Source organism: Mauremys reevesii, linkage group 1 (genome assembly GCF_016161935.1).
Source record: "Mauremys reevesii isolate NIE-2019 linkage group 1, ASM1616193v1, whole genome shotgun sequence".
Lineage (NCBI taxonomy): Eukaryota > Metazoa > Chordata > Testudines > Geoemydidae > Mauremys > Mauremys reevesii.
In genome coordinates, this window is record NC_052623.1 from 294246954 (window position 1) to 294319042 (window position 72089).

At 41.1% G+C, this 72089-nt stretch overlaps 2 protein-coding genes across 7 annotated transcripts in view; both read right to left on the reverse strand.

The window, feature by feature from the left end:
* Window positions 1–14107: 14107 nt before the first annotated feature.
* TMEM19 (transmembrane protein 19) lies at window positions 14108–40508 on the reverse strand. Of its 5 annotated transcripts, XM_039519728.1 has the most exons (10): window positions 40475–40508; window positions 39873–39963; window positions 37342–37489; window positions 23509–23622; window positions 21537–21674; window positions 20921–21175; window positions 19106–19315; window positions 16869–16957; window positions 15300–15340; window positions 14108–14290 (listed from the first exon to the last, which is right to left on the reverse strand). In XM_039519728.1, exons 3-10 carry the CDS (start codon window positions 37466–37468, stop codon window positions 14236–14238), a joined length of 1029 nt encoding a protein of 342 aa, XP_039375662.1. In that variant the 5' UTR covers window positions 37469–37489; window positions 39873–39963; window positions 40475–40508; the 3' UTR covers window positions 14108–14235. The 5 variants fall into 5 exon arrangements, 4 of the variants coding, with proteins under 4 accessions (XP_039375662.1, XP_039375661.1, XP_039375664.1 ...); XM_039519727.1 differs by lacking the exons at window positions 39873–39963; window positions 40475–40508 and adding an exon at window positions 38378–38544; XM_039519730.1 differs by lacking the exons at window positions 39873–39963; window positions 40475–40508 and adding an exon at window positions 31918–31953 and having other exon boundaries at window positions 37342–37477.
* A 24154-nt stretch (window positions 40509–64662) lies between these two features.
* Window positions 64663–72089, reverse strand: part of THAP2 (THAP domain containing 2) — a 10679-nt gene continuing 3252 nt past the window's right edge. The window contains exons 3-6 of one of the 2 annotated variants that reach the window (XM_039500040.1): window positions 66870–67452; window positions 66696–66750; window positions 65072–65285; window positions 64663–64732 (exon numbers count right to left, since the gene is read on the reverse strand). In XM_039500040.1, coding sequence (XP_039355974.1) covers window positions 67078–67452 — 375 coding nt within the window. In that variant the 3' untranslated portion in view covers window positions 64663–64732; window positions 65072–65285; window positions 66696–66750; window positions 66870–67077. Of the gene's footprint in view, window positions 64733–65071; window positions 65286–66695; window positions 67453–72089 lie in introns of both variants that reach the window. The other variant, XM_039500031.1, reaches the window with a different exon arrangement.

Sequence of the window (72089 nt, forward strand, 5' to 3'; positions counted from 1 at the left end):
CAGAAGTCTCTAAACTGTTCTGAGAAAGGATGCTCCCGTCTCACGGTATTTTCCGTTTGACGTGAAGCAGGAAGGAAGTTGGAATTAAAATAGACCTATTGTGTCCCTAGACTCAGCCAGATAATGTGGCATGGGATCACACTCAAGTAGGTTTCTTTGCTACCAGAATTAGATGGCAAGCTCCTCGGGACAAACTGTCATATTTATTCTGTAAACACCTGGCCTTGTACAAATATACACTTGCATTTATTCTATCTAGCAGAAATCGATAGGTTCAGCACAGAACCACAGGCACAGCACGAAACTATCCCAGTTTATAAAACTGATGTGATATATACAAACTCTCCAGTTGGGGGGGGGAAAACCCTCAGTTTTTGAAGATAGAAAAATTTTAGCACCTGTTGGCAGTGCTACCAGCAACAAAATGCAGATGTTCCATATTTGTCACACACTACAACAACCTGCAGTGGATTTGTATTTTTTGAAGGTCAATAAATATAAACTGTCACTTTGCTGCAGAATTTTTTTATCCTTATTTTTTTATTAGAATGGCTTGGGAGGGAGTGTTAAGAGAGGCCACTGCTCTGAAAAAATGGTGGTTGGATGGATATGTGTCTCTACTAGTTATTCATTTGGAATGGGATCATCCTTTTTCAAGCTGAAAAGATAATCCTGCTGTGTTAGGCAACATCTTCTTTATCAATAAAACAACTTCTGCTATTGCTGAGCACTTAGCAGCTGCTTCGTTTGCCTCCGGTTGCTCTGATCTCCTTAGAAGATGTGAGTTATCTACAACAATGATACTGTACAATATTTTCCTGTACTATTGCTGCATGTTAACTAATTCAATGTTTAAAATAAAAAAGATACTTTAAACAGGAAAGCAGCAATATCAAACCAAATTCTGTTCTTTTCTACTCCCCCATCCTAGAGGCAAAACAGAACCAAAGCACTTAGCATTCCAGATGCTTGGACACTTTAGTCCTTATTGAAGACTTAAAAATCTCTAAGTTTATTTATGGAGTCAACGCTTGTTGAGGATACGTCTCACTAACTGCAGCACAGCACCAGGAATGGTATTGTTATAAAGGATATGGTTTTAGTAATGAAATTCTGTAACAGGTCATTCAATACAATGTGGTGTGGGTAAATTGTCTGTCTGAAAGATGGATAATTAAATAAAATTGACACAACGTTAAAGCCAGTAGGCCTTGTTTGCAATGAGGAATTGTTACAGAAATTATTTCCATCATTAATATCAGAAGTTCAGCTCCATACATGGGCGAAACTTTGGGCACCATAATGTACACCTGTGGCTGACTGTTTCTACCATCAGGTCACACAGACTTGCCAGCCAGCGCAGTAAACATCTGCAAATCTTCCTGGGCCTGAAAGCCTTAAGCTAGTTAAAATTGTCATATCAGTGCAATTTTGGAATAAAAATAATTGAGAGCAAATGAACCAGCTATGTCTAGCAAATGGCATATTCAGAGTAAACAAATGCCCCTTTGGATGTTAAGCTGTATTACTGTCAAAAGACATCAGAGCAGGGCTACCTTTGCCACGCAGCCCGCCAGGGTAAGCCGCAGCAGGTAAACAAACTGGCTGGCCTGCCAGGGTGCTTACCCTGGCAGGCCACATGCCAAAGGTTGCCGATTCCCTGCATCAGATGATTATTCTCTGTAAAGGGAAAGATAATCTTGACTCTTTAACATAGGAATGAGGAGAGGGCTATCCTGGAGTAGATCTGTCTGTCTGTGTGGAAATGACAGGTTTCCAAGAGCTAAAAGAAGTGGAACCAAAGGAGATTTGTAGAGTATTAAAGATAATGTTTAGATTTTGCTGCTTATAATAAAATGTATCCTTTTGTAATACACAGCCATTAAGCCATGTCACCCTGAATGTGAGCTTATAAGGGAAATCAGGTGGGCCTTGCTAACCATTGCCAGGAAACCCCCACAGGCCAAATTCAAGTGCTTCAGAAAGTTAGTTGTGTACAATATTAAACTGGAGAGATTGGAAGGTTGTTTGAAGACCACAGAATATGCTCTCAGGAGAAAGTCAAGAATATATACCTTAACACACTTAAAACCACCTTCACCAAATAAGGACACTCCACCAGAGAGGTAGATCGTATTGTGGAATAGGCCACCCAAATGTCCCAAGAGTACCTGCTCAATACAGAAATAAAACCTCCTTTGACCACGTACCCCTTAATTGTCACCTACCACCCCACGTTGGAGCTCAGACACGGTATTATCAAACAACTACCATCCTAATGTAAATCTTTCCTGAAGCCCCACTTCTGCCTTTCAAAAACTCCATAGCCTTTCCTTATCATCAGAAGCAAGATCTCTCAGACTAGTACACGCCAACTCAAAGCAGCACCAGAATCTGCCAGAACAACAGATGCAAAACCTTCAGGCATATCTCCTCTTCTATAATGATCTACATCCCCACAGTGCACCTTTCAAGATTCATGGATCCAATACATGATTATCACATGAGGTACACCTCATCCAGTGCACTAAATGCCCCAGTAACAATTATGTGGGTGAAAGCAGACAATGACTATACTCTTGAATGAGCTCACACAGTAAAATGATAAAAGACAAAAACACCCTATCACCTGTAGGTGAGCACTTTTCATAAAGCAATCACTGTATCTGGCCTATCAATCCTCATCCTCAAAGGAAACCTGCACAACACTTTCAAAAGATGAGCCTGGGAGCTTAAATACATTACTCTGCTAGATACCAAAAATCATAGGCTGAATGGAGACACTGGTTTGAGCATTGGCCTGCTAAACCCAGAGTTGTGAGCTCAATCCTTGAGGGAGCCCTTTAGGGATCTGTCTGGGGATTGGTCCTGCTTTAAACAGGGGATTGAACTAGATGACCTCCTGAGGTCCCTTCCAACCCTAATATTCTATGTTTGAACCAATTGCAGCTGTTTTTCCCATGAACAGTGTGGAGAAAAATATTCTCTCTCTCCCCACTCCCACTTTTCAAACAAGCAAGATATTTAGCACATAAATATCGCAAAACCAGCACAACTTTAAAATTCATAAATGACTAGGCTTCAAAGACAGCAGTTTGGGAAGTTTGAAATGTCTTTAAACATTAATAATGGCAGAAATTATTAAAAATTCACTTTCATGGCTGCACAGTAAACATTTTCTAGCAGGATGTTACCATTATGTCATTGTTGTGTATACAGAATAGTGCAGTAAAATATGTAGAAGCTGCACAAAACAAATGCATAGATTCATAGTAGAGCAGCTAGGGTGATCTTTCCAAGATTGAAAACAACATAGACATTAAATACAAAACCATATACAACATATGTGTAACACAAAATAATTTATTTTTGCATGTAACAGTCCTGTAACAGCATTGCACATATGTGGCTTTTTCAATTAGTGATTCTGTTCATAAACGTAGCTAAATGTGCAATGTGCTTAGTTAACATTACAGTTTGAACCTTAATTTTTGCATTTCCTACCTACACACTGGTGTGTATGTATGGAAACTCTGAACTGGTTTGCAAGACTATTACTCCCTCTTCGTTCAAACCTCTCCTAAGATCGCTTCCTGTTGCCACAGGCACAAAACATGAGTCAATGAGACATTTTTGTGTTATCAGGCATTTTATACATTTATTACATCCAAAAACTTATGTTAAAGGAATGTCAAGGTTACAAAGTCAAAGTCAGGAAATGCCAGAATTTGCCCCCCTCTTGGACATGTGCATTACAATACTGTCTTTAATACTACTATTTTTTCCCCATGGGATCCCTGCCTTTTGGGTGTTTCTGTGGTGTTCCCACCATAGTACCTGAGTGTCATGTTCTGAGGTGCAATGCAGACCAGGACAGAGTTTTGTCATCATCTGCCTTCAACTGCTCTGCTGCTATAGCTCCATTCTCTGGATGCTCCCAGTCAGCACACAAGCATGCACTGAGGTCTGGGCAATAAACAGCCCTGGACCATCAACGCTGACTCCAGCAGCCTGTTACACCACAGCCACACTCTACCTTCCACCAGCCTTGGATACTCCTGGCAAGATGACCCCAACACACCCCAGTCCCAAAGTTTCCCAAAACGGTATGCTTGGCAGTGCCCAGCCCTTTCCTGGACCATTCAGAGCAATAACAATGTTCATGTACTCAGCTAAAGAAACATACTGCATAGCTTATCACTTTAACTGGAGTTAACAATCACTTCAATTCAAGCACAGCACTGGGCTGGTTTAGATTAAAACAAGTCTATTAACAAAAGGAGGCAAGATTTTGAGTCCAAGCTTAAAGGATAGAGTTAGAAATGGTTACAAGCAAATAAAAGTGAAAAATGCTTTGTAGAGACTAAGACTTAACAAAACTACAGTCTTGGTTCAAGGTAAGATCTTTACCACACTTTCTTCCAGCAAGATGTCTGACCATCCCTCTGGTCAGGATCTCCTACACAGTCTAAAGTGCTTAGTTCCTTTGTTGTCTTAGGGTAGGTTTACACTTACCTTCTGGGTCGACGCGGTGAGTTCGACTTCTCGGAGTTCGAACTATCGCATCTGATCTAGACACGATAGTTAGAACTCCGGAAGCGCTGCGGTCCACTCTGGTACTCCACCACTGCAAACAGCGGTGGCGGAGTCAACGGGGGAGCTGCGGAGTTTGACCCCACCGCGTCTGGACGGGTGAGTAGGTCGAACTAGGGTACTTCGAATTCAGCTACGCTATTCACGTAGCTGAATTTGCGTACCCTAGTTCGACCCCCCTTCTTAGTGTAGACCAGGCCTTAGGTCAAAGACAACTTGAGGTTCTTTGCCCCTCTCTTTTACAGTCCACTGAACTTTTGAAATTATTTTTCTGAAAGTTATTTCCTCCCCCACCCACCAAAAATAAAGTTAATTCAAGCTGTGAGGAAGGCATCAGATGAGAAGGAACATCCATGCTGGTTTCTTTTCCTGCTGGTGTTTGCTAAAATGCAAATTGATCAGTTCCTGCCCTCTCCAATGCAAATGAATGGCCATTTGTCATGTGGTTGTCGATCAACTCTGATGACCCCTGGTTGGAGGTGTCAGCTTGTCCTTCAGGAAAAAAATGTTGACCCATTCCCAAGACTTGTCTGGTAAACACGTTAGTTCAAAATTTCCTTCATACTTATGTGATCCCTTGGGCATTTACTGTGCATACACCATGGAAGAATATTAATGATCAGTGTGTTATTCATTTTCCATTGATACCTTATATGACACATATAAGATACAGTTTATGACATTAATGAACTGGTCAGGCCAGCGGAAGCTCATCACCAGATACCAGTGAGCCCCTTGCCCTTTTGCACTGGGATGCTGTCAGGGTCACACTGAGTGCTTCACAAACATTAGCAAAGTTATCTTCACTGCACCCATGTGAGAGCGGGTGGGAATAATGTCCCTATTTTACAGATGGGGATCAGAGGCATAGAGAGATTAAGGCCAAAACTGTCAGACATTTCCACTAATTTTGGGTACCCAATTTGAGACTCTTAGGGATTAATTCTGCAGCGTACTTAGCATTATTGTAACACATTATGTGTTCAAAGCACAAGTCCAGTTGACTTCAGTTGCAGTTGTAAGCATTCATCACTTCTGCAAACATACTCTCATGTTAGGCACCCAGAAAATGAGGGATGCACAAGTGGTGGCCAGCTGTGGACATCTAGGTTTAAATGACTTGTCCAGCATCACATAGGAACTCTGTGGCAAGAGGCAGAGATAGAATCCAATTTTCTGGGGCAGATTTTAACCTCCTTAACCATGAGATTATCCCTTCTCTTTCTGCAAACCCGTGTTTCATTCACTACTCAACCCTGAAACACTGACCATCTTGTGCACTGAATAAGGCAGGAGTCCTACAGAAAAAAATAATTTTGATCATGTAATTACAAGCTATCATAATGAACACACACAAGGGACCCAAATTAAGGTTACAAGGGCAACATGTACTCTGGCATTTCCTAACTGCTGAGTGCTTGACCGTGCAGCTGTAATGTTCTTTTTAATGCAGTTTTGATGTAATTTCTGCATTTTTAAAAAAAAGTGCCAAAAAAAAATTCCACTATGTGTAACCATATTTGGTCACAAGAAGGATTCAGACCTGAAGATCGATACCACAGACTTCTATCACTTGACCTAATGGAGTAACTAGAGCAGTAGTAGGCTGTTATTTTCTATGTGGACCAGGCACCAGAGGAGGCTAAGACACGCACTTTGCCTGTGGGCTTCTAGCTATTTTCTGACAGGAGAGGAATGTAGGGATTCAGGTGTCCTGGGTTCAACTCCACATTCTGGAAGGAGTGTACTCTAGTGGCTACAGAGAGTTGTCCCCTTGTTCTCCCAGCTTCTGTCTCTCTTCTTCCACCCCTATCCACCTCCATACCTGCCCCAACTCCTGACCCCCTTTGCATTCAAGTTATGCAACTTCAGCCTTGTCCTCCACATGCCAATAGAGTGAATGTTGATAGCACAGGAGAGACAGTCACGCTGCTGTCAGTTCCTGGGCCAAGTGCCAGAGCAGCCCCTTGGAGAGCTTAGAACTATTACAGGGAAAGTCTAGTTAAGTCCTGCAGCCTGGGGTGAAGCATGCTGTGTGGGGATGGCACATCAACAGTCCAATCAGCTCACAGCTCTGTGAGGAGTTGGAGCATGCTCAGTGCAGACAGAATCTTCATTTAGTAGCCAAGCTAACAAGCCTCTAATGACCTTGTGCAAACTGCAATTTTTCAGAGGCATATAACTTTGCCAAATTTGGGTTAATTTTCATAGGGACATTCAGAGCACATCCCTGTCAGCAGGGCAATCTCCCTGCTAAGTTACAAATCCCCGCTCTACAGAATGATGACGGTGCTAGATCTTCCCAACAGAACAGTTGTAAGAAAATATTTTTTAACCTGGGCAAAAACAACATTTTCCCCCAATCTCATTCTTGGAAACTGAAATATTTCAGCTGATACTTTCAAAAATGTTCAGCCTCAGGCAGACACCCAGCATAGAAAATTTCAGCCTGAGTGCTTAAAGTTTGGCAAAGTTGTATGCAGCTAAAATTAGGGTCTTATCATGGAAAGTATCAGGCAACCATAACTATAGGTAGCACTAGTAGCTCCACCTATAATTTATCAAAAACTGCACATTAACAATTAGTTCAACTATGCTGTCTATACACATACCTTTGCTGAATAATCTCAGTCTCGTTACTGTGATCTCGGTCTCTACAGAATCATAGAATATCAGGGTTGGAAGGGACCTCAGGAGGTCATCTAGTCCAACCCCCTGCTCAAAGCAGGAACACCACCAACTAATTCATCCCAGCCAGGGCTTTGTCAAGCCTAATCTTAAAAACCTCTAAGGAAAGAGATTCCATCACCTCTCTAGGTAACCCATTCCAGTGCTTCCACCATCCTCCTAGTGAAAAAGTTTTTCCTAATATCCAACCTAAACCTCCCCCAATGCAACTTGAGACCATTACTCCTTTTTCTGTCATCTGGTACCACTGAGAACAGTCTAGATCCATCCTCTTTGGAACCCCCTTTCAGGTAGCTGAAAGCAACTATCAAATCCCCCCTTATTCTTCTCTTCTGCAGACTAAATAATCCTAGTTCCCTCAGCCTCTTCTCATAAATCATGTGCCCCAATCCCCTAATCATTTCAATCTATCCCTATCCTTTGCTGTCCCTCGGTTGCATTATGTGTAAAATTATGATCTACTTCTGCAATTGACTCCCTTTGAAGTCAGTGTGGCTCTTTGTGACCACCAGGGTCTGCCCACACAAAGTCAGTTGGAGGTGCTTTAAATTGTAACAATCACTGCATGGCAATACCAACATGCTATCTACAAAACTGCAAGGTGCCAAGTCTGGGGCACCATGAAATAATGATGTTTTCATTTGCAACCTTCACATTGCATTAACAGGTTTCTGCATTAATTGGTTTGTTTTTTTCAAGTTGGTCATTTAAAAGGCCTTCAACATTTGTTTGTATATATGCACTGTTTGTTTTTTCCTTTCTGTGAAATATCTGATGGCTTTGTAGCCTGCAGGTTTTAGAGAGAGCTATGTTAATTTTTAGTATCTTGTCTTCTAGCTTCAACTCCACCAGGATTTTTTTCAAAATCGTTTTGTCATGTTTCTAATCATGTTAGATTATCTGTTGGCAGGGTTCCCACTCTTGCTGGTGTAGGGGAATACTTCCTCATTTTGAAACAATTATTAGCCAGTGCTAACGTGCCACTTTCTTGTGATGAAAGATTTTTGCAACATTTCAGTAAGATCTATTTAAAATCTCATTCAAATAACAATCTGACAGTCCTGTCTTAGTTGTTGGCATATAGCACTGAGGGACTACCTTCTCTCTTTACTAAAAAAACTGTTTCCAGCTAACGCAAGCATAAGTAAAAAGGAAAGGAGAATAACAATGCTGCTCTCTAATAGTGAAACAACCATGTTTTGGAAAAGTAATCTCTCAGATACATCATGTTCCTCATTTCAAATGTGTCTTGTACCAAAGAAATCTCCTTGTAACCTTGGTCAGGTCAATCAAACTCTTTGGCCTTGATCAGGGCCTAACTGCCTCAGAGCCCAGTCTGTTAAATGAGGAGACTACTACTACTTTACCTTACTGGGGATTTAGGAGGATAAATTAATATATTCAAGGCACTCCAGTACTGTGGTGATGGGCACTATCAGAGATACTGGGTCAAAAGACACTCCTGAAGAAAGTTCTGTCTCCTGCATCTTTCTTTATAAAAGAAAATCTAATAAATCAACATAACCATACAGTAACTTTACTTCACTGACCAGATAGATGATGTAGCCAGATAGATTCAGCTTGGTGACTTCAGAAGGCTTTGGATTCCATAGCAATATAGATACCAATGGAGTAGGAGGAGGATGAAATTAACAAGTTACTTCTGCAGGACTTATCTGGTACAGCTTTACTTGGTGGAAATTCTGGGCTTGGTCAACTAGCACTGACTGGTGAGACAGGATAGTTATGCAAAACTTGGATGATCAGCAGTGGCTGCAGAACTTCAGGTTGTGAAAGGCTGCTTTCCTAGCGATGTGTGTAGAGGCCACCCTGGAGCTGCAGCAGCATAACACCAACATGAGCGTTTCCTTCACTCTGGAGAAGCGTGTAGCCATTGCCATTTTGAAGCTTGCCAGCCCGATTCCTACAGGTCAGTAGCTAACCAATTTGGTGCTGCTAGATCAACTGCCAGGGTTCTTTACATGGAGGTTTGTGATGCTATTAAGGGGGCTGTTGTGCTGTCGTAAAGCTTGGCAATGCATAGGAAGTTATTGACAGCTTTGCATAGGTGGGATTCCCACAGGAGCTATTGATAGGACCCCCATGCCTATTCTTTGCTCCCCACACCAGGCCTCGGAGGTTATCAGCAAGAAAGGGTATTTCTCCATGGAGTGGTAAGTCCAGGTTGATCACGGTGGAAGGTTCATCAATATTATTACCACCTGGCCAGTTTTTGGATTGCCTGGCTGATTGCCATGAAGATGTGCTGGGTGTTTTCTGCTCTTTCCCTGTTTCCCCATCCTGAGACTTCCCATAGGCCAATCCCTTGTCAGAGCCAGGCCTCCCTGGGAAGACTCATCTGCCTTCCCCTCCTTCCTAAAATGCTCCAGGGTTGGCCAGATTCACTAGTTGCCATTGGGGGGCAGGGGGGGGAAGGGAGGAGTGAGTTTCTTGTGGTGGGACTGTGTTTCCCACTGGCTACTTGGGGGCCTGGAGCACAGCAAGGGGTGGGGAAAGTAAGAGGCAAAGAAGCCTGAAACCAGCTCCAGCAGCCTACCTGCGCAGTCACCTGTGTCAGGTGGGTACCGGGTAGGCAGGCTGGTGTGAGTGGTGCCTGAAAGGGGAAGTGGAGGCCAGGTGGCTGGGGGATAAGGTTGGGCCATGGCTGGTTTTTCTGGCAAAGAGAAGAGCAACAAGAATGATTAAAGGTCTAGAGAACATGACCTATGAAGGAAGGCTGAAAGAATTGGGTTTGTTTAGTTTGGAAAAAAGAAGACTGAGAGGGGCCATGATAGCAGTTTTCAAGTATCTAAAAGGGTGTCATAAGGAGGAGGGAGAAAACTTGTTCACCTTAGCCTCTAAGGATAGAACAAGAAGCAATGGGCTTAAACTGCAGCCTGGGAGGTTTAGGCTGGACATTAGGAAAAAGTTTCTAACTGTCAGGGTGGTTAAACACTGGAATAAATTGCCTAGGGAGGCTGTGAAATCTCCATCTCTGGAGATATTTAAGAGTAGGTTAGATAAATGTCTATCAGGGATGGTCTAGACAGTATTTGGTCCTGCCACAAGGGCAGGGGACTGGATTTGATGACCTCTCGAGGTCCCTTCCAGTCCTAGAGTCTATTCACCAGTATGAATGTGGGGTGATGCCAGGGGGCTGACTGTTGTGTGAAAAGGGTCTGCCCTTAGGAAGATTGAAATAGGTCCCAGTATGGTATGTTCTCCATAGTTTGCAACACAGTGCAAGGTTGGGGTCCAGCCTTTAACTTTGTAACAAAAGGTGCTCCAGCATGTACTCCCTTTCCAGGCTTTGTGATTGCATCTGCACCTCTGCAGGCTGTCCTTATGGTGGACGATGTCACTCTGCGGCAAGTCCCCAAGAGACAGAGAAAGGTCTTGTTCAAAAAGGCTACAGGCAAATACAGCACTGCTATTTACCAGGATAGTGTCCCCCTAGCTGGTGCAGGGGTGGTAGGGAGAGACTAGCTATATAGGCAATTCTGAGAAAACTCATTGCCTTGGAACATCCATGCCAAAAGAAAGCTCTAATTTGCCTTAAGTTCTCTTTTATGACACCCTCAGATGAACAAAGTGCACTCCAAAATAAAGAGAACTCTGCAGTGAATGAATGCCTTACAATCTGTTTTGAAATCTCTCTAGCCTCATTTGGGCAGTTTACTTCACAACATAAATTAGCTGAACGTTGAGGGTATTAATGAAACTGAGCCACAATGCTTTGGCTATTGCTTTTAGTCTGTGGCTACAACACACCTGCCATGCAGGTTTGTTTTTTTTACCAGGCCTGTGTTGCCAACATCTGAGCACGGGTGAGTGAAAAAGAGCAAGAAACAGCTCAGGAAGGGGATTGTGGAGGCAGCAAGTGAGACCAGTAGCAGGATTTGATATTGCAGGGAAATAAAACTTCATAACTTCTAGTGTAGTGAAGTTAAAAGCTAAGCAGGCAGGGAAAGGCTCCCCGAACACAACAGCAGACGGTTAGGACAAGGAAAAATGTTATTTAACTCTCCCTATACACTTGTATTATAATACAGCATATAGTACTAATTGGTACAGCTCCCCTCTGTAGCATTTTCAGGATCATTTTTGTAGCGCCTCATCCACAGCAATTTCAGGCTGGCTATCCATACAGTGTTCTTGTGTAATCTCTAAATCTGCTGTGTAATACCGTTCTTGGCTGCCCAGAAAAATCTCCTGTCAGACTTCCTGGTATACATGGGGTCAAAGGGCACCGATTATGCTATCTAGGGTGCTTTGTGGAAAACGGTCCACCACATCATTCTTAAATGCAGCGGTGGCTTTGATTGCAGAAACAGTCCAGGTCCTCATAGAACTGGCAAGCAGTGAGAGCTTTACCAGAGGTCCTGTTCCTGTCCCTTGCCTTCAGCTACTTCTGCTGGAGATCCTGTGCTCTGACTGCACTGGGACCAGGTATGGGAGTGCCCTGCTCTTCATTGGTTCTGTCAGTGTCTTGTAGAAGTCTGCCTTCTGGTGACTCTTCTCCAAGCACTGAACGTGCAACTCTCCAAAACAATCCAATCTAGCACCTCTGCAGGAGTTCACAAATAAACCTAGGGGAATGGGAAGCATGGGTCCACAGGGAAGTCTTGGGGGAGGGAGGGAGCGGTATGGCTATAACATATGTGACTCCAGGTGTGTGAACTCACTACCATCTGGTATCAAAAAGAGGCACAAGCCAGCCTGCATTTAAACAGGGAGGTGAGATCCAGTCAAAATGACCCCTGAGCCATGGTGGTACACAGATAATCTGATCTAGGTGTGAAGCAATGCACTGGGGAGACTCCCAGAAGTATAGTAGTTAGGAGTGTGTATATGCAAACCTTACAGAAAACAAACTCATTGCAGAGTTGCTTCTCTTGCGAGGATTTATTACAGCAATGTAAGATGCTAAATTCACTTTTTAAAAGGTTATGTATAGATGCAAGGCACTTTAAGGCAAACTAAAGGTAACTGGATATAACATACCTATGTGTAGGAACTTTACACTTCTCAAGCACTAAGAGGGTTGGAAAACCGCCCCCGAATTTAGAGCGGCTGAAGTGGTTCCCACCCCCCCACACTCGATCAGGAGACACACAGATTAAGCGCCGACCAGGTGTGTACCACTGGAACACGCAATGCATAGAGCACCAATCAGGGGAGGGGGCGAAGTAGTTGGATTGAGGTTGCACATGCGCATAATAGAATGATTTATGTAACCATTATAATAAAAGGACGTGGAAAACCCCCGGGGGCGCTCCACTGGACAGACTGACGGACTTGGCTTTATTTATTGCAACACCTATGTAGACAAGCCCTATTACTAATCCTGAGCCATCCAGTCCTAAACTTGTTTCATCTTAGAAAGGGCATCAGTCCACTTGATGTGTTAATCTGGCATCCAGATTCAATAGGATGCAAGCTTTCATTTTTAAAAACAGTTTCAACCGTTTGTTGCAAAGACAACCATCTGAACATGAATTAGTGTGGTCCTACCCTAAACAGCAGATAGATGGGAACTCTCCCATTCAACTCCCAGTGTTCACTATTAAGCCAATAATGGATACTTAGGAATCAGATTTGAAAATAATGTAGGTGTGCAATTTGCATACGCAGTTAACAACTTCTCATACACACCAGTTAACTGCATGGAGAAACTGCCAAACAAAAGGCAGAAGTAGTAGTGATCCAGAAAGAGCCACGCATCACTGAAACCATATTCTATCTTTTATCGCTGTTCAATGGATTATCTGGACTCAGAGTAATAATTTAAAAATCAAAGCCCTGAGCCACATTTTAACATGTAATTGGGCCATCTCCCCAGATGGTTTGACATCCCTTATTTAGTGGTTTTAGCTAAATATGTCTCAGTGAACTGTGGTTTACCACTGAAGTGCTCTCACACTTAACTACGGTGGATCTCTCAGGAACAAACAATGCTCATTGATGACACTTAGGGTATGGCTACACTTACGGTTTGCAGCGCTGGTAGTTTGCAGCGCTGGTCATCCAGCTGTGTAGGAGCAGCGCTGGTGTGTGGCCACACTCACAGCTACCAGCGCTGGTGTGTGGCCACATTTGCAGCATTAGCAGCGCTGTTGGGAGTGATGCATTATGGGCAGCTATCCCAGTGGGGTCTAGTGTGACAGGGAGCGGGGGGGAGAGAGAGAGAGTGGATTTTTGGAGCCAACACTGTGTGTTTAGCTTCCTGCCTTGAAAAATCAGAACATTTTTCCAACCCCTTAGTCTTAACTCTTAATTGCAAACAGCCTGCAGCCAACATGACTCCCCGCTGTTTCATTCCCTCCCTGCCTGCCTCTCATTTGATTGTTTACAGCCAGGTACAGATGATCACAGCAAACAGGAGCTCTGTTTGTTTTTTAGATAAGCAGCAAAACAAAGAGAGGCTGCATAACAAAACAAAGAGAGTAATTTATAAAAGCATTCTGGGATACATCCTTATACCCTGGAGGCCAATCACAGCGCTGGTGTGTGGCCACACTTCATGACCAGCGCTGGAATCCTTATTCCCCATGCTGAGTGAGGTGTACGGCCAGCGCTGCAGCCAGGGAGTTGCAGCGCTGGAAGTGCCCTGCAGGTGTGGCCACTTACTAATTGCAGCGCTGGTGGAGGCTTTCCTGCGCTGCAAATTGCCAGTGTAGCCATACCCTTAGTAAATTAGTACAATTATAAAGCTGTATTCTGTAAATAAATGATTGCAATGTTGTATCCTTAAAAATGCTTCAGATTGAAATACCAGACCAAGTGAAAGTTTTTTCAGCCAGAGACAAGATTTAACAGACAAAAACCAATTGCATTGTGTGTTTATTAAGAAAAACTACTTCATATTTATATTGAAAAATAGTCATTGTCTTGAACATACACAATCTATAAAACTATACAGATAAGGCTCAACTGATCTCCAACTGGAATTTTTCAGTTTAAGGAAATCTGATCAAAGTATTGGAGAGGTGATTTGTGAATTTTCATGCTGTTTCAGTAAGAAAAAAATAAAATTAGTGCCAGGTAAATGTCAAATTTAAATTTACAGGCATAGATTAATCTCTAATACTAATCCACATACAGACACTGAGGAAAAACAAATGTTCAAATATTTAAAACAAAGTGTAATGTAATTGTTTACTATGGAAAAACACTATGTGCCCTCAATTCATTTCTATTAATATCTTATTCTGCTTATTTTGCCTCCTTCCCTTTTATCACCCACCCTTTTACTTTCATCTATTTTCTCTGTGCCTATCGAGACACCTTCGAATGATCTCAAGTGTTAACATTCCATCGGCTTCTTTCTGGTCCCAGTAACTACACTTAGTGACATGCAGTGGTTTACAGGCACTAAGTCTCGTACAGTTTCCCTATCTATATTTCTCCTCCTCCTCTCATAAGGGCTATACTTTCTGCACAGCTATTGTGTAAAATACAAAAATCAAAGGCAACATAATCTGCACTACTATGTTCTGTTCAATTTAATAGTATCTTGTCCAGTGTAATTGTATCCTGTCCAGAGCTGATATTATTTAATAAAACTAATGCTATAGAAAAGGCGAGAATCATTCTTTAAATATGATTCTGTACACTAGAAATTTAATGGTGGGAAATTCAAAAGCACTCAGTGTTGGCTTAACTCTGCTCTCAGTGACAGAGGTAAGCCAATACGCTACACTTTTGAAAAATCCCACCCTTATCTGCTAGGTGCAAAATTGCTTGTTTAAAATTTAATTTAACAGCAATGAAGGCATTTCATATTGCTATGCAAGTTTGTTTTTTTTAAATGTGTTATGGATATATGTTCAGTGTTGTGTTGTGTTTTAGTCCTGGGATCCATATTAGATTATAATGGAAATTTGGCTAAAAGTGTCCTTAATCCCTGAAAAGATACCTTTGATTCCTGCAACATAATATACCAGACAATACAAATATTTAAATTAAAAGCTAAACCCTCTCAAAAGTATGTTTTCACTCTTTCTTACCGAACTCACCATAATCTACTTTTTTCTTTCCAAGAGCCTTCCTCTAATGTCTAGTGGCATTAACAAAATAAAAAATGTGTTAGCACAAAATCCTAATTATATCATAAAGAAAAACTGATTTATTTACAGTTAAATTAAATATAATTAATCAGTAAGGGCATCTATGCCTTTCATGTTACAGTGCTTTTCAACAAGAATATTAGGATGCAGTGGTCACACTTAGTTTATTCTCTTTTGAAAGATTCTGCCAAGTCTCCTATACTTAAAACTGGGAATATCACTGGAACTGGTAATCGCTCTCAGATTGGAACAAACTTTTTTTGATGCACACATTATGAGTCATATCCTGCAAATGGATCCAGGTGAATGATCTCTATATGGGCAAAAGGATCCACATATGCAACCCAGTTGCAGGATCTGATTCTATATAATAAATACTAAATTGTTAACTGAAAAAACTTTTTAACCTGTCATTTAATGACAAAAGTGAGAACCCCATAATAATTTATCAACTATAGAGGCCCCAACACCTTAACATTCCAGTGAGCAGTAATTTGTACAGCAAAAAAATAGCGTTACTGAGAAAGAACATGAAGACCACAACTTGGTGTACATGCTATTAAACTCAGATTATTAAAGAGTAATTCCACAGTTACAGAACAAGTTACACCTTTTCTAAACAGTTGATTTTGAATTAAAAAAAAATGTAATCTTTACTTTAATATCAATAACTTAATCTAAGTACCACCTTATAATGCTGCTCATATAAGCTTTATATTCCTGTTTTGCTTATTGGAAAAAGGTTAGTTTTGATTTTAAATTTAGTCATATGCCTGAGACATATGTTATAATATTACTTTTTCTTACCCATCGTCAAAAGCATGGCAAAAAAGTAATACAACATGGAATAGGCAACAATGCTTATTAAAGTACAATTTTTTTTTAAAGACTTCCATACACCTCTATAAAACCTATAATGTTGAGCAGACAATGGGAAATGTATACTAAACTAGAATTCAGTGATTTTATCAATACTACTATGCTCTATATTACAGAAAATATATAGTACTTTGTGGCTTGGTGAACAGTGTTGTTAGTAGTTTTATGGCAGACCCAAATTAGATTTCTAGTTGTATTCTCTCACTCTCTCTTCTGCCAGGTGTTGGAAATGATTTGGAGGCCAAGCATTCAGCTCCAGAAGGGAAATCAACATTCAGATCCAGAAGGGAAAATTAAGTGCTTCATGTTACAAAGTAGCAATCTGTGTCCAATTAAGGAGCAGCACTGACAGGTTATTAACAGAGCCTCATCTGGTCCTCTTTCTCCAGAAAGATGGTGGCTGCCCATAAAACTTACAGCCTAAGGAAATTAAGATAGTGAATCCTTCTGGCTCTGAAAAGGATGCAGAGGACTCCCTCAAACAAGCTAAAAACAGTGCTTTGGGAGAAACCTTTGATTCATATTAAGTGTATTTGAACTATGTATTAAAAGACTTAAGAAATTTCACCCTCTTGGCCAGAAACCCCATGCCACACCAGGAAGTAACAAAGCAATGACTACAGAAGAAAAGAGGTTTACTGCATTGTTGTCCAGTATAGGTTTTCCAGATATGTGCTTTGAGTCTTTTGTTTCATAGTTGACAACCATGCCAATACGCTTGTCAAAACCTAGGGAAAGAAGTAAATAAAAGATACATTTACAATACTATCACAGTTGAGAGGAAACCCACTACTACCAAGACCTCAAATGTACATGACTGCCTACAAGTGCTTAGTATATGGCTGTTGAGTCAAACATATATAAAAAGGACAATTAACTAGCCAATAATGTTAAACTGTTATTCTAAGCTAACATTAATAGTCTCAAAGAAGGGAATCTAGATTCTATACTTAAAAAAAAAAAATCTTCTCACTAACAGTAATTAAATGTAGTTACTATTTCTATGAAATCTACATATGCAGTCCTATAATAAGAAGCTAATAATAGTGCTAATCAAGAACAAAAAACTGAAGAGTTTTGATATGAATGATGCTGTTGGAAAAACAAATGGTTAGAAACAAAGTATGTCTGTCAACAAGAATTAGTTTTCAATGATAAACGGTGTAAAGAAAATGGTTACTCTGTCTGATGGCAAGTCTACTCCTCTTAGATCAGCGGAGGAACATTTGGGGAGGCACGCAGTGAGACCCTGGCCAACCCCCACAAGGGGGGGGAGGGGTGGAGAGAGAGCACTGCCCAGCTCCAGCCCCGCTCTGGCTGCAGCTACAGCTCTGGCCCTGGTCCCAGCCCAACTCTGCCCTCATTCCCACTCTGCTCCAGGCCAGCTCCCCTTATAGCCCTAGCTCTTCTTCCCCCATTCCCAGTTGTGCCTTCAGTCCAAGCTCCTCTGTTGAGCCAACTCTGCAGTAATGAAAGGGGAGGCACAGACAGATTCCATTTCTCGTAAGGGGCGGCCACTACAGGAAAAGTTTGGGCACCACTGTCTTAAATACTGAAATAGCACTCACTAACATCTCCACTTCCAAGCTAGCTGCATGGCTTTCCCCTCACCAACCTAGCTGCTCTCTACTCTATCTTGTTCTTAAGTTGTTGTTCTTACTCTACCTTTGTATTAGCAGCATTTTAACACTGTTTTTCCATTAGCTATCCCAGTGTGCTCCCTGCCACTCCACTATTTTGTGTTCTGTGAGAAATGTACATTTCTAGAAAACTGACATATGAGGGGTTTGTGTGGGGAACAAAGGGAGGAAGCACCTCAAAGCAGACCAGACCAATATATGCCAGTATTTCTCTCATAGCTTTTGAGTATCTCCTAATGCCCAGCATGTTAAAAGATAAGAATATTCACCCTGAACTTCTGTTTTATTGTAAAGAGATGCCTGCAAACACACCAAAGACAACTTTTTTTTTTTTAAAGCCTGTTTGGGAAGCAAAGAGTTGGCAGTGTTATTGCCTTCCAATCTCTTCCTAAACTTAGGCCAAAACCAGAGTTCAGTGGTAAACAGGATGAGGCTACAGAGGCACTAACTTCATGCTGAGGTAGCCTAACTTTTACTTAATACGTGCTACGAAAAGCCAAGTCTCATGTTTATTTTCTAGATAACTTGCCAAACCCAAGAAAAAACAAAGAAAAAGACCTTCTGCTCCCCATATAAACATCTTTAGTGAAAGCCACAATTAAAACCCAAATGCACTGCACAAGGGCCAGATTCTGCCTCCCGTAATCACAAGTAGTACCTGATTCTACAACTACTATCATTCAAATCAAGGTGACTATTTGCAAAGTAATGCATTACTCCATGTGGCAAGGTGGGACAATTTGGTCTTAACTTTACTATGTTTGTGATAGGATAATAGAAAGTAAAAGGAAAGTATTGTCATACAATATTACACACACTTTGGTTTGATAACAATTCAGTGGAACAAGAAAGAAAAAAGTACACAAAGCCAGTGTGCACTGCTAGGATCTGACATATTCAAGCAAGGCCTGACCAAAAAAAAAACCACTACCATTTTTTCCCGTCATATCATTTCACAACCATTTTAATGACTCAAAGATGATAGCAGCCTCAGAAAATTTTGAAATGCCAAAATCAAAAAGTGGGGAAAAGAACGAAGATGGCAGAGCATAAGGGTTAAGATAAATTGCCTTTTCTGCTATCTTCTTTCTCATCTCAACCATTCTATTTAACTTTCTTTGACCACTGTGGTAATCCCTCTATTCTTTCCCCATTTTCAAAGCCACTTCCCCAGCCTCTCTGGAGTTAAAAGGGAGCTTTTAAGTTAAACAGAAAAATAAGCAGAACATTTCTTACCGGTGTATTGCATTGTAGCTCCTAAATATGAATCAATAATTGATCCCAGTAAACCAGCCATTGCACCAAACACAACAAGTGGCCACTGTGGAGCAGATATATCCAGATCACTCACAAAAACAAGCTGAGTAATGAAGTAAGCCACACCTACTAGCATGCCACCAATGAGACTTGAAATTAGGCCCACTAACGTAACACCTCCATTAGTACCTAAATCAAAGAAAAACGGAGTTGAGTTATAAACCATTTCAGAAGATGTATTAATTGGCTTTAATGGTTTACTTGACAGTGAAGACAGAACTACCCTCTCACTCCCAGAGGCTCTGTTACACTAGCCTTTGTTTCTCTGAAATTTCCAGTAGCGACCAACAGATTGTCTACACAGATGGTCTCGCTGTTGTTACTGCTAATGGAGCTGCAACCAGTGTTAGCAGTGGTGAGAAATTTTAGAGAAAAAAGGCTAGTGTTGACAAGGCAAGACCTGATCCTTTCTGACTGGCACTGTGCTGGGAAGCTTACCTTGCAAAGTTGCTGCCTATGAACTACCACTTCAGTAATCAGATAACTTCAGTCTCCATGGCTATTAATCCAGAAACTTTCACACAGTTTCAGTATTACTTAGACACTTCAATTTTTGGGGTAGAGTGGGTGGAAGATAAAGATAGCCTCCCAATCTGTACATGTAACTCTATTCAGCCAGTGTCTACTGTTCAAACTTTCAGAAATAGTTCATCAAGATATGTTTTGCCCAAAAGATATTTAAAAGAATTATCTAAAAAAAGCAACACGTTTAACTACTTACTCAAAAGGAACCCAGTAAGCATTTATGGTGGGAAAAAAAAAATGAGGCAAACTACTGTCCTCACACAATTTAGAAATCAACTTACAATAACCAACTCAATTTAGGGATCTAGATTTCTTTGCTTCAAGAAAACTCAATACTACGAATTGTTTAAGAGTTAGCAATGTCATCAATTAATGGAGACAAGGAGTGGTTAGACAGCAAAGCAGGAAATGAATTGACTATTTGGTTTAAAAGTGCATTTTTGTAATCTTTACATTTAAAGCACACATTCTGCTACTAATTAGAAATCTTATCTAGCTTGATTTTCACTTCCCCTTTTTTAAAGCAAGTCAGATGACAGTTACCATTCTTTAAACTACATCTACTGCAATCTGAACACACTAATGGTAGTAAAAACAAACAGTCTTAGAATTCTGTAAGGGTTTTATCTCACAGGATGATATCTAACTGTAGCTACATAAAGTTTTTTCATAGTAGTAAATCTGTCAAAAATGCATTTTTCAGGTCACAAACTATTTGCAAAATCAGTTCAAATTTGGTGAATAGTTTTTTGCATGAAAAAGTCAGAAGTTTTTTTAAAACATCAAAACAGTTTATTTCACACCATTTCAAAAAACAAAACATTTTATTTTGACTCTTTGGTTTCATAATTTAGATTTTTTTTTTAAATAAAAAGGGTTAAACACATCTAAAATGATAAAATTTGTTTGGGTCGAACAAAATGTTTTGTTCAACCCAAAATGAATTCCCACACCGCCATTTTGGCAAGAAAAAGACTGTTTCAGTTTAAACCAAACCAAAAGGTATTTTTGAAGTTTTCACACTCTCTCTCTCCCCCCAAGCTATTTTTTTTTATTTACAACCCATGACAAACAGAATTTTTACCACACAAAACTTCACAATGCTAGCAGAATTTGTTTTATTCTTTTTATGGATATGATTATGTTAAGGGTCCCAGACAGAAATGACTCAGTATTAAGACAAGAATGTGTAAATCAGTAAGCCCTTACCTACTGGAACCTTTTCCCATGTTGTTATTAACCTTGGCTCACTTTTACTCCAGACACTGCCAATCTCTGAAGCCCAAGTATCTCCAGCAGAGCAGGCCAAAGCTCCCAAAAGGGATAAACACATCCATGATGCAGTATACTGCTTGGAAAAGTCTATTGGAATTTCACCTGGTCCATTTTCTATCATATATAGCAGAGCCAGCTCTGTAGGGACACCACCGTTACAGAATACTTGCACCCAATTCCTCTGCCCACCTCGAGTAAAACAAACAAAAATATTTGAATATTTTCACTGTAGCAGAGAAACTTGACATTCAGCCACATCATACAGTAGCAAAAGCAAATTAAAAAGCGCAAAAAACCCCAAACCCGCACACACTCAAAAAACAACATGAAAATCAAGTCACAATCACTACCTTTAGTTTATTACTATTAAATGAACCACTAGCAAGCACATTGTGTCTAGTCCAGAATGGGGATAAAGAGGATAAGAACGCTTTACAGTGTTCTCTATTCTGTGTACTACTACATAATATCTCCAACTTTCAAAAGTATCAGGTAAGATACAGTATCTCTTCTTTACAGATTGTCTGACAGTATAATTCTTAGTGTTTACCTTGTTTGAATTCTGAATCTATATGCTTCTTCACATCTTCTTTCCACTTAGTAAGTTTTGAAGAAGTAACAAAAAACATGAGCAAGGCAGTGAAGAAGCTGTAATTTGCAATTGTTAGGATAAACCCAACCACTAATCCTGAAGGAAAAACAAGGGAGGGGGGGAAAAATCAAGCAAGTTTAGTTCACGCAATCATCTTTTCAAAACAATTAACAGGAGTCTCAAAAACTATCAGTGATTGTAGGTTTATCATGAAAGAGTGACAGTGCAATTAGCTAGATCATTACTGTAGTACCTGAAAACTGTCTACAAAACAATTTAAAAAGAGCCAACCATTTTGACTGAATTTTTTTTTGGCCTTTTTTGCTTTGATGTTTTCCTTTAACATTCCTGAATCGTCCACTAAGTATCTGGACAGTATATGGTTTCTAAAACAGCCATCTGATATTGCCAGGAAACAGTAACACTCATCTATGCAAGATGTAAAGAAAATTTAACAATAAGATGAGGCCAAATGACATCTAAGTGAAAATCCCTGGATATACCCTGCCTGAAGTATTTTATTGTTTCTAGGCAGAAAGCAGACAGAGAACTATTGTTATGTTTCCAGCCACTACTATATGAATGCTGACCTTAAACACATCTTCTCATGACTTGGATTTTTTTTTTTTTTTTTTAAATAGAGCCACCTCTTTGGATTATTTGACAGGTTGGGCATTCCCCCCCCCCCCACATCCATTCATATCATGTCCCGACAGTTGCTAATCTCTCTCCTTTTTTCTGTTAATTTTCTCTCTTGCTTTTTCTTTTCTGTATGTTATTTCCTTTTTGTCATCCTTCTCTTTGTTGCTTTTTCACATGTTCGTTTTTGACTTTTCTCCTACTCACTATGTACTTTGGATTCCCCCTACTTACTCAACTGCTCATCAGAAGCCACATTCTGCTAGTAAAAAGAAGACAACTGGTGCCACCTGAGGCTCAGCTAGCTCAATGTCACTGCAGTAAAGAAGCTTGGCCTGATTCTCTATACAAGTGAGTTACTCCTCCAGCTGGTTACAGTAGGGGTTACAAAGGGAGAAGAAAAGTGAAGTTGGTGGCTTTCAAGGTGTTGCCTGCCATTTTACCTGCAGATGAAGTACCATATTTGCAGTGTGATATAAAAGAGGGGAAGATTTGGGGTTGTGCTCTTTTACCCTTCTCCCTGACATTGATCCTCCCTTCTGCCCTGTGCTTCATGAAATGGACTAGCACCACAGTTACAAGGCTTGTATCAGATTTTGGTAATGCTGCTCTACTGTACCTTGGTGTTTCTCCAGCTAGTCAAGAAAAGCAGACTTGAACAGATCATTAATTTCCTTTTTATTTTTGGGAGGCAAGAAAGGAGCACTGCCTATCCTTCAGCAAAGGGAACCACAGAGACCAGTCTGGGTCTGGACCACATAAACTGAAGAATCAAGCAGAGAGGCTCCCCTATATGTCTCAGATTGATGGAATTGCTTTCCAGCAGCCTCCCTTCCCCATACTCCTTCCACTCTTCTGACTATGCATGGATGGAAATAGACTGCAACCATCAGTGTCTCCATGAGACTCCAGATACTGCAGAGTAAGATGGTGTATGTTATCTCATGTCTCATTGCCATTATTATAGTGGATTTTATATTTAAAAACAGATTAATATATATATTGTACTGAAACTTAAAATCATTTTATATATTTAAATAAGTCTTACTGGCAATATTAACAGTGCGTTGTAGTTACAGTAGGATAAACTGCTTACTTAAACAAGTATAAATGATACCCAACATTAAGCCAACATGAAGCCATGACAGATACTGTATGCTTACACTTATATGTTGTTATTATTGAATTGAGAGTAGGAAGTCCTTAAAAATGCACAGAAATACAAAAATTAAGAAAGGCACTTTAGTTTATATATTAAATAGTTCACTTAGTAGTCCCAGAAAATACATACCCCCTAAAGCTCCACTGTGATCCAGGCTCTTTTTCTTAAAGCCTCGTGAAGCAATCATTAGTGGAACCACAACTGAAAAAAGCCAACGCCATGGAGAAATAGGCCGTAAAGTACCTGAGGAGTTAAAATAAGTATTAAATAAAATGTTATATACTGGCCTTCTGAAGGATAGAAAATAGTCAGAATAGTAATCTTTACTAATATGCATTTACATTCTGAATGAACAAATCAGACTTGTTTTATTTTCCTCACACCTTTTACAATTTAGAAGAGAAATACTTTAGCTCTCTTTTAGAACACCGCATTGAAATGGACCATCATAGAGTTCCTTTTTCCTTTTGTTTAGCATTCACATAAATTAATCCACATAAAGACAAAGTATTCAGATTAGTAATAAAAACTTTACCATTCAGAAAAAGAACCAAACTGCAGGGAAATGACATTATTTTTAAATCTCTAAAAGGGAATTACAGACAGTGAAAATTAAAATTCAAAACTAACTGAAGCCTGATTTTAATTTTGGTAGAATGGATGATGTAATTATGATTTTACAGCAAATACATAAAGACACTAATGGACAAATGACATTATAGGATCTTTTTCTTCCTAACTTCAGGTAAAGACACAGAATAATATAAAGCCTAGAAAACTTAAATTTTCAAAATATTATTATTACTTTTATGCAGAGATGGCAAGACTACATTTGAATAAATAAACTGATACACGGCAATCTTTCGAGTACCTTATATTCTGATTGGCTCTCTAGAACTATATGAAGTAGTTTTAACAATATATTTATAGTACATTATGCAATGAATACAAATGATTTTGAAAAACATTTCACCTAACTAAAAATTGTTTTGACAAATAATCTTGGCAATTTAGTGAAGTATCCTGAAGACTAGTTAAAACAATTAATATTAGAATTATAAATATCTAGATGATCATGATGTAGCAGAGGTAAACCAACATGGTTTATGTAAAGGAAATGTATGTCTCTCGAAACTCTTAAAATTCTTTGTATATGTCACCACAAGAGTAGATAAAAGAGAACATACAGATACATTTAGTTGGACCTTCCAAGAGCCTCTGACATAGTCACGTACAAAAAGATTATTAAGGGAAGGAAATATTCATGGAGTGGGAAGTAAAGTCCTGTAATGGTCATGGATCAGAAATCATCTAGATATAAAACATGTAGTAGGAATAAGTGGCCAATTTTAACTTTTCCACTCAACATATAGGAACTTTCTATACAAGTATTTATAGTCTATATTTATCTACAAAACATTCATTTGTATTTGATCAACCTCTTATTATCTTAGGGATTTATTTTCTTCAAATCCTGTGGTAACCCATACATTATAAAATCTACTTGATCCTAATATAAAGCTATCATTTCTTCCACTGCAATGATTAATCATACTTTTATATGTCTATGCCACTAATGTTGAGGATCTGCCCTTCTCCAAAAATGAGCTATCATACATCTGGCTGGAAACACTAATTGTGTTAGCAATGAATTTTTCCCCAAATCAATAACCTCCTTTAGACTATTACATATATAGAATCATTGTTGGTTTTGGGTTAGGCCTAATCTTGAAAATTCTAGCATTTTCCTCCAAAATACCATTACAGGGGAGTCCTCGATATAAGTCTCCCCCTTATCCGTTGTTTCACGTATCCAATCGCTCATCAATAGGGGAACGTGTTCCAATTCATGTCGGTCCCAATCCACGTATCCATCATTTGCAATACTGTACTGTGTAATTTGCAAATGAGAGATACGTCGATCAGGACTGACATAAATCAGAACACGCTCTCCTACTGATGAGAGGTACGTGGCTTGCCCAGCTCCGGTGCTTCAGCCGCGGAGCAGTGTCAGGGCTTGCCCCCACTCTTCTTGCCCAGCCCTCCTGCCAGGGAGCGGGTCAGGCCATGGGGGCTTCCAAGCCCCTGACCCATCTCCCTGGCTAGAACACCAGGCGGAGTAGAACAAGTCCCCACACACCAACTCTGCTCCCTGGCTGGAGTGCCAGCGGAGCGGAGCAAGCCCTCGCTCACCAATCCCACTCCCCGGCAGGAGCACTAGGCAGAGCAGGGCAAGCCCCTGCACCCCACTCCTGCTCCTTGGCAGGAGCGCCAGGCAGAGCGGGGCAAGCCCTGAGCAGAGCGGGTACGCACATTTTTATGAGCTCCCCCCCTTTTTTTTTCTGGTAGCCCCTAGCCAGAGCATCTATCACCCTCCCTCCCTCGCAAGGCCAGCTCGTGTGTGTGGGGGAGAAAGAGATGGCCAAATTGCTCCTACCCCTCTGTCCCCCCTTCATAGCCCACCCAAGTGTCCCCCTCCTATCTATGCCACTGCTGTACCAGTGGGTCCCCAGTATACATTGTTTCGGCATCCCTGGCCAGGGTGGATAAAAATCAATGATTTAAAAAAAAAATCTGATTTTTTTTGATAAAATGCTTTTTGAGGAAAAAACCTATCAAGATAGTTTAAATTAAGATACATTATAGCTCAAAGACATCTCATCATGGAATAGGGATTATAAATTCTAATTCTATAGTATGAGACAATATATACATGTAATGTTTAAGAAAAGTTTTGTAAATGAGTTCCAATAGTTCACGGATTAGGGACCCAATTTTACAGGGTTCCAGGAGCTTCTCTACAGATTATTTAAATTAATCTTTCTATTTACCCAATGGGACTCAGTGCACAGCCTAGAAGATATCATCAGAGATGCTTAGTTTTGCAGTTCTCAAACTGTGGATTTGTGTCTCCAGAGATAACCTACTTGTTAACAGCAAAAATGTTTTTAAATAAAGAAATTAATATATAGAGGTGAGAAATAACAGACCTCAACCTTATTGTCCCTCTGCAAATTTGTGTACACAGAGTCAATCCCTTACCTCTCTATAAAAGTGCAAAGTTTCAAAAAGTTCAATGATTAGAAGATTGTTTAGGAGTGGAATAGATCTGGACAAAGAGAAGTCTGGAGTTAAATGTGAGAAGCGAGGGACAGGCAGTAGAAACAAAATTGAAACTGTTTGAGCAGCATATTCCAGAAGTCTTGAGGTCTTTCCGAGTGTAGACTTCATTGATTTGATATCTACCATACCTTTCTGTCACTAGAAGAAAAAATGGCAGCAGGCCATAAAAGAGATCCAGCTTGGGAATATTTTAATGAAGTTCTTCTACCTGTGGGTAAGACAGGCATGCATGCAAAACGCAAACAGTGCAACAAAGTTGCCCGAATGAAACAACATCATGAGAAGTGTTCCTTCTCAGGAGGAAGCTGCATTGAAGATGATGAAAGGAATATGTCTGAATATGCAGGATCTTCAGGTTGGTAAACTTTTATTTCATACTTTTTTCTCAAGGACTGCCTGTCTTCCTTCTGGACTGTTCTTGAATTCTCATGTCTGAGCAAAAAATATAGTTGTTACTCTATGGTACTATCATTTTAGATGCAGTTGTGATAAAAAATAAATAGCTGAAATAGGCAGATCTTCCTTTTACAATTTCACCTTTAAAGTAGTACTGAGTGTTAGTGAATGCAATGAGTAATACTAAATGAGCAGTATAGTAATAATAAAGTAATTGCATTGACTTATTTTGTTTAGGAGAATCCACCCTCAACATACAGGATTCTGAAGACAATCTACCTTCAAGATCACCATTGTTTTCTATAGTTTCAGAGTGATCTGCCAATGATCGTGTTTCAGTCACACCATGTATGTCACATAGCCACAGTATATTATAGCAAAAAAAAAAAAATCTCCATCATGCAGAAACAACCATAGATAAGTTTGCGATAAGAACCAGATTACAAAAAGAGGTAACTGATGAAAAAATTGTCTGTTTTGTTTATGCAACTAACTCTCCTTTCTGTATGATTGAGAACCCACACTTCATTAACATGGTTCAGTCATTAAAACCAGGATACAGTCCACCCAACAGAGATGTTGCAGGCAAATTGCTGGATAAAGTGTATGAAAGAGAAATTGAGCAGTGTGCAAAAGGTCTAGAGGGTAAAATTGTTAACCTGACTCTTGATGGGTGGAGCAATGTCCACAATGATCCTGTTGTACATGCTTGTGTGACAACAGAAGAAGGGAATGTCTTCCTTATAGAAACAATTGATACATTAGGAAACGCACACACAGCAGAATACTTACAAGAAGTAGCAGTAAAAGCTATAACAAACTGAAAAAAAATTCAAATGTCTACTACGCAGCTTGGTCACAGACAATGCTGCAAATTTATCCAAGATGAGAAGAAATTATTTAGAAGAGAGCAAAGAGTCCTAAGTTAATAACATATGGTTGCAGTGCTCATTTGATGCACCTCCTAGCCAAAGACTTCAGCGTTCCAGAAATAAAGGTTAATGTTGTTGAAATTGCAAAATACTTCTGTAACAACAACTTTGTAGCGGCTGCTCTGAAAAAAGTGGGAGGAACCAAGATAACTCTCCCACAAGACATTTGATGGAACTCAGTAGTGGATTGTTTTGAGCACTATATCAAGAACTGGCCTAATCTGATGACAGCTTGTGAACAAAATCATGAAAAAATAGATAGCACTGTCACAGCCAAAGTTCTCAACACTGGGCTTAAGAGAAATGTTGAACACATGCTGAGTACTCTGAAACGTATTTCTGTATCCTTGAACAAAATGCAGGGAAATAGTTGTTTTATTGCTGATGCTGTTGAAATTTGGAAGGAATTGAGGGAGATCTTAAAAAGAGAAATATGCAATGACAGAGTTAAATTACAAGCATAAAAAAAAACCAAATGGGACAAGCACCATCTCCAGCTCATTTTCTTGCAAATATTCTCAATACTTGGTACCAGGGTCAAACCTTAACTGCTGAAGAAGAGGAGTTGGCTATGACATGGACATCCAGCAATCTTCCCTCTAAGAGGGTGGTGAAGCACTGGAATGTGTTACCTACGGAGGTGGTGGAATCTCCTTCCTTAGAGGTTTTTAAGGTCAGGCTTGACAAAGCCCTGGCTGGGATGATTTAGTTGGGGATTGGTGCTGCTTTGGGCAGGGTGTTGGACTAGATGACCTCCTGAGGTCACTTCCAACCCTGATATTTTATGATTCTATTCTATGATAATACCAACTATAATACAATTCAGAGGTAAGGGTGAACCATTCAACTAATATGTGTTTGCTGATGATGTTTTAAAGAAAGTCACACCAGTGAACTGGTGGAAGTTACTTAAGCACTTGGATTCAGAGACTGTTGAAGTGATAATCTCACTCTTAACAGCAGTAGCTTCTTCTGCTGGTGTAGAAAGAATATTTTCTTCCTTTGGACTAATTCATTCCAAATTGAGAAATCATTTGGGACCTGAAAAAGCAGGAAAGCTTGTTTTTCTTTTCCAGATTATGAACAAACAGGAAAATGAAGGTGAAGACTACTGAGTTAGCTGCAGAAGCCAATATTTTAAATTTCTCATGTTGACCTGGCTGACAGTCAATTTAATTTTTTTTTAATATTTCATTTAACTATTTTAGTTAACAATTTTAACAAAAACAAGCCTGATTTTAAAAAACAGAATGTTTAACTAAATTCAAAAATTCATATGCTTGTTTTGTTATAATATTGTTTGCTGCTGAAGAAAAAAATCCTGAATACATAACGTTGTTGTTTTAGTTAAATAAAACAATTTAAATGTCTGTCTGGTGATGTACTCCTCCTAATACAGCCTGGTAAGAAAATCCTCCAAATATTAATTATTAACCTGTTCATCACCGAATGACTTCATAAATATCTGCTTCAATTACCTTTGGTAAATGAAATAATCAAACAATCATTTATTTTCTGGTATAGCTGTAAAACTAATATGAAAAGTTTTCAAAATAAATCATTTTTAAAAAGTATAGTGTGTATCTTCTAAAAATGAAACCTACATCTATCTCTGAGTTGTAAAGAATATGTATTAAGGTTATAACAACCAACAAGAATGCACTTTTATGTAAAAATCCATGATTAAATCAAGTCTTCCTGACTAGTGATTTAAATCAAATTTATCCTGTCCATGGTCCTTTTCCAAGAACACAACCCTGATTTATACCAGGGACCTGCTGTATTTTAGGACTCCCCCACCAGACATGCACCCTTCATACCCTTTCCAGCACTTAAGACTCCCTTTTGTATATATTTTCCTTATTTTCAAGATACCGCAGTAACAATTCATTATATAAAGCAAAGAACCAGGCCCTTCAAGTTGGCCTTTCCCATAACTGATGTTTTTATTCTCATTACTGGTCTCGTGAAATTCATGCTTTCTACATTGGATTAGTGCTTTAGTTGCATATAAAACAAAACTGATATATTAATATTCCCCATGAGCAGATACAATTATGGAATTTAATACTATCATTATAGAGTAGCTGTCTGATGGTTACCCTTTTTCATCCAACATATTATATACTGGATTAGATAATCCCAGTGGAAATTCTGATTATATCTGATGGGTGTAAATGGGGAGGGAAAGGGACTAACTCTTATTTGTATACAATTCCAGATCCAAAGTGTCATGACAAGGATTGTTCTCCGTGTGTTATTCTAAATCTTTTAGGTTATTAAAAAAACCCAACATGCTACATTTATCTTTAAAATTCTGTTGTTCAATTTCCACCCAGTATTTACTGGTACAATAATACCAGGCTAACAGTGATCTTAACTGAGCCACCAAAATAACATTTTAATGAATCTGATACTGCCAATCATCCTCCTAGATTAGGTCTATATGAATTTTCTCCTTTATTCTTGGGAACTTATGGTCACATACAATTTAATAATTATTGTTTACATTTCTTTGAGTTCTTTTTGATACCCATACTGTTAGGGCCTGAGATAGGATATTAATTTTTGACAACCTAAAGCCAAGCCAAGACAAATATAGTTTTTCCCAATCCGACTCATTTTTCAGTTTTAAAATAATGGGAGGAAAATTAATTTCATATAGCTGGTTAGGAAAAGTATTGACTACTAAGAACCATATTTGTTTAGATCACACAACCTCAAACGTATCTTGCAGCTGTTTAATTACAGATTACTACAGCCCTGTATTTAATATTTCAGATTTAGTATAATTATATATATTGATAGACAACTGAATTCAGTAATTTATTTTAGAATGTAAATCGTAGATTGTACAGATTAGTAACCATTAACATCATATTGCTGGCATACAGCACTATTTTATGTTCCACTTTAATTGGAATAGGTTATGCTATACAGGGGCGGCTCTAGGAATTTGGCCGCCCCAAGCAAGGCGGCACGCTGCCGGTCGCCGGTCCCAGAGCTCCGGGGGACCTCTTGCAGATGTGCCTGCGGAGGGCGCGCTGGTCCCGCGGCTCCCGTGGAGCATCCGCAGGCATGCCTGCGGGAGGTCCACCCGAGCCGCGGGACCAGCGAACCCTCCGCAGTCATGCCTGCGGGAGGTCCACCGGAGCCGCGGGACCAGTGCACCCTCCGCAGTCATGCCTGCGGGAGGTCTACCCGACCGCGGGACCAGCGCACCCTCTGCAGTCATGCCTGCGGGAGGTCCGCTGGTCCCGCGGCTCTGGTGGACCTCCCGCAGGCATGACTGCGGAAGGTCCGCTGGAGCCGCCTGCCGCCCTGCCAGCAAAATGCCGCCCGAAGCGCGCGCTTGGCGCCCTGGGGTCTGGAGCCCGCCCTGATGCTATAATTCTAACATATTTTTGTGCCAGGGCTCCATAAATAGGGCAAACAATGGAGACAGAAGATTTGTTTGGCTCCTCTTTGTAGTTGAAATATTTTGACGTGTACTACATCAACTTTTATCCTAGCAGCTGGAGAGTCATAATACATTTATTCAAGTCTTCATACTGCTTCCAAAACCCATCTTCGATAATGTTTTTAAAATAAATCACACTACTTTATCAAAGGCCTTCTTAGTGGCTAAGGATAGCAGTAGACTTTCTTTCTTTTTTTATTTTGCAGGCAATGAAAGAAATGGACAAATATTAGCTCAATATCCTTGGAATAAGCAACGGCCCTGGACTGACAAAAAGTGATTTAAAAATTAAAACAAACAATATATTCTTGGTAGGATTTTTTTAAAGGATTAGACATTTATTATTCCTATTTATACAAATAATGAGAACATCCACAGTTGCAAAAGGATAAAAAATAAAGAATGTAAACCCTCATGCTTCAGAACATAAACAACCACTAACTGACAAGTGATAGAAAGAAATTTCCTGGTGAGGGAGATTATTTTATAATTTGCAATTTCCTCTGGAACATCTGTACTGGCTACTATCAACAACAAGATACTGGACTAGATCCGGTCTGGGAATTCCTGTTCCTATCTCAAATGGTACATTAAGATATATTTTCATATCTATTTTTGAGAACTTACATTATGCGTTCTGTATGCCTGTTCGAGAAGCAGTACCTACAACGGAACAAGCCGTATCTCTAAAGTTTGTTTTTATGCCATCTGAACTGTCTTACATTTATGAACTTTTTTTTAATATAGTGGAGAATACAGAAGTACTCAGTTCACACAAAATCATGTTACAGGTTGTAACAAAATCACATTTGAAAGTTCCAATGACCAGCTCTTCTTTCCCCCTATTGTTAAGAAATGCATTCTCATTATTATTATTATTATTGCAAATATTTCAGCTGACAGGAGTCTTTTCATAAGGCATTGTGGCTTGTGTGGACACTCAGATTTATTTATACTTCAGGTTGACTAGTACATGAGGGTTTTTTTGTGTTTGTTTTTAATCAATAATGATTAACTTCCTTTCACTTTACCTTTTCAGGTAAAAACCTCCTATCAAATTAAACACACATTATTACTACTCAAACTTTTGGCTATAGGTTTACTTGCGCCCCAGCACAAATATGAATATAGAATATTTCACTGATTAATTTTGCTGTTTCGTTGTTTGGGCATCAAAATGTTAATTCCAGAAGAATTAGCTCTGGCCACGGGGGCTGAAGCCAAAGAAGTCACAGAGGTCTGTTAAAGTCACGGAATCCATGACCCCTGTGACAAGGATGTTAAGAAAGCTCAAAAGTCTACTCTTGGATACAAGAGAAGGAAAGAAATTACTCCTAGTCCTATCAGATCAATTACCGTGTAACACTGACAGATTACCTTGATGATCACAAAGGAAAAATACTATATGGGGTAACAGTATTATCACTTACCAACGTCTCTCAATATGAAAAGCATAAATACAATGCATTTAAGCTAATTTTTCAAAATATTCAAATCATTGCCCATGGCAGACTAATGTTGACCAGTTAACTTACAAAAAGGATCAACTTGTACCCTTTCAGCTAAACATGGTTTTCTACAATGACTTCAAACATTTTACTGAAACTGAACCCATTAACAGTATTTAGCTACAGCACCCAGGATATTCAGTCAGGATACAACCTCTGATAAGGCTACTAGATTAGCAGCAATGTACCAGCAACCCTCATATTCTCTTATTACTGTCTTGTTTTGATATTAAATTGGAAGTCCAAATTCCATCTTAAACACAGTCAAAAAACTGAAGTATGATAGAGAATCATGTTGCTAGAACAGCATGATATTATGAAGCAATTTCATAGTTAAGAATCAAGAGATTTGGCTTGAAATTATTTTTGAATGCAACATTTAAAATTTTACTCATCAAAACTTGGCATTTAAACTTTTGGGTCTCAGTGCTGCAAGAACTACTGCATGGACACAGGTATTTTTAGTAAAAGTCACTGGCAGGTCACAGGCAATAAACAAAAATTCACAGAAGTCTGCAACTTGTCCCTGACTTTGTTAGTCCCAGCCCAAGCCACTGCTTCAGGGATGCTGCTCTGGCCACGGTGGCTGAAACCAAAGAAGTCACAGAGGTCCGTTAAAGTCACGGAATCTGTGACAAAATTGTATCCTTAATCATGACCTTGGACATCAGCTCTTAACATGAGAAAAAGCAGTGCTTGGCAAGCAGAGCTCAAAGCTCTGCAGATGCAGGGGTTCCTGATCCCCAAAGGCTCAGAGTTATTACAGAGCAGGCACATTCTGCAGTGACTTATCTGAAACCTGGCATGACATGAGTAGTTAACACATGGAGGGAGGCCTCATTTCTTGGAGGATAAAATTAGGGAAGTAAACAGATCATTAGGCTTAAGTAAACAGGTCAGTAGGCTAAAAAGACAATGTCTGGGCCAGCTACAGTAAGAGGGAGAACAGCCATTGAACCATTTACTAACAATGGACAAGATAAGTTAGGACTGTAAAAAGAGGATGAGAGTTCACAATGCATGGTCAGAGAGGCTGCAGAGGGACTGGTTCTTGCAAAATAACCGATCCAATCAAAAAATGTATGATGCAATGTATAGTCAATGTAACATGTAAATGTATATAAATGAAGAGGTTTTTGTGTAACTTTGGATGTGTGGTAAGCCCTATTACCCCTCCCCTCTCCCCTCGAGCCTGATCAACTCTGCATATGTTTGCTGTATGCCAAGTAAAGGAACTTGAATGATGAAATATGGAGTCAAAGGAGGTTTTTGGATTCCAGAGAACTGAATGAGGTGTTCTCCCACAACTGGACAAATTGTTCTGGATAAGTAGGACCTTTCATTTTTGGCTTTTATTGTATTTAGTTTTGCCTGGGAATCCACGAAATGAGTCTGCCATGGGCAATGATTTGAATATTTTGAAAAATTAGCTTAAATGCCCTGTATTACAACAACAACAAAAACAGGTGAAAATTGGTGGAAAAAGCTATTAATTTTTCTGGGTAAATATTGGGGTTTATTTTGATGGATTGAAGGACGGGGGGAAGTATTCAGTAGATTAATGCTTTGATTAATGGGATTCAATGTGGTTTGCTTCAGAACTAAAAGAGAACTCAAAACATAGTGAATTTAACAAAACAATACATCTAAACCCAAAATAAAACTTTTTATTTGAACAAACAGTTTACTGTTGTAGACTTAGAACTATTAGCCTATAAATATTTACATTTAATAACTGGGCCACGCCTTTTGCAGTGCACACACTTAACTTCATCCTTTTCTCCTGTTTTTGTTTTTTTTCCCAACTTTTGAATACTTCCTTGTGTTCTAAAATGTATTCTGATACAGATTTTCATTTTCTTCCCATTTTAGAGGGAGATCTTTAAACCGTTATCTGCTAACAGCTTTAAATATGTACATGGTGGGTGTGAGATTCATCAGTACTTTCAGATGCACACGCACTTCAGAGCTTATGTGCGTGCCTACTGTTTGTATCTTCTAGACCAGAGGTCTCAAACTGTGGTCCGCCAGCTCCATTCAGGTGGTCCATGGATAGTTCCCTCTAAGGTGCGAGCCTGGGTGGCCACACACAAGAGAATGAAGGGCCATCCACTTAATTAGTGGAGCCACACAGGTATGGCTTCACTAATTAGGTGCCTGGACCCTGGAGAAGACACACATGTAAGGTGAGGTGGTGGCCTTGGGGGGAATAAGGGGTTGGTGGGAGGGGGCAATAGAGTGAGAAGAGAAGGTGGGGGGAATTTGGGACATGCATGGCTGTGGCAGCCACAGAAAGTGGCGACTGCCTCCTTCTCAGCCCCAGAGCAGAGGTTGCCACAGTGGGGGAGAGACCCCCCTTCTTTCCAGCCCCAGCTCAGGGGCTGCCACAGCCGGGGAGAGAGGGCACATCCATTGCATTAGAAAGGTAAGACTACTGATATTAAAATATGAATGTGCGCTTTTATTTGTAGAACAAAAAAAAATTACTATTAAGGGGTTTTTTTATATAGTGCTTTTACCCAAAGCGCTTTAAAATAGTTCGCTATTGGCACAAACAACATTTGGAAAGATCATTAAGTGGTCCACCAAGACACTCAGCATGTGGTCCCTGAAAAAAAAGGTTTGAGAACCATTGTTCTAGACCAGGGGTTCCCAAACTTGGTTCACGGCTTGTTCAGGGTAAGGCCCTGGCGGGCCGTGAGATGCTTTGTCTACCTGAGCTGCACAGGCCAGGCCCACGCTTCCCGCAGCTCCCATTGTCTGGGAACGGTGAACCACGGCCACTGGAAGCTGTGAACGGCCGTACCTGCAGATGCTCAGGTAAACAAAGAGTCTTGTGGCCTGCCAGGGGCTTACCCTGAACAAGCCACGAATCACGTTTGGGAACCCCTGTTCTAGACTAATACATAGCCTTACTTCAACAGGCAGCTTTGCACATACACACAGACTAACGTGTTATCATAATACATATATCTCATGCAATGTATTCTATTTTCCTAATAAAACTAGTTCTTTTTATTTGAGTGATACAAAAGTAGGGTGAAAATCATAACTGAATAATACTCTCTGTAAAACTTGAGATTTTTTTCAGTAAAATTCGGTTTAAGCTGAAAACGAAGGAGCTTATGGATAAGCCAATTGGAAAAGGTCTCAGAGGGAATCCAAACAAATGATGCATGTCTTATGGTATGCAAAAAGATTCATAAGACAGAAGTACCCTTCTCCTCTGTACCAGAGTGCAAAGCAAGTGCTTTGGGAGATGACAGGAAGGGAGCCTTGTTGCTGCGGACCTCCTATAGTATACACAGGAGAGGAGCTCTACCTGGGCATACCTAAGATGTGTAAGAAAAAGCCTAGTACTTTCCACCATCACCCAACACAAAATTTTCTATACAGACGTGTATGGGTACTGTGCATGCCAACTGGTTTTAAGTTTACAAGGCTTCTTACATTTCTTCTGAGAAAATAAGAAAATTCCCACGTAAAAACTGTTAAGTTAAATTTACTAAATATACTGTTACTCACAGAGTTCATACATGTGGTTAAAGACAATGTAAACACGTGGCAGTTCACTTTACACATTGCAGCCACCTTAACTCAAAACCAAAAGAAATACTTGTGAATTTTTTCAACAGTATTGAAAGTCTTTGTAATTAAGTATATAGTTCGCAATGCAGATGTTGAAAGAATCTGCATGTTGTGATTCTGAGTTAAGGTAGCAGTTGGAAGGTGTACAGTCACCAGAAATAACCACTAAAATGATAATAGAACATTTATGTAAAGTATTCTTTAACACTCTCCTACTACAAGGATCCTGACATGTATTTTGTCTAAAAATAAGATTTCTTCAATCAATACTATAAAACTGCAAATTAACAAAATATGATCTATTAGAGGATTGGCACATCTTGCTTCTGGAGGCTGAGCTCATTGCATACACTGCTTGAATTCCTCAATTCCCCCCCACAAGCTCCCAGGGCCACTCTCCCACTTCCCTCCATTTTAGGAACTCCTTGCAGAAACCCCTCCATCACGCCAGGGCCCCCTTTCCTCCCTTACTAGGGTCCCCCATTTTCTTCCTGTACCACTCGTCTCAGTGCCCCCCATCTGCCACCTGTCTCTTTGCCTCTCCCCTTATGTTCCCCCTACACAATTATTTCTTTTTTTCTGTCTGGGAGATAAGTCATTCAGGGCAACCACATTTTAAACTCTACTAAATCAATGGGCAGAGCTCAGATGGGAGGTACTACACAGGAAGGTATTAATGGCTACCATCAACTGGTTCTTTGATCTATAGACCATTACAGCTCTCACTGAAACTGATGGGTCTCTAACCACATGCCAGGGGCTTCCATGTGTCCTCAAATGGTTTTTCAATTTTCATCAAAATCCATAGGGTCCCACTGATGACTAGAACATCCTCTAAAAGTCTGGAGTGACTGGAGGCAGTGTTCAAAAGTTATCATTTACTAACAGAAAAATGCCATCAAGCTGAACATAAGGTTTAGCTTTGCTCAGCCACGTAGGCTGGTCACGGACTTACCATAGTATGTACTTGCTGTCATGGACACAATCCAGAAAGATAATGAAATACAAATAAGCAAGCTCAAAATGACAATATTTGTCATCATTTTGATAGATTCTTTGTAGTCCTCCTGCTGGTATGACATGGGAATTCAGAGGACAATTACCTATGGGAGGGAAAGAGCAAAAAGTATCAGATAATTTCAATTAAATAAACATTTTTCTTAAAAACAAAGTTTAATGCAGGGGCTGTGTCTTGAGCCCTAGCACTGGAGACCATTCCTCGGATCATTGCTAAGTTAAAGACAACTACACTCCCACACGGCAACGCCCCGCCCCACAACAGGGGAGCATCTGGAAACTAACCCAGCAAGAATCAGAGGGGTAGCCGTGTTAGTCTGGTTCTGTAGAAGCAGCAAAGAATCCTGTGGCACCTTATAGACTAACAGATGTTTTGCAGCATGAGCTTTCGTGGGTGAATACCCACTTCTTCGGATGCAAGCAGTGGAAATGTCCAGGGGCAGGTGTGTATATATAAGCAAGCAAGAAGCAAGCTAGAGATAACGAGGTTAGATCAATGCTTCTTGCTTGCTTATATATACACACCTGCCCCTGGACATTTCCACTGCTTGCATCCGAAGAAGTGGGTATTCACCCACGAAAGCTCATGCTGCAAAACATCTGTTAGTCTATAAGGTGCCACATGATTCTTTGCTGCTAACCCAGCAAGAGGGAGCCTCTCCCAGCGCGCACACGCAAGAGGCACCAAGTCCATGCCACCACCCGAAAGAAAAGAGGGAGCGTCAGAAAAGGTAGAGCAAGTTTGTGATACCCCGCCCATGGGAGCGTGTGGGGTCTGCGGCCCTTCCCCGACGTGAGGGGTTGGGCGGGTCGGGTCTACGGGCCTTTCCCCCCACGTGAGGGGTTGGGGCGGGTCGGGCCTACGGGCCTGTCCCCCCACGTGAGGGGTTGGGGGGGTCGGGTCTACGGGCCTGTCCCCCACAAGGTGGCGGCGCGGCTGCGACGGCGTCGGGGAGGAGGGCTCCGCATCTCACCCTCTGCCACGCACGGCGGACTCGCTGTCCTGCCCCGGCCGCTGGGCGACCCTCATGCTGGGGCCCCGCGCGGTCGGACACCGACAGCGCCAGAGCGACCCCGGCTCCGCGCAGCCTCAGGGCTCCAGCCGCGCATGCTCCGTCGACTGCAACTGTTGTGCTTCCTGCCCATCTGCCTCCGCTCAGGGAAAAACCCTCCGCCAAAGGCGCAGCACCGTGACAGCGGGGACTGAGCCCCCCCCACCCCCCGAGCCCGTAACAGCGGGGACTGGCCCTTCCCCACTGACTCTGCCCCCCCCGCCTGTGACAGCGGGTTCTGACCCCTCCCAGAGTCTCACCAAGTACGTCTCCCCCGTCCCCACACCTGTGACAGCAGAGACTGACCCCCCCTCAGAGCCCGTGCCCCATGCGTGACAGTGGAGACTGACCTGCCCACCGAGCCCAGGCCCCCACCCCATCCCTCATACATTGAGCTCATGCTCTCCATGACTGTGAAAGTGACACCCCCCCCCCAAACCAATCTCATTCCTGCCCACCCTTGTGGCAGTGGGGACTGACACCCCCACCAAGCTCATGCCGTCCACACCCACCAGTGACAGAGGCGACTGCCCCCATGAGCCTAGGGCCCCTTAATCTCTGTGACAGCAGGACCAACCTCCCCACAGAGCCCATGCCCTCCTGGCAGCAGGGACTGCTCCACCCACCCAGCCACCCCAAGCCAGGGCTCTCTGCCCTGTGTTAGCAGGAGCTGATTCCCCCCTCCTACTGAGGCCATCCCCCCAACCTCTAAGTAACAGTGGGGACTACCCACCCCATGAAAACTGTTCCCCCAAAACTTACTTACACACACACACACACACTCCCAGTGGTCCCCTCCCATCAGTTACAGCTTGGGCTCCAGCCCCATCCCCTCCTTGAAACTAGGACTGAGACCTGGGGCTGTTTCACTCCACTCCAGCATGGAACCCATGACCTCCCCCCTCTCTTCAATTAAGCATCTAGTCTGTGCCTCCATCAGTCCCTTCAGTGAGAGCTAAGGTTGTGCTCCCCTCTCTTGCACTGACTATATGCGCTCCCATCCCCTCAGTGACAACTGGGGCTGGGTCCCCACATCCCTTCTATGAGAGTGATACCTGGGGCTCTCCCACTCCACACTGAGCATTGAGTATTTACCTTTCCCAGAACCAGGACTATGCGCCCCACTCCTTGCGATGAGTCTGTACTCCGTACTGTCTCCTCAATGAGATCTCCATCCACCCTCAGACCTGGGCTGTGTGCTCCATCCTTTGCAGTGAATATTGATTCTATGCCCAATCCCTGCTCCACTCACGAAGCACCAAGTCCGTAACACTGCCTGCTTTGTGCACTCCCGTTCAGTCAGTTCTGGGGCTGGTTCAGTACTTGCTGTACAATTTGAAGCCAAGGATCTCTAGAATTCCATACATGATTTATATTATGGAACAATCAAAAATTGATAGGTAACAATCTCACTTACCAATTCACAGAATAACAATGACAGGATGATGGCATCAACGTAAGGATTAGAGCATGAAATTATGGAGGTAGTAGTGATATCGCCAAACGTCCTGAAGGAGATTTTAAACTTGTTGAAACACAGCAAAATCCTATAGCGTCAGAGGGAAAGACTTTAACACCGCCTTACAATTAGCTTCAGATGAGTGCAGACCAACCCAGTCTGGCAACTTTTCTGAGTACACGCCAGAATTGTTTAGAGGGTTCCAGATGATCAGCAAAGAAGACAATAAGAGTTATTAAGAGAGGCGCACACCCTGATGGTGTGGCTGATGTGGTTAGGTCCTATGACCTTGAATAGATATGCAGACAGAGTTGGCAACAGCCATGTTTACATTTTTGTTAAATTCTGGTGACTTAAAAGGGATGGAAATTGTTTAAAAATCTTAGTTTTGGAATTAAAATTTGGAAGTTTTATGTAATAGTTGATCATTTCCCTGAAGAACTACACCATTTAAAACATTTTTAGCTTGAACAAGCTGGCAGGTGTCATCTATTGAGTCTTCGGTGCATGTTATATCAAGTTTCATTCAGCATCTGCTGCAGTTTTTAAACAGTACTTACAAACACAGCTAAGACTGGGGATCCTCTGGCAATAGTTGCAAAAGCTCAGAGGTTCTTTTGTTGTTGTGGAGATGGAGGAATAATTAAATGGCTGCTTGCAGGCCTTTCTGTTTTGTCTACACTAGGGGTCTGATCCAGCAAATATTTACATGCATGCTTAATTTAATTAAAGTCTATAGGACTACTCTTGTGCTTAACGTTAAGCACCTGCATAAGTGTTTACAGCATACAGGCTCTGGTAATTTTAGTGAAAAAATTACCACAGATGCCACCATTAGGTCAAGTGTTTCAGACAAGACTCTGGTGACTTTCAGCCTATTTGCAACCCTATTTTGTGGTTATAAAAGCCAGCAGCCATTGGAATCTTCTCTGCACTCCAACTCCCACAAATGCTAACACTGATGTAGCTGAACTGGTTGTTGTGTTGCTGTCATTCTCCTCCCTCCCCCTCCTTAAAAAAAAAAGTAAAGAAAAATCCATCTGTAAACATGGCTTTATTTGCAAACAGCTAACATGATTGTTTTGTTTTTATCAGTTTAACCCTACAAAGAAGGCAATTGTTTAAGGACCACACTGAAGTAACAATGCTAGAGTGCACACATATAAATACTTAACAGAATCTAAATGACCTAACTTTTAAAATAAGGCAAGATCATGCTTATTCAGATCAGTAGTTTAATAAACCATTGCCTAGTTAGTGGCAATCAACTCCCTAACTTATTCATTCCAATATGAACTTATCTATCTGCAATATTATTTTTGTTTGTAAAATATTAAAGTTAGTGGTAAACTGTTAGAGTAGCACACTGAAAAGTTAAGAGTTACTACTGGAGCAAAAGGGTGTTTGTTGAGCTGTGCTCATCCTGAACAAAAGACTGTAAAGACTCTAAAGGCTCAGCTATCCAGAAAGGTTTCAAGTTGTAATTTTATCTGATTTATAAAGAAAGTTGGAATCACTAATTCTGTAATGATGGTTGCATATATATTCACCTTCTCTTTCTTTCAGTTTGTGGGGCTTTGGTCCACAATCTGTCAAAGCCTGGTTTGGTTTGCCCCAAGCATCTTCAGCTATGATAATCCAAAATATATGCCTGTTGGGTCCAGGATCAAGAGGTAATTTGTATAATACACATGAAGCAATATGATCAAGAGTTTTAAAAAAATAGGAACTTAAAGCTAGGGTCTTTTAGACATCTAAACAAGTAGCCAGATTTTCAAAAGTGCTAAGCACCTAGCAGCTTCTAATGAAGTCACTCCAAATGCTAACTTTAGTGGGGGTTTTTTTTGTTTGTTTGTTTTTTAAATCTTGGCTTATGTTTTTATTAGCACCTGCAAAAGTTATACACGAGTTCTGGATCCTGAATTTGGTACTATGCTTGGGGAAACAGGATTATGTATTATAATTAAGGATTATAGAACAGTACAACATCAGACATACCAAGCAAACAGCACTAAACAGTTGAGAAAAAATGGAATTTATCCCTGTAGTTCCTGACCAAAGAAGAGAGAGTACAAAACAGTATAGAAGTAGTAAAGGTCTATGTTGTTTTTAGACTTTCTCACTCCATAATTATTGTTCTTATGCAATACAAATTTACACTACCTTTGTTATGGGTAAAGATTTAAATAAAATATATTAAAATGTTCACACTATCTGGTTTTAAGAATATTGTTCTTCAATATGTGCTAAATCAGTAAAAAAAAAAGTAAAGTGCCTTCCATGCTTAGTACACAGTGTTCAACACCTAATAACTAAATTTCTATAAATCTAAGCAGCACACTTTACTCATTCATGCTTGTAAAATTTATAATCTATATATTTTTAAATAAACCATGAGCCATCCAGTACCAAAAAAAGCAACTAAACAATTTTCTTAATGGTTTGAAAAAAAACTAACAGTCCTGAAAGCCTTTTCTTTCAGCTTTTCTAAATAAATGCCCCTCTGGTCTAAACAACATCATGAAAAGTTTCAGCTAAAAGTTATCTTTTAAAAGAAGGTGTATGCAACTGAAAGCAAAAGTTTAGAACTGAAGGCCTTCTTATCTGCAGCTACAGCACTCCAATCACAGCACTATAAACCAAAACTGGTCTTGAGTCTACACCACAGTACCATAATAAGAAAAAGGAATGAGTAAAGGAAGTATGATGTTTGAAGATACTAGCATACTACTATATACAGTATATTAATCACAATGCACTCATCTACATTCTAAAATTGTCTGAAAAAATCCCAGAAATATTTCATGATTTGGCATTTTCTAATGTAGATTTATAATATCAGAACATAAAATATTTCCTGTCCCAGAGAGCTCTTGAAAATAGATTTTGTTTATTGCATTTTCCCCCCTTCCCCTTCTTTCTTGTACCCTCTAATATAGTATTTTGCATCTCCTTTTTTTCACCACTTCTCAAAGTAAATTCATATCCATGATCTATTTCTGAAAAGACAATGTTTGTATTACTGTTCAGATTCTTTCCTTAGGGCTGTAACATCAAGAGGGAACACTCTCATTATAAATTAGTCAATTTTTACCTGTTTGTGGGTGTTTTTAAATTACAGGAACGATATTTGTTTAATCAAGGAATAACAGAAAGAGCAGGAGGAACTGAAAACCTTAACAGGTGAGCTTATGCCAATTAGGGGCAGAGCTGAGTCTATATAAATACAACTCTAGGCCTGCTGATATAGTTACCTTGGGATTAGTTTGATAGTAAAGATTAGAAAACTTGGAGTGCTCTTAATTATTTAAGGCTGTTTGGTAGTTCTGTGTACATTTTATTCATTTTTACTTAAAATATATCTCTATTAGCTTGACTTACAGAGCAAAACTTTATAATCAGGAGTGGCCTTTTACATTGCTTTTATATTTCTTGTAACCTTCCATAAAGGCAATATTGATGGTTGGTTTTATTATTTAATAGAAAGTTATCAACTGAATTTGTTTTTAAAAAATGGGCTTTAAAAATCCATGTGTCTGACAGAGCAACCTTCAAATAGTATATCCTGGAACTTTTATAAAAATAAAAAAAATCTTTTAAGTTCCTATTAGGGTTTTCCTGATGTCCTTTTCAGTAATGGAAAAACTGATTCTGAACAAAGTAGTGTTAAATGCATAAAATTAACAAAATGAAGAAAAATAGCTTTAAAAAAATCTATCACATAGTAATTTTAAGCATTGCTTCTTTCTTAACAAAATAGACAGTAACATGATATTTTCAAGACAATGATGTTTTTAAGTGAGGATACTAAAGCAAAATAGAAGGAAAGATGTCCAATTATAGGGGTATGGAACTTATGGATAATCATATTGGAGGGAATGATAAATTGAAATACTTCTAATGGATTTGGCACACAAGACAACTAAATACATATAAATAGGTATGATGTGAGACAAACAACTCTGATTCAGAATATGTTGGTACAGAGGTTATTATTTTACACATATCCACACTGTACTAGGTTCTTTCCAAAGAGGAAAAAAAAAAAGCATGATCTGTATCCCCAGAAGCTCATAGTCACACACATGAAAATAAACAATAGCTGAGGTAAGTGAAACAACAAAAATAGTGTTCTTACCAAATACCTGTGTGTATACATATATATGTGATATGAATTATGCCCAAGTTATTTCTCAACTGGAACAATGATAGGTAGCAAACTTCTATAAGCATTATAACAGACAGGTCTTGAGGAAGGGGGTGGAATAGCTCAGCGGTTAGAGCATTGGCCTGCTAAACCTAGGGTTATGAGTTCAATCCTTGAGGGGGCCACTTTGGGATCTGGGGTAAAAATTAGTACTTAGTCCTGCTAGTGAAGGTAGGGGGCTGGACTCAATGACCTTTCAAGGTCCCTTCCAGTTCTAGGAGATAGGTATATCTCCAGTTGTTATTATTATGATACATTATCTAGGCTCTTATGGCTAAGTTCAGTGAAGTCCTTCCATGCATAAGGGCAGTGTGAAAGAAAGCAGGGAGATACCTTTAGGAAGCTGAAAAATGGGTAGTTAAGGCTGGCATCATTGGGGACAGAGGGGCTGAGTCATACAGGGTTCTGAAGGCACTAAAAAGTCTACATTTAATGCACTAAAGGAGAAGGGGCCAGTGAAGTGTTCCAAAGTTCCAGTCAAGGAAGATGGCATTAGAGAAAGGACTGGACCACAGAAACCAGAGAAGAGAGTATAAGAAGAAAGAGGGTGTGATCAACAATGAAAAAAGCAGCAGTCAAGTAGAATGAAGATGGAGTAAAGACCTTGATAGTTAGCAAGGGAAGAGATTGTTGTAGACTTTGGGCCAGATCTACAAAGAGAGTTAAGTGTTGCAGTGCCTACTTTTAGGCAGCTAGAAATCTCTGGAACAACACTAAAATCCACAAAGTCTGCATGAAGTGCCAGCACTCTCTATACAGTGATTGGGGAGAGAAAAGCACTTTAGAATGCGAGCCACAAAAGCCAGCCCACTAGATAGGTACTGCCTAAGCTAGCCAATGGGAGATGACGTCCTAAGTCTTGCCCCTCCCACAGAGCTAGGTAACTAAATACAGACTGTAGAGAAGCACCGATCTCTGCTTGCAAGTCACAACCAGTAAAACTCTCATGGAGTCAGGTGGCTTAGGTGCAATTTGGAGTTGGAAAATCTACTGTGCTGCTGTGATGCAAGTAGCCAAAGCAATCACCCATACACAGGCAGCCTGGACAGTGGTCAGGATCTGTTCAATTACAGGCTGAGCAAGTGCAGAATGGGCAATCGAGCTTCATCAATGGCCAGGGTACAGGTGACTGCTGTGTTTGTTGATGAACATATGCAAATAAAGTCACTTATATTTAAAAGCATGAATTTTTTTATTGATTCATTATGCTAGCCTTTGGGATGGAGGAGGGATGGTTGAAAATTTGCAGCTGCATGAGGAGATAAATATTTTAGAAAAGATACATTTTACAGAACAATGGTTATACTGTCACACAGTGAATCACTATTCACACCTAGCATGTGTGATTCCTACAAAGGTGCATTTTTTTTATCTTAATAGTGACCGCTTGCAGCTCTGGGTACAGAGACACTACAGACACATCAGGCAGGCATCAGAATTCAGCTTGCATGGTAAGCATGGTAGCCACTGATTTAAAATTCCTGATTTTTAACCAGGTTATCCTGAACGATATCACTTTGCTGAGATAAACAGACAAAAGAAAAGAGCGGATGCTTTGAAATGTCAGCAGAATGATACCTGATTACTTGCTACATGCATGGCATGGTAAAGTGTCCTACTGGTAGTCCTCTGGGCAAATCAATCATTAAAAAGGCTTGCTTAAAAACACTGTTTGCTTTGCATGTAGACCAGGCAAGCAGGGTCCAGACATCCCAAGGAGAGAACAGAAGGTTTCGAACCTCCAGTTAAACCAATTGTCTGCATTATTATGATATTTTATTGTATGAGTATATCGAGTAAGAGCTTTTATGAAAGCTTGTAATGCATTGAACTTAGTAGTTGTTATGAGATATGGGCTTCAAGTACTTAGTCATTGGGTAGCCCAGGAAAAACAATGAGGAACCATCAAAGCAAATGAGAACAGCTTGAAACCGAAAAGAAACCCCCAGTATTCAAAAACTAAGAAAGGAGGGAATTTTCCTCACTTTGAATACCTATAGTGGCAGAAGAAAAAAGTAACTGCAAACCATTTTAAAATGGAAGAGGTTTTAACTGAGAGCATCTAGAACGGGGAGGATAGTCTTAAGATGGGAGACTGTCTGAGAATGCTGGATCCCTCCTACAGCTAGGGGATACACTGGGAAACTATTTTAAAGCAATAAGTAACTCTTACTAGAAAAGGGATTTTTTTCATCTAATAGGAAAGTGTAAACCTGGAGGTTGTCTCTGTTTGTTTTCTGTGTAACTTGTATGTTTCCTTTCCTCGTACTCTTTCATCTTTGAATCTGTGGTTTTTCTATTAAACACATTTTTTGTTCACTTTCATCCCAAGCAGTCTCTGGTGTGCAAACTGTGTGGAGTAGGTGTGCCTAAGTGAGGGGGTGGTTTCACACCTTCAGGAGTGATGAACCAGAGGGGAACAGTTCAAGTGGCTGGTAATTAAGAACTCAGGGAAGATGTATTTGAGGAGATCTGGACTGGAAGGGATGTTGGTGTCACCCTGCAAAGTGTAACTAGGCTGGTGAGAGCCAGGATAAGACCTTATGCTTGTGTGCAGGCTACCGGTGTCTGGGAATTGGACTACAGCTGCACAGCACAAGGCCACCCAGAGGATTCAGGGGGCCTGGGGCAAAGCAATTTTGGGGGCCCCTTCCATTAAAAAAAATTACAATACTATATTCTCGTGGGGGCCCCTGTGGGGCCAGGCGCAAATTGCCCCACTTGCTCCCCCACCCATGGGCGGCCCTGGGAAAAATAAACCTTCTGCATCTCGGCACAAATCCAGTTTTGAGAAAACTTCTTTACAAGGTATCACCGGTTCTCAGCATCAGCTAGTGCTAAAAGGCACTAAAGCTAATTAAAAGGGTTGGACAAATATGTGCCGTCAAAACTGTTTCTGGATCAAAAACTAGGGGTTTTTAAAAAGCAGAAAAAAATCACGGACAACATCTGCTTTCCTTCAAAATTTGTTGTGGTTTTTTTTAATTGAAAAGCTGAAATTAGTCTGCCATAACCTGAATATGGTTTGGAGTTTCAGAAGTGTGTGGCCAAATATCTGCTGCTTGCTGTGTTTAATTGTTTAAAGAAACAATAAAAAAATTCTGCTTAAAAAAAAATCCAAAACTTTTTGAACCACCTCAGCTTGTGACCAAACGCCCGAGCCCATCCAGTCAGAGATTTTTCCAGGTTTCTGATACTCTGCTGGCTTCCTTGACTCATATCTGTTTCCATAACTTTGGGTTCATTTAGGTTAGAATATAAGAACAGCCATACTGGGTCAAACCAAAGGTCCATCCAGCCTAGTATCCTGTCTACCGATAATGGCCAATGCCAAGTGCCCCAGAGGGAGTAAACCTAACAGGTAATGATCAAGTGATCTCTCTCCTGCCAACCATCTCTACCCTCTGACAAACAGAGGCTAGGGACACCATTCCTCACCCATCCTGGCTAATAGCCATTAATGGACTTAACCTCCATGCATTTATCTGTTTCCTAGAGACTGGCTCCATGGGGTCCCTCACAAACTGGAGACAGTTACTGTGGGTTTGTCTTTAGTATAGCTTATGTACATACTCCACAAACTGAGCATTTGAGCTTGTTCCAAATCTGGGATGAGCCTATGTTGTGAAAACTGAAATGCTCAAAATAGCACATGCATGTGAATGGACATAGGGTGTTAAAATTAAATTACCCCAGGGGTTCTCAAACTGGAGGTCGGGACCCCTCAGGGGATCATGAGGTTATTACTGGGGTCCGCGAGCTGTCAGCCTCCACATCAAACCCTGCTTTGCCTCCAGCATTTATAATAGTGTTAAATATATAAAAAAGTGTTTTTAATTTATAAGGGGGGGTCACACTCACAGGTGGAGCCCAAAACATTGTGGGTACCTAAGTAGTTTCTTGTGAGAATGAGTTGGGTGCCTGCCTAAGTCCACACGTAACAGTCAGAGGAGGAGGAGCTGCCATCACTCACCAAATAACTTTTAGCCCAGTGCTTAGTGCAGTTGCCTGGGATGTGGGCGACCTGGGTTCAATTTCCATCTCTGCTGGAAGGGGAAATGGATTTAAACAGGGTTCTGCTACATCTCAAGAGTGGTGTTCGAACTATTGACCTGTGGGATAGTCTCATGTAAGAGAGCTCCCTCATTCTAGCTTGGTGAATCTGTTTAATCATGTATAAATAATTAATGAAGCATTAGATCATGGGGACTGGTACCTAGGTCATCCACATAGATACCCTAACCACCAGGCTCTAGAGTAGTCCTGGGGGAATTATGTACCACTGGGCACATGCAGAATTCATGTCCCTCACAGATTTTTTTCCCCACAGAAAATATATTCTGCTGGAAAGGCGCTGCAATTACACCTTTCACCCACCAGGGGATGCTGTGACACCAGAAGAGAGGGCAGCCAGTTCAGTACTGGATTGGCCACCCATGGAGAGGGAGGGGGCAGTATCTGCATTCCACACAGTGCCCTGCCTCTGGGACCAGGTGTGGAGACATGAGATATGGGGCAGGAGGGACAGAATGCGGCACATGGGGTTGCTGGAGGGTCACAGAATGGGGTTCAGAAGGGCTAGTGGGGGGGAAAGACTGGGACAGGGGCACAGGAGTTAGTGGGGTGACAGCATTGAGCCTGGGGCTGAATGGGAGTGGGGGTGCAGGGACACTTGGGGATGGGGAGGAGGAAGGGTGTCTGAGTGGGGGTGCAGGGACACATGGAGATGGGCACATGTTCAGGGACACATGGGGATGGAGGTAGGAGGGGTGGCTGAGTGGGGGTGCAGGGCCCCAAGGGAACAGGGGTGGCTGAGTGGGGGGTGCAGGACCACATGGGGATGGAGGGGAGGAGGGTGGATGAGGAGGTATGCAGGGACACATGGGGACAGGAGCAGCTACTGACTAAATGGGAGAGGTTAGAGGTCAGCTAGGGTCTACATGGGGGAGGCTCCCTAACAATCCCCCCCCAAAGACCCCTGTTCCATACTTCTCCTACCCACACCCAACAACCCTCCACGTTGACTCCCAGGCTCCTTCCCATCAATTACTTCCCTCTCTCACAGCTCCTATATTACCACTAACTTCCCCAAGCCTTTGCTCTGCTTCTGAGAGGTGTGGGAAATACATTCTGTATTATAGTTTAAATGAATTATTATTCAAAGTTCTGCATTAATATGTTTAATAAGGAAGCTATTTGTCAAAAAAACATTTCCCGAATCTTTTTTTTTTTGTCTGTATTGTTACAGACATACTTGCTAACAGGTGTTTTGAAATAAATTACCAAAATAATTGAAACTGGCATGATTATATTGTGTTATTTCAACAAATAAAATTTGCAGAATTTTAAAATATTGTGCACAGAATTTTCAATTTGTTGGCACAGAATTTTTAAGTGCAGAATTCCTCCAGGCGTAATAGAGGCATACTTGCACAGTTACTCTTGCTCTGGCCCAATGACTCTTCAAGTATTTAGACAAGGTGGAAAAGCTTCAACAGGAGAGACTGAAGAAGCCTTATATCAGACATCAAGAATTGTAACATTCAAAAACGAGTAGGAGAACACTTCGATCTCCCTGGATGCTCAATAACAGACTTAAAAGTGACCATTCTTCAACAAAAAAACCTTCAAAAACAGACTCCAACGAGAAACTGCAGAACTGGAATTAATTTGCAAACTGGACACCATCAAATTAGACCTGACTAAAGACTGGGAGTGGATGGGTCACTACAAAAAGTAATTTTCCCTCTGCTGATACTCAGACCTTCTTGTCAACTGTTGGAAATGGGCCACTGTGGCAGGCCTGGCACCACAGTGCCCCTATGTGGCAGGGGTAGGATGGGATGTCAGCACCTTGCCACTCTCAAGTTCCTGCACCCTCCTCTCTGTGTGCAACTGGTTGTGGCCTATTGGCCTCCTTCCACACTATCACCCCTGTCTGGCGGGGTAGTGCGGCCTAGCGGCCAGAGTCCATGCGACTTGCTTCCTCACATGGGAGCAGTGCAGCCTAATGGCCAAAGTCCGTACAATCCCCCTCGCAAGCGGGGTAGTGCAGCCTAGCAGCCAGAGTCCATACAATCCCCCTCACAGACTGAGCTGTTCTGCAGGCTTTTATACTTGTTCTCCAATTGGAGCATGTGGGGCGTGGCTTCCTCTGCTAGGAAAGAAGGGTTAACCCCTGCGGTACCAGTGTGGGGCCACTCTGCCCCGTCACAGTCACCTTGATTACATTGGCCTCATCAGCACTACAAAAGTAATTTCCCTCCCTTGGTATTCACCCCTTCTTGTCAACTGTTGAGACTAGGCCACTTCCACCTTAATTGTATTGGCTCGTTAACACTGACTCCCCCCCGGTAAGTCAACTCCCATCTTTTCATGTGCTAGAACAGGGGTAGGCAACCTATGGCACACGTGCAGAAGGCAGCATGCGAGCTAGAAGGAGACCTTCTAAAGACGTTAACATGTATTACTGGCACATGAAACGTTAAATTAGAGTGAATAAATGAAGACTCGGCACACCACTTCTGAAAGATTGCCGACCCCTATGCTAGAATATATAGTCTGCTTACTGTATTTTTCACTCCATGCATCTGATGAAGTGGATTTTAGCCCACGAAAGCTTATGCCCAAATAAATTTGTTAGTCTCTAGGGTGCCACAAGGATTCCTCCTTGTTTTTGCTGATACAGACTAACACGGCTACTGCGGTGAAACCTTACATCAGAGTATCCCATAGCTAAGTGGCTAGAGCACCCTTCTGAGAGCTAGATGAGTCCTGTTCAAATCCTCACTCCCTGCCTGATAGAAGAGGGAAGTGATCCTGAGTCTCCCACTGAAACCCTAAGAACCTCTCAATGCTAAGTGTTCTGTAATAGCAACTTCTGTCAGGTCTGACAAACTTACTACCGCTAGCACAGTGCTTTCAAAGCATTTATGCATAAAGAGTGTCATGTGAGATCTTAAATGAAAACCAGGATCATACTTATCATTGTGAAATGTGTGTACTGATGGTATTTAAAAAGTTGTCTTTATATTGAACATATGTCCTCACAGTTTGTTTCAAGATGTTACTCTCCAGCAGAGGTGAAAAACTGGTTTTCTGCTGCCAGACCAGAGATGTTTATCCAAATTGAGTATTGTCTCATTCACAATCACCAGCCTGAGCTAAATGCAGATTGTAACATTTAACAGGAAGAGAAGAACAGCAGGTGGAAAAGAGCTTTGTTGACAGACGCACTGTGTGTTGGGCAAGCTTTCTGCTTCTGATATACTAATAAAAACCTGTTAGTTTTCGCATTTTTCTCAGGTTGCGTCTCAAATTCTTTCCTAGCCTGCCTCAACAGAGGTGCTGAATTAATGAGTCCAAGAACTTGTTTGTGTTGCACTTTTGTTTCCCCCAGAAGGAGCAGACCTGAGAGTCAAAAAGCACCCCTGCAGCCTATGAGATAGTGGAAAACTTACAACAGTGGGGAAACACACACAGCTGACGCTGCAGAAGTAAGCTCCTTGATTACTTCCTGCTTAACTCTAGCTTTAAGGGAATAAGTTTGAGGCATTCTTTAACTGGGACTCCATGTGATATGGTGTGTCTCTATTTTGTCAAGTGTACATAGAGTATCTAATGAATAATTGAATCATACTGTATAAACGTGGGAATTGCCATCTTCCCTCTCATTGAATGGAGGGAGAATTTAGGCTTATTCTTCATTGTCTAAATAAAGTCCTAAAAAAAAACCTGTCTGTGGATGAGATTCATAGTAAGGAGTTGAGAATACAGACTCTCCTGCAGAGTGTATTCATTTTAATTATGCTTATTTTTACTCTGCACATTAGCTTTGCTATTTGCTACTTGCTCCCATCTTCCCAAATTTAGTTTTACTTACTGTTTCTATATTTTTATTTGTCTTAGTCAATGATATACACGAAGTCCAAATATTTGAGTTTCCAGGACATGTGATTTACTAACAATCAAAACTTGATATAAAACACTGGTAAGGCATATGATTTGCCCAATTTTATTTTGTAATTTAGATTACAAATATAAATCTTTACATACTCATGGGGATATGGCTCTTCAAGTAGTAATATTGTCTGGGTCTTAATGTCCAATCCTGTTAAAAAAAAAATCCCCACAATTTGCCTTTTTGTCAAGTTGCTGTATAAATCTGTGTGTCAGAGAATCACAGGTTAAGGCCAGAGGGACCACCACATCATCTAGTCTGACCCGTGTATATCACAGGCCATCAACACCACCCACACACTAAACCCAACAACTGAAAATAGACCAAGGTATTACAGCCCACAGTTGACTAGACTATTATGTGCCAGACAGAATAGGAGATACTGAGGTGCACCAGTGCACAAGGTCCCCACAGTGGCAGGGAATTGATTAAGTGAGATATATTCAGATAATCCTGGTAAGTGACCTGCTCTCTGTGCTGTAGAGGAAGGTGAACCCTACTCCAACTGCTTCCTGACTCCACATAAGGCAATCAGTTAGACTCTGAGCACAGAAGCAAGCACGAGACAGAATGCTCAGTGCCACCTCAGAGTACTATCCCACCATATCCAGTATCCCATCTCCAGCTGTGGCCATCCCTAGTGCTTCAGAAGGAGACAAGAAAAGAAAAAGCAGAATGCATTGGACCCCTGCAGCTGACTGGCTGAAGCTCTGAAGCCTGAGATCTTAGGAACCAGAAGAGACTCCCAGGGCTGATGCACCCTGCCCTCCACTGTTACATACAATCCCACTCATAAATTTGTCCAGCTCTCTCTCAAACCTAATTAAATTGCTTACCCCTACAACTCCTAGTGGGAGGCTGTTCAAGAACGTCTCTCCTCTGATGGTTAGAAAACTTCTAATTTCCAGGCTGAATTTGTTCATAGCCCGTTTACACACATTTGTTCTTGTGCCAACATTGTTAGCTTAAACAGCTCTTCACTCTCCTTGGTGTTTACCCCAATATATTTATGAGAACAATCATATCACCTCTCAGCCTTCATTGTGCGAAGCTAAACAAGCCAAGCTCTTCCAATCTCCTCTCATAAGATAGACCTTCTATTCCCCTGATCATCCTAGTAGCTCTTCTCTACACCTGTTATAGTTTGAATTAATCTTTCTTAAACATGGGTGACTGGAATTGTACACAGCATTCCAAATGAGGTCTTATGTGTGACTTGTACAATGGCATTAATATTTCTCTATCTCTACTGAAAATGCCTTGTTTAATACATCCTAGGATCACATTTGCCTTTTTCATGGCCACATCACATTGGTGGCTCAATTATCCTGTGATCGACCTACACGTGCAGGTCCCTCTCCTCCTCTATTGCTTCCCACTGATGAGCCCCCAGCTTGTAGCAGAAATTCTTATTAGACCCTACATAATTATTAGACCCTTGCACTTCGTACTATTAAATTCTATCCCATTTATGTTACTCCAGTCTTAAAGGACAACTAGTTCCTCTGTATTGACAATGCCTTCCAACTTTGTATCATTGGCACAAAAAGTAGAAGTGTTGCTAAAGTCATTAATATAAATATTAAATAAGATCTGTCTCAAGGTCGATCCTTGAGGAACTCCACTAATAACCAGCACTTGTGCATCCATAAATCTATAAATGCTACCTTCTGCTCTGGAGCTCCTTTGCCTGCCATTTTGCTTTCTCCCTAGTATTTCATTCTTCATTTGTTCTAGGTCTTCCTCAAATGGTAGGGGAACTGGCTCCCGTCTTTCGCCTGCTACTGCACTTTAAAAGCACGGGCAGCAAGAAGATGCTTGCAGATTAAAAGCAGCTAAAACAGAGCAATAACCATCCCCAGGCACTGTTGCTCACAGGGGATGATCTCAATTCTTAATTGAGTTTTACCATTCAGGTTGAGGTCAAAAGAAGTAGGCAGTGGCTAAACTGCTCCTCTCCACAGGACTTAGGAGCCCCTTTAGGAGAGGAGAGCTGGCAGCAGTCACTGCAGTACTTTGAGTCTTGGGGAGGCTTGCGGCAAAGGTACCTGCCATGCAGAGCTCAAACTGTGCTGGGTGTGTTTGCCTCCTGCTCCTACAAACTTGTAAGTCAGGAAACTTTCTGAACTGAATAATAATCAGCATGTGTGAAGTTGCGCTCCCCTGCACCTTCTGTATTCATTTGAAGTGTGAACTTCTGAGGCTAAGATGAAGTAAATGTAAGACTATTAAATGGTTCATAATCAGTTAACATTGTCACAAAATTCAGTGCAGATGTCCTGAATTAATCTGTGCAATGTGTAACTTTACTGCATCATTGTGGTTTGCCCAAATAAGGGTATGTCTATAGTGCAAATGGAGGTGTGATTACAGTATAGACAGACATACCTGAGCTAGCTTTAATCTAGCTGGCTCAGGGCCCAAAGCAGCAAAGTTCACTAGGGAGCCTTGGTACATATTTGGGCAGCTAACTGATGCTCCCATGGCTTCCCTATTATTGGTACCTGGCCTAGCTAGATTAAAGCTAGCCCAACTATAATTACACGTGCTGCAGTCACGTCTCCAATTTCACTTTGGACATACCCTTAGTATGCATGCGAGACCAAAATTATACAACAGAGCAGCACATTGCACAGCTTTATGCAGCACGTCTGCACTAGATTTTTATGATTTAAATTTCTTCAGCATAAAATTGTATCAGAACAATAACTTTCATTTGTTGTTTATATTTAATACCATTAAGTGCTCATATCTACGACACATATGAAAATAGCAAGTTCTCTTTGGCCAACAACTATAAATTAGTTTTGTTTCTTAAATGATTAAAAGGTTTTGTATTGTTAAGAAATTTAAAAAGTCACAAAGAGGATGATTATTTATATATAAAAAAGGTTTAGGCAGACCTAATTAGTAATAATCAACTGCAGTCCAATCTGGGGCAGTGGTAACCCTGAAAACGTTTTTCACTGTAGCTGCTGGCAGGTCTTAACTTAGGCCTGGTCTACACTAGGAGTTTGTCAAATTTAGCAGCGTTAATTCGACTTAACCGTGCACCCGTCCACACCAGGAAGCTAATTAGTTCGACCTAGAGGGCTCTTTAGTTCGAATTCTGTACTCCTCCCCGACGAGGGGAGTAGCGCTAAATTCGACATGGCTATGTCGAATTAGGCTATGTGTGCACGGAAATCGACCTTAGTAGCTCCGGGAGCTATCCCACAGTGCACCACTCTGTTGACGCTCTGGACAGCAGTCCGAGCTTGGATGTTCTGACCAGCCACACAGGAAATGCCCAGGGAAAATTTGACACGTTCCGGCGCCTTGTGGATGTTCTGCAGGACCGCAGGCAGGAGGACAGAGCCCCCCTGCACTGTATCTGCAACCGCCCTCCCCCACCACAAAGTCCCAACCCCCCCTCACCCAAAGTAACAAGAAGGAGGGGCGACAGGGGCCATGAAAACTGTCACTGCACCCCTGCAGAGTGCACAAATACAAGAAGGCTCTCATTCCCTAAATGTTGAGAAGTCCTTCCCTTCCTGGCTCACCGAAGCCCCAATCCCAGTTTCATCCCCTAACTGTGTAGTTGATTATTAAAAGTAGTTTGCTGTTAATTACTATTTCCGTCAAGTTTTTCTACAGACGACTGTCTGGGGGGGGGGGGAAGGGGGTTGTTAATTGCATAGGACAGTCACCTTTACCAGGGTACAGACACGGGGGCAGGATCAACAGCAGGTCACACACACAGTGCAGTCAGTAGGCACCCTGGTCGGTCTGGGAGGTGTTTTCCATGTTCTGTGTGGGTGGGGGGTACGTGACTTTGTGGCATGGGAGGGCGGTTACAGAACTTATGCAGCGGTCCTTGTCCCGGACCACAGAGCCATGCAGCAGGGGAATCTGTAACCGTCCTCCCCCGCCACAAGGTCACATAGCTCCCGCACACAGAGTCCCGAAAAGGAGGGATGGCAGGCTCCGTTGAAACAACCAGTCCGGCACTGCAGACTGCTCTAGGAGCAGGCGCCTATCATTCCTCGAGGGTAGAAGCGGTGTTAACATCACTGCACACCCTACCCACCACAGTCTGCGTCCCTGTTTCAACCCTTTAACGCGAATTCATTAATAAAGAAAACGTTGTTAATTAACAATGTTCCATTAACTTTATTTTTAAACGTGTGTTGGAAGGGGGGAAACATGGTGAACGGGGTATGTAACCGCAGAAGAAAGTCAACAGTAACTGAAGCAATGGCAGGTTCAGCTTCTCTGTAAAGAAGCTGAACAGTCACAGGTTACCCTGCTCCCTGAGGAACCTAGCTTTCAAAGCCTCCCAGATGCACAGCTCTTCCCGCTGGGCTCTTCTAATTGCATGGCTGTCTGGCTGAGCATAATCACCAAACAGGCGATTTGCCTCAACCTCCCATCCCGCCATAAAGGTCTCCCCCTTGCTCTCACAGAGATTGTGGAGCACACAGCAAGCTGCAATAACAATGGGGATATTGGTTTCGCTGAGATCCAAGCGAGTCAGTAAGCTCCTCCATCTCCCCTTGAGATGTCCGAAAGCACGTTGAATGATGACAGTTACCCAAGACCACCCTCGACACATTTTTCCCCCCAGCATGCATTGTGGGGAAATCCCAGAATTCAAATGGGCAGCGGGGACTGCGGGAACTGTGGGATAGCTTCCCACAGTGCACCGCTTCCAATGTCAACGCTTGCCCCGTTAGTGTGGACTCACAAAGTTGAATTAGTGTCCTTAGTGTGGACACACAAATTCGACTTTGTAAGGTCGATTCCACAAATTCGAATTAAGTTAAATGGAACTAATCTGGTAGTGTAGACATACCCTTAGTTGTGGGAGCAGTGTCTGCAAGACTTCTACTGTAGCTTTACCAGATTCTAGACAGCAAGGAAGTCAAGGCATGCATGAAGGAGGGGGCAGATATAATGTGTACTTAGAAGTCTAAGACATAGGATGATTCCTTACTTCCACTTGAGACTTCTGAAAAGTCAAAACAGGCTCAGGAGAACTTGTGGGAAGTCCAGGGAAAGTAAATAGCCTGAAAGCAGGATGGGCTGAAGTCCTGAGAAATGGGCCTCTTTGCATTGCCTCTGCTGTCAACAGCCTAAAAATCCTGACTAGACTGAACATTCAATTCTTTTCTGTTTCTCTGCTATGCTAAATTAATTTTATTCACATTCTTTCAGTCACATGGAGTAGACCCATGCTGCTGTGACTCATGTTATGTAGCAAAGCAAGACTGGGGAAATTGAGATAACAAACAGGGTGGAGTCCAACACACAGCACTCATACCAAAATTGTGCCAGTGTAATTGTTGCTTTATGGTGCTTGCTGAAAGGAACCTTAGGATGCTTTGCCTTGTGGTGCTGCTATGACATATTCTGTCAGGGGCTTCCTGACCTTCACTGACAAGAAAGTCTCTTTTCAACTGGAAACTTTAAGTCTATGGATTCCTCCTTCAAGTAAGAAACAGGCTCAAGAGAATACAGAATACAGGCCTTTATTTTACCCTTTGCAAAGAAGCTAGTACCTGCTCCACAAATTCTTAATATAAGACAGCTTCTAAAACTTCCTTGAAAGTTAGATGCAAGCAGCAAGAGCACCTATGGGCATGCATGCACCTTTGCGGCAGCTGCCCTCATTAGTCATACTTGCATTAAAGGCCACCTGTACCTCATGCCAGGGAAGGTCCATGCCTCCATGGATTAGCTTTTTCAGCTACTATCTATCTGTGAGGAAAGAATCAACCAGGGTAGAGGTCCTCCTATAGCTCTACATGACCTCAGAGGGGTGGGATTCTGCTCCTGGGCACAGGGGAGATGCAGGGCAGGATGGCAGCACTGTCCCACTGGTTACATCGTGTGGGAGCAGAGAGCTGAGCTGCCCCCCCTGCCTGGGGTTTGGTGGTGGTGGGGGCCTTGGGGCAGCACCTGGCTGCTCTTGCCCTGTGCCATGTCTTATAGCAGTGTTGGAGTGTAGCCCACGGGCACCTGGGCAGCAATGCTGCCAGCTTCCACACACAGCACCCCATGTGCCATCTGCCTGGGCCAGGTGAGGCCTTCCTAGGCCAATGCCCTCTGCCAAGGTGCCAGCCCTTGGATCAGAGCAGAAACAACATGCCCATGGCAAACCCAGCCTAGGGGCCAGGGTGCCCTTAGGGCAATAGGAATAGCTGGCCCCAGCTACTTCCAGCCCCACCTGCAGTGAGCAAGGGTATCTCCAAGCCCAGGAGGGGGCAGGGCTCAGAGGCAGCACCTGGCTAATGGCCTGGCAGGCACAGGGTGGCACAACTGGGCTTGGAGCCTGGTACCTGTATCCCAGGCCAGGCCCTTAGTCCCAGAGCCACCTACTGTCCTTCTGCACCCTGCCAGGCCCTGGATGAGGGCTCATGTGACCTGCTGGCTGGATTAAATCCCTCTGCTGTGACCATGCTGCTGTTCCATTACTGCGGGGGTGGAGGGGGGGGGGAACAGCATCCATTCTGGCTATCTCTGACCCTGTCCCTGGAGGAGGGGACCCCTGCTCCTCAGGAAGATGCTGTCCTAGCTGGCAGATGCTGTTGCTCTTCAGGCACTTGGAGCAGCTAACAAACCTTTCCTATAAATAAATTCCAGCTTCGCTATTCAATTTTCTAGGTGAAGGGCTCTAAATTCAGCCAGCCAATTTCCTTCCCTCTAGCTCAGGGGTCAGCAAACTATGGCCCACAGGCTGCGTCCGGTCCATCAGATATTATTATCCAGCTCTAGAGCTCCCACTGGGGCGTGGGGTCTGGGGCTTGCCTCGCTCTGCATGGCTCCTGGAAGTAGCGGCACGTCCCTCCTCTAGTTCCTATGTGTAGGGGCAGCCAGGGGGGCTCTGCACACTGCCTTGCCCCAGGCACTACCCCCTCCCATTGGCTGGGAACTGTGGCCAATGGGAGCTGCAGGGGTAGTGCCTGCGGATGGGGCAGAGCACAGAGCTGCCTGGCCACGCCTCCATGTAGGAGCCAGTGTGGGGACATGCTGCTGCTTCTGGGAACTGCTTGAGGTAAGCGCTGCCTGGAGCCTGCACCCCTGGCCTCCTCCCATGTCCCAACCCTGTCTTAATCCCCCTCCCACTCTCCAAACCCCTCGGTCCCAGGCCAGAGCGCCCTCTTGCACCGCAACCCCTCGTGACGATGCAGTTTCCCAGTATCACCACCAGTGCCACTTGTCCTGGGGATGAATGGTTATGAAAACCAACACCCCACTAAAAGAAAAAAGGTTCTCTTGATCCCAAAGAATCAAGCCCCAGACCAATATATGAATCAGATCTTACCCACAAATCACACTGCTGCCAATCCTTTAGAATCTAAAATCTAAAGGTTTATTCATAAAAAGAAAAAGATATAGATGAGAGTTAGAATTGGTTAAATGGAATTAATTAATACAGTGATGGCAAAGTTCTTAGTTTAGGCTTGTAGCAGTGATGGAGTAAACTGCAGGTTCAAATCAAGTCTCTGGGATACATCCACAGCTGGGATGGGTCATTCAGTCCTTTGTTCAGAGCTTAAGTTCATAGCAAAGTCCCTCCAGAGGTAAGAAGCAAGACTGAAGACAAGATGGAGATGAGGCATCAGCCTTTTATAGGCTTTTCCCAGGTGTAAGAACACTTTTGTTCTTACTGTGGAAAATTACAGCAAAATGGAGTCTGGACTTTGCTGAGTTACAAGGCATATCTGCCTTCTCTCAATGGATCAATTATATATCTGATGGTCCTTAATGGGCCATCAAGCAGGCTAGGCAGAACTAAAACCAACTGGTCTGGGATGTCTCTCAGAAGCATGGCACAAATTTAAAGTACAGACAGTATAGAGCCAATACTCATAACTTCAACTACAAAATGATACATACATAGACACCGTAATTATAACCAGCAACCCATAACCTGGTCTTAGACACCTTATATGACCCCCTTTTACATAAGATTTGGTGCCACTACAGGACGTTGGTTGCAACCATGTTCTATATGGTCCCAGATTATATCAATAACGTCACACCCCTCATCCCCACCCCAGAGCCTGCACCCTCAGCTGGAGATCTTGCCTCCCCCGGGACCCCTACCCCAGCCCAGAGGTCCCTCCCACACCCTGAATGCCTAATTTCTGGCCCTACCCCAGTGCCTACACCCCCAGCCAGAGCTCTTACCCTCTCCTGCACCCCAACCCCAATTTTGTGAGCATTCATGGGCTACCATACAATTCCCATACCCCCATGTGGCCCTTGGGCCAAAAAGTTTACCTACCCCTACTCTAGTTATTACTGCCCCCTCTAAACTCTTATAGGGAGCATGGGAGCTATAGCTGGGGTCATTAAGGAAGAAAGGTCTTCCAGGCCTTCAGTTGGCCCAAAATATGATGCAAAAGTATGCCTATGTTCCCGGCATCAGTACCTCTCGGTCACTGACTTGATTCCTGGATTAGGTTTAACTGAGATCAGTTGTGTTGTACTGCTGTGAAAATCAGGGGGAGTTAGGATTTTCCCTATGGAGTCATCTCTTGGTGCACCTCCCTAGCAGATATATGTACTTGGCACTGGAGGAATCCTCCAGCTTATCAAACTCCAAATAGCAGCCTGCACCTACATAAATAACTTTAATTGTCTCTCGGTAATAGGGAACCCTAGGACACTGAAAGTGCTGTGGGAAGCACACTCAATGGCTGTGCTTGAATGTTTAGCTCAGGCAGGCACACTTAGGCGTACAGATTCCTAAAGCAGGAATGCTGATTCTTTGCACCATGGCTGATGCTCAAGAACCAGTGTGTGCGCCAGCCATGGTGAAAGATACTGAATCCCCCAATGCAGGGCACACAAGGCTGGTGGTATGAGCTTCATGGCAGCAGCACAGAGAACCAGGAGTGATTGGACACTGATACCTGGAACCATGGTCTCCAACTCCAGCATAAATTCAGGAGAGGAAAAATCCCAAGCCCTCTATACAGAGCTATGTCAAGGAGTTGCTGGCCTTCTCTTAGTCACTTGTGGAGAGACTACTCATTTGATGACCTGAAGTCCAGTACCCAAGTGATATAATATATGGGTAAAGGTTATCAACTACTATCTCATCAACATTCATTTATAAATGCCAAAAATATATTAATGAGCTGTGGTTCTGTAGTCTTAACTACTTCCTTACCCCTAGAACGGTCCCTCCGTATCAGCACTGAAGCACATTTGTAAAGTAATGTTAAACAAAATCACACACACACACCACCCCCCTGCTGATGCTGTATCTGTTCAGGGCACAGGATTTAGTTCGCCAAGACTATCAATCTGGCACTTTTCACAAGCAAAGATTTTAATGTAATTCATGAGTTCAGCATGGTTTCAATTTTTATAAATTTGTTTATTTTTCAATGTTTGATCCCTTGGTTCACAAAGTATTAAAAATAAAATTAAAATATTTCAAGGGTAGCCAGTTGCATAGACGTACAATTTTTCCTTCAGTTGATACAATCAATCTCCCGCTGGAATTTTATATAATTGTTTAGCACATACACATCCTCATGTTTGATATATGAATATTTATAAGACAAGCAGTAACTACATTTCTCAGAAGAAAATTTCATATACCAGTTGAAAAAAGTGTCTTTATTTGAAACTAGCACAATAGTTATGAAAAACATACGCACTTTGTCAAAATGATCATACCAGACTTAAGGTCACCTGTCACATAGCATGGTGTTTAATGATTAATTATGCAATAAGCTGGATTTCAAATAAAGTCTATACTCTGTTCAAAAACTAATACAAAATAAGCATTTGGTTTATAAGTCTACATGTTTTTTGGAAAACAGACTAACGAGTATTGCTTTTGTTATGACATAACCTGCTCCAGAACCCATCAATAAATTGAGGTGAAGACAAAAAACCTTCTTTGGTAGAAGTGACTGGAAAAGGAGACGGTAGACACCTATAATAAAAGGTAAAGGGCTAAATATTAAAAAGGAAATATGAACAAAAGTGTATTGTGTCCAAAGCATACATTCTGCAATTATCACAAAAAAATTAACACTCAAATAGTAATTCAGTAGAAAGCCCAAGTCCAATAAAATCACGTGACTCTGGGTCACAATTCTAAGAAGGTCAGGTGAACTAGCTCTGCTTTCTATTTTTATGTTTTTCTTGGAATAATATTTAGTTTCAGGGCTTATTTATAGCAAAAGTTAAAAACCATCCTGCCAAAGGGAAGAGAACAAACTTGAAAGGTAGGACTACTTTTCCCAGAGAGCTGGATCTAAAGTGGTCCAAATCTCAGGGGTTTCCCTTTGTGTGGGTTTGCACAAACCATTGCATTATACATAAGTTCACACATCCAAGCATAACTTTTGAATTAACTCAGTCATCTACAATTTTACTTAAACACACACAATTCACTGAAACCCTTGACAAACCTAGAGTTTCAGTTTTGTAAGAAAACTGATATCCAATAAGGTGTTGCATAAGTTTTGAATGTGTACGCAAACATTTCACACAGCCCAACCCTGAATCCTCCAAATTATGCTCCTATAGATACCAATAAAGCAATATCTAACAGCAGACTTCAGATAAAGTTATCAAACATTAACAGGATGCAATAGTCTAAATTTGATTTCAGTAACTGCATAACAAGTCCGAAATACACGGGAACAAACCCTATTAAAATAATAGAAAATGGAGGGGAAAAAAAAGTGTTGCCTGGGGACTTCTAGAGAACCTCAACCTACTTCCCATTTATGGAAAATAAAGTAACAAAGGAGAGAATGAACGAACGGAGATGGGAACAAAGTAATCAATATCAGATTAATAGGATGGGAAAACCTGCAATATATTGCATTTAATTCTGAAGTACTATTCAAGTCCCATGAACTCTGGGCCCAACTTGGATCACAAGTTCGTACTTTGTATGATCCCCAGCATGATGAGGTGATTGTCACTTTTCAGCTCAGTAAAGCAGACTTGCCACCACAATCTGCTGCAAGCTGAAGCTGTCAGGAGTCAAAGAAGTCCTGGTTTGCCCTGCATAGGTTTCTCCATTTTGGAGGGATAGCTCAGTGATTTGAGCATTGGCGTGCTAAACCCAGGGTTGTGAGTTCAGTCCTTGAGGGGCCCACTTAGGGATCTGGGGCAAGAATCAGTACTTGGTCCTGCTAGTGAAGGCAGGGGGCTGGACTCGATGACCTTTCGAGGTCCCTTCCAGTTCTATGATGTATATCTCTCTATATAAAAAAAATCTATGTTTAGAGTGAGTCACAATAGTACTTGTGCGCTGTTTCCCATTGGAAGTTACTATCTACACATATTTAGACCGGATACCTGATGTGTTAGAAGTGATATGAGAACACAGGACATAAAATGGTTGTATCTCAAAACAAATCTAGACATAAAAGAAACCTTAGGTAAGTCTATATTTAGATTTAGAACATGAAAATACAGTAATCTTGGGGATCTTGGACTTTAAAGAGATACAACTAAAGCCAGCTGAACTCTCCAGAAAACTCTGTCCCCAAAGAAACCAAATTAAAAAGTACTTTTCCCACCAAAATTTCAGTCCCCTATAAACATTAGTCAGCAAGTCCCTTCTTCAAAAGCTCATGGAAAGAGATTGACCTCCAGGGAATACTGCAAAAAAACCTTTACAGTTAAGTAGCTGGCATGCCCAGACCACAGCCTATCATGCTGACCAATATTAAGTCGCTGTTTCCTTGAGCTCCTTTGTCTGTCTGTATCCACCTTTGGCTTCTTGTCTTATAGTTAGATTTAGACTCATAGGGGTGTGAACAGTATGTGTGTGTGTTTATACAAATACCAAGCACAACATAATCCTGGCCCATGACTGGGGCCCTTAGTATTACCACAAGTTAAGATGTATCTAATGATAATCTGCTATATACATTAGTTATCTTTACATGTATCTCCTTTTCTGATGTGTGGAAGATCTGCTACTATTAAATTATGCAATTTGACAAACAAGTCTTGTCTTTATTGGAACTGGACACCCAAACATTATCAAGACAGATGTTATTCCACTGTTAACACCACTTATAAAGAGAGTCCTTATTAAGATCTGTAAAATACTAAATTTGCCATGATTTACATAATCAGCATTTGAAGTTGTGATTTGAATAAGTTGGTACCACTATTTTTAGAGCATTAATCTACCTCAAAAAGTAGGTTGAGGCAGGCTTTTTAAAATCAACTATTTTTGTGACTCAGTGTTCAAAGGAAAGAATGAGAGATACTCACCAAGTAGAATTAAAAACAAAACTTTGCTTCTGAGCAATACAAGCAGTTATGTGCCAAAAAAGAAAAAAGGGTAAGCACCATTAGCATGGGACATTTTGATGTGACAACTGCCATCTTCTAATTGGTGAAAAAGGGAAAAGGGGGGGCAGAAAAACACAACCTCCCGCCCCCAGCTAACATGCTCCTCCTTCGTAAAAGGCAATATATACATGTATTTATATATTGAACTAGCTTAAAATTTGAAAAAAGCTCAAGAGTACAGGTAGGGTATACTGCTTAGCCACTTCTTAAGTACTACTTTTTATATCCTTTACTTAAAAAAGCACTTGCCTTAAATAAAGGTACAGCAAAATGCCTGTAGTATATACTTTTATGAAACAGCTCCGAGATGGACAATACCTAAACATATAAGAAAAAAAAGTACAAGAATTAAGTCTATTTTTAAAGGAAATATTTCTTTTGAAGCTTTATTACTTATCTGCATGTACTCTCATCTAAAGATAATTTATGAATGATAAAAAAATCACTTTGGGATATTCACAATTTTCTCCTAATATAACAAACTATACATTTAGTTTTCATGACAAATCTCAAAGGGACATGGCTTCCTTGCAAATCAAGCACCACTGGATCAATCTCTGGGCAAGATGCTTAAGGAGGTCTAATTGTATATTCAGTTGATATCCATCACTGGCAATCTTGTTGCGCCATCGAAGTTTGAGATACTCATGTGCTCACCGGCCATGTAGTGAATTCCTTGGTACACACGCTTTGAAATTCATTACTCTTCCATTCTAATACCACCTCGGTATCAAGAAAGCCGCTGAAATCAAACCAGTCCTGCTGGAGGTGACTGCTGGGTTTGGCTTGAAATATCTTCATTTTGAGTCTTATCCTGCCACTTGACATAAAGTGGTGTTCTTACGGCTTCCTCAGCACCCGCAATTCATTTCTGTATAAGAGAGTTGCTTTAACTGTGGCTCTATAGATCCATAGCTTCCCCACAAGCCTGATGTCATAACCTTCCCACAGAGGCCGCTGAAGGGCCCAGAACATGGCAGCAGTGGCTGATATACAAACATCTACATATTTCAAGCATCCTCCAGCACAGTCTAGGACACTGCCCAAATATTTGACAGTTGCCACCTGCTTGATGTTCCACCTGGAAAGATTAATACCGAGCTAGTTGGAGCTGGAGGTTGTGATCAGGGACCTAGTTTTATCCAGATTAATAGCCAGACCAATATGTACTACTTTTTGCCCAACCAGCTTAGTTTAGCTTTCGACCAACTCTTAGGGCACACTACAGGAGTCCTTGTACATAACTTTTATAATTGCAATTATCTTATTGAAACTCCATATGATTTTAATGTTTTGGAGGAAAGCATTATGGAAAGTAACTGAAATGCCTTCATGAAATTGATGATTGATTGATTAATCCCCCTTCTCATCCTTCCATTCCCAAATAGACTGTTGGAGCAAAATATCTGATCAATACAACTTCAGCCTGTTCTGAAGTCTCACTGCCTTGCCTACTACTTCCTCAAAACAAGTCTTAATCTGTCAATAATTATGTTCATTTTCTATGATACTGAGATTAACCTCTATAATTATTCAGATTGACAGAATCACCTTTCTTCAGGATTGGTACATACTATTGCCTTTACCCAGTCATCCAGTTACTCCTCCTGTTCCCATATCTTCTTGTATATTTTCCTAATGCTTTGATAGCACTTGTCCCACTGATTTTTAGTGTCTCGGCTGTTAGCTTCAACAATACAGTGTTTCTCATTTTTCAACTTTTTCACTGCTCTTTCTGATTCTTTTGCTGATGGCAGTTCAGTGCTGACATGCATTCTGCCTTTCAAGACATCCTGTTCATCTAGCATGTCTAAAATGATTGCTTCCGCATTTTGTCAAAATGCAACTTCCATACTTTTAACATCACTTTGGCATTTGCTGTCAGTTCACAAGTAGCCTCTCTTACAGTTTGTGTTGTTAGCTTAATTGTGTTTCCATACAACTTAACCTTTTTGCATATGTGCACATATACAGTACATATACATATATGTGCATATATAGCAAATTTCTGTAACAACCTCTCATGGAACTTGCTCTCTACATTGTGGTCTGCCATTTTGGCAGAAGGACAGGTATCCACAGGATACCCAAGCTAAGGTCCTGTACCACCACAATGGCTGTGGTCTCCGGCATCACCCCAGGCAGCTGCAATGCTAGTTCCCGGGACAAGACAGAACTCAGTGGAAAAGTCTCATCTGTGGGACAGTGTTCACTAGTAAGACATTTCTATGTTTGATTGTTAGTAATACAAAGTGGTGATTATTCTTAAAGTAAAACTTACCTGAATAGTGTGTGTGTTCCATCAAAAACTGGTCCATTTCAATTACTCAGATGTTCTACAAAAATAGACCAATCAACCAAAACACAATCCTCAATTATTTAAAAATGAAAAGATGGTTAATTCACAGAACTAGTTCTTGCATAAGGCACTCTTATTAACTGATTGAAAACTTACTATCACAATTAAAAGACTTGTGGTGAATTTTTCATTAGTAATAGATGGGTATTTGCAATTAATTAAGCAGCCATAAGAACCAGTGTTGTCCCTCACCACCACAAGAATGTCTTAGAAAAAACATATTAATTAAGCTGGATACATTTTTTGGCATTATATTCAGTATAAATCTAAATTTTGAAGTCTAGTTTTAAAATTGGCAAAGCTTTTATAGATGGTCTTGCTGTTCTTGTAAAATATTTCTGAAATCTTCCAAGGGAAAGTTTCTTAAGGCATTTGGTAAAATGTGGTCCAGTGTGACTCCTGGCAAAATATTATTTGTTTCCAAGTTTTTGATGAGGCAAGTCATTTCTATCCATCTTTGTGTGGCTCTATGTTCTTTTTGAATGCAGTTCTTCATTCTTCTTCTCAAGCTTGCTATCTCCTTTTCTAACTTAATTATCCTTTTCTTGGCTTCCATGGGGCTTCTGAAAGCATAACTGTGTTCAAGTTGTACTTGTCTACAGCTAATGTTTGTTTTGAAGTTAGATACCCCTTCTGGGGTATACACATCTTTCTTCTTCAGATTTCTTGACATAGGTTTCTGTAAATAAAATGACAGGAAAGGAAATAAAACCTACATTTATCATGGCATTATGCAAGTTTAAAAATGCCAAACTTCAAATTAATCTAATCTGTAATTACTACATTTCTAGAAATTCAAATATAAGGAGCCTGTACATTGTGTGTAAATATGTATTATTGCATTTGTAATACCTCCCCCCCCATAAATGTTTAGAAGGTATCCCATTGCCTACTCCTGCTAATCTAATAAAGCAGGATGTTAGGGAAAGACAGATCCTGATCATTTACATAGATCCACAATGTGCAAGATGAGAATAGGAAAAACAGTTCTTTTGGAAATGGAGCGAATGGAAAAATTAAGAAAAAAGAATACAAAAGTTATACAATTTTTTCAGTTCCAAAATAGTTTATTGTAGCTTTTTTCCCCTGTGTGAATAAATAACTGATTGCAATTAAACCTTTAAATAAATTTAGGCCGTGAAAAAGCAGTAAGCAAGAGTAACTAGTAATGCATAAATAAATCATATAATAAAGTTTTGATTTCTGAAAAATAAATTAAGCCTCACTTGACTAGATTTTAAGTTTTATTTGCTGATGTCAAGCAGCTATGACTAGGATTTATAAACAAACAAGAGAAAAAATGAGCCAGACTACTTTCCATTTAGGTGATGCTACAATACCAAATACCACACATCAGTTTTTATACTTGCAATACAAACCATAAGACCAGTCCTCACAACTGAAATGTTATGTTTCAGTAAGACTTAATTCTAGATTGCTTGTTTTCATTTAAGGAGTAAACAAATTATAATCATGTTTTCAGATGTAAGTATACAAAACTGATGGCAGTTTTATAATTTCAGGCATAGAAATGACGGATAAGCTATTTCAACCAAAAGTTCAAAGTATGCCACAAGTTTTGTGCTCCTTATTTCTGGGTACACAACCTGATACACTAAGGGCTTGTTCACATGGAGCCTTAGGCCTGATCTACACTGGGGGTGGGTGTGTAAATCAATCTAAGTTACGCAACTTCAGCTACATGAATAACGTAGCTGAAGTCGATGTACTTAGATCGACTTACCATGGTGTCTTCACCGCTGTGAGTCGACTGCTGCCACTCCCCCATCGACTCTGCCTGTGCCTCTCGCGGCCGTGTAGTACAGAAGTTGACAGGAGAGCGCTCGGGGATTGATTTATCGCTTCTAGACTAGACGTGATAAATCGACCCCTGCTGGATCAATTGCTGCCCGCCAATCCAGCAGGCAGTGTAGACCAGTGGTTGTCAAACTAGGGCTGCCGCTTGTTCAGGGAAAGCCCCTGGCGGGCAAGGCCAGTTTCTTTATCTGCCGCGTCCGCAGGTTCGACCGATCGCGGCTCCCACTGGCTGCGGTTTGCCACTCCAGGCCAATGGGGGCTGCAGCAAGCTAGGATGTAAATATACAGTGCATTAATGTGCCACACACTGAATGACTGTGTGGATCCCACTACAATGCACTAAAAATCCCATAGTGCTTTGACCCACTGTTGTGTTCACAGCTTAGTGGATAGAAGATTAGCATGCTGTAGTTTTATATCAGCTTGCCATGCACTAAGTCTCTGTGTGGACAGCACTTACGGTCTAACTCTTCAGAAAGCATAATTCCAACTGAAGTCATGAAAACTGGAGATGCTTAACATCTCTGAAAAACTGCCCCCCAAGTGTCTCAAGTAGGGCACTCAGTCACTGAAGCATCCAATATTAGTGGATATTTTGTAAATTTTGACCCTTAATCTCTTTGCCTCAGCTCTTCACCTGTGCTTTCACAATGCTTTCCTATATCACCTGGTGTTGTGAAATACCATTTCTGAGGCACAAGAACACTAAGTGAGGTGTGAAACAGGAGATTAAATTAAAAATTCCTATTTCAGTACACCATATGAAAGGTGTAAACAAAGCATGGGGCCCCACAATGCAAATGAAGAACTAACAGCTGCCTCATTCACAAAACCGTTATCCTGTGCACTGAATGAGGAAGAGGTCCTGGGGGGGGAGGGAGAGGAGAGAGGGAGTATGTTATCACTTAAAGATATTATCATGTATATGCACAAATTGCATAGGAACTTTAATTCTGAAAAAATTTCTCAGCATCTCACCTTTCAACCTTAACAGTTTTTTTAATAGTTATTTTGTATGGAATTTATACTGCTTTGGTGCCCCAATCAAAACTGAGGCATAATATTTTAGCACTGTAATATCACAGAAGTGACATGATCTTTGTTTAAAAGAGCTTAGTCTAATCACAGACAAGATGCAGAAAATGAATAGGAACGAAGTGGGAGGCAGGAAGCAGGCAACAGTAAAAAGATAGTGAACCTTTGTAACTGCACAATGTTCCCCATTTTTATTCACAGTAATTGACAAACAGGTGCCATTTCTTACAAATTCATTTTTCAGAACAGAACTATACTAAGTCTGCAGTAACTAGGTACATTTAAAACACACAGTATTGTTATTAATTTTGAGCCAACTGTCCAATTTCATCCATGCTAAGGCATTTTCCTCATGAACCTGAATATCACCTGTAATAATTGCTGTATCAGGAATACCTAAACCTTAATAGAAAAAAAAATATCACCAGGACTATGAGAGAAGCAATACTTTTCACAGTTTACATATTTTAAAAAAAAATGTGGACAGGCCTCCATAGAATTCCTCCTATTATATGTTTGTTTAAAAAAATCAGTGTAGATTCCTAAAATTATCTAGTGATCTTTGCTCATTAGTAAAATAAAGCAGATTTTTTAGGACAGTTTAGAGAGACTTTTCTACATAGTAGCTGTTGGCTGCAGATGTATGCAGATTTGTTGTCATCCCTTAATAAGAAAAATATTTCCACAAATGTGTGCTGCTGAAATGGTATTTGCACAAAATTTGAATATGTAGGCAACATTCAGGAAGCAGAACACAGAACAGCTCCTGGCTTCAGCACTCTAAAACCTGTGCTTTCTTATAGTTTAAACCATTCCATTTGCACTTCATTGAGAATTTCTTCAGTGTCAAAAACAAAAGGGATCTTGCAAAACAGAAAAATGTCCTTTACTTTTATATGCTTCAGCAGCAACCACAGTACTCTTTCAAAGGCACACAGCCAAATACAGCTCAGAGAAGCTCTCTTACCCTGCAGCTTCAAATTTAAGCCACTAAAATGAGCTATAATAGCTACTATGAAACAGAGATTAGAGATGTTCTTCTTCTGTTAGTTTCCCCTTTTTATGTATGAATTTCTCAATCAATTTCTCTCAGATGGAAAAAAAATACCACCAGAATAAAATACTGTATAATACAATTAAAAAAAACCATTTCAATCCCTCCCGTACTTCACCACCTTTCTGTCATCAAATGCATGAGATCACATTTTGTTTTCAAAACTGATGCTAGTGTTTGTTACTTTTCAGAGTAGCAGCTCATTCTAAAGTCCAATTACTGATGAATAAACTGCGTCTTTGCTGAATAACACAGCAATAAGTAATTAGAACAGACCAAATCATCTGTTTTCGATAGTGCAAATAGCTCAGATACTGAGTGCAGCATCAACTGTAATCCCAACCTTTTATTGTCATTTCAATCTCCTACTTCTACAATCCCTCAGCCATGACCACAGCATCTAGTGTAGGGTGACCAGACAGCAAATGTGAAAAATCGGGATGGGGGTGGGAGGTAATAGGAGCCTATATAAGAAAGAGACCCAAAAACTGTGACTGTCCCTATAAAATTGGGACATCTGGTCACCCTAATCTAGTGCCATCTTTAAATTGCTAAGAAACAGCAGTTGTTCATGGTTTTCAAACACCATGGGCAAAAACATTGTAGAATGTCAGAGCAAAGGTGGATAAAATGAATTAATTAGTGTTTTAAATTAAACACAGGGCTTTATTTAAAATTCACTTGAAATTGACAACCTATTTTCAAGCCTACATGTACTTTAATCTATTAAAATAATTTAAAAAAAAAATTATATTAAGCAATCCATGTTTGCTGCTGAAGTTTTAAAGAAAGTCACACCACTGAAATGGTGGAAGCCACTGGCTAAGCACCTGGAACCACTGGTTGTTGAAGTGTTAAAACAACTTCTTACAGAAATAGCCTCTTTTGCAGGTGCAGAGAGAATATTTTCTTCAATTCAGTTTATTCAACTAGTTCAGTTCAATGTCTTGTGCACTCAAAGTTGAGACACTGACTAGGAGTTGAAAAAAGAAAGCAGGAAAGCTTGTTTTCCAATCTATAAATAAATACTAGGAGCACAGGTGCTGATTCCATAGGTGCTACAAGGCTCAAGCACCCACAGAAAAAAATAGGGGGTGCTCAGCACCTGCCGGCCGAGCGGCTGTTTGGCGTGCGGGGAGGGTGTCGGGAGTGGGAAGCAGCGGAGTGAGGGTAGGGCCTCAGGGAAAAGGGTAAAACAGGGGCAGGAGTGGAGCACCCACTGAGAAAAATAAGTCAGTGCCTCTGATTGGGAGAGAAAGAGATCTGCTAGTTCTAAAATCTTGAAGGACATAGTAACCAGAAACAATCAGTTCAATTGACTATCTACATATTACACTTCCATTGATTAATAACTCAATTTTAAATGCAAAATATTTCTATAAACTTCTTGATACACTTTTTGTCTTATG

Coding starts and splice junctions, on each gene's coding strand:
- TMEM19 (XM_039519728.1), bottom strand. CDS start 37,468: ATGTCATACCAGCAGGAGGACTACAAAGAATCTATCAAAATGATGACA. Junction 21,675..23,508: donor TCACAGTGGAGCTTTAGGGG/GTATGTATTTTC, acceptor TTTTTCCTTCAG/GATTAGTGGTTGGGTTTATC. Junction 15,341..16,868: donor CTATACTGGACAACAATGCA/GTAAACCTCTTT, acceptor TAATGCCACTAG/ACATTAGAGGAAGGCTCTTG.